Source organism: Myotis myotis, unplaced genomic scaffold (genome assembly GCF_014108235.1).
Source record: "Myotis myotis isolate mMyoMyo1 unplaced genomic scaffold, mMyoMyo1.p scaffold_m19_p_4, whole genome shotgun sequence".
In the NCBI taxonomy this organism is placed as follows: Eukaryota; Metazoa; Chordata; class Mammalia; order Chiroptera; family Vespertilionidae; genus Myotis; species Myotis myotis.
The window spans coordinates 96,480,176-96,552,264 of NW_023416346.1; the positions used below are offsets into that span (position 1 = coordinate 96,480,176).

At 41.1% G+C, this 72,089-nt stretch overlaps 1 protein-coding gene across 1 annotated transcript; it reads right to left on the bottom strand.

Moving 5' to 3' along the window:
- Positions 1–1,673: 1,673 nt before the first annotated feature.
- Positions 1,674–45,744, bottom strand: CYSLTR1 (cysteinyl leukotriene receptor 1). The gene is made up of 3 exons (XM_036305897.1): positions 45,281–45,744; positions 7,449–7,547; positions 1,674–3,609 (listed from the first exon to the last, which is right to left on the bottom strand). Exon 3 carries the CDS (start codon positions 3,580–3,582, stop codon positions 2,566–2,568), a length of 1,017 nt encoding a protein of 338 aa, XP_036161790.1. The 5' UTR covers positions 3,583–3,609; positions 7,449–7,547; positions 45,281–45,744; the 3' UTR covers positions 1,674–2,565.
- Positions 45,745–72,089: the final 26,345 nt, after the last annotated feature.

A 72,089-nucleotide genomic window follows, 5' to 3' on the forward strand; every position in this document is an offset into this window, starting at 1 on the left:
ATGGTCCCCTTTCCCAGGCCTGAAGCCTGGGTCAGAGGCTTCAGGCTTGGGCGGGGGGTGGAGCAAGCGATCAGAGGGAGATGGGGGTCCCCTGCCCAGGCATGATTCCTGGGCCAGAGGCCTCAGGCCTGGGCGGGGGTCAGAGCCAGTGATCGGGGGGAGATGGGGGTCCCCTGTCCAAGCCTGACACCTCTGGAGGAGGCGTCAGGCCTGGGCAAGGGGCCGATCAGGCCATCGGAGGGTGATGGGGGTCTACGCCTCTGGCCGAGGCATCAGGCCTGGGCAAGGGGCAGAGCCAGCAATCGGAGGGGTCTGGGGGTCCCCTGCCCAGGCCTGACGCCTGGGCCAGGGGCATCAGGCCTGGGCTGGGGGCAGAACCAGTGATGGGGGGAAATGAGGGTCCCCTGCCCAGGCCTGACGCCTCTGTCAGAGGCGTCAGGCCTGGGCAAGAGGCCGATCCTGCGATTGGAGGGTGATGGGGGTCAACGCCTGAGGGCTTCCAGTATGTGAGAGGGGGCAGGCTGGGCTGAGGGACACTCCCCCCCCCCCCCGACCCAGTGCACGAATTTCGTGCACCGGGCCCCTAGTGTATATATATATATAATCTCACAGAATACTACTTAGCCATAAGAAAAGATGAATTACTGCATTTGTGACATGAGAATATCATGCTAAGTGAAATAAGCCAGCCAGAACAAGTTAAGAACCATATGATTTCATTCGTATGTGGGATCTAAAATGGAGAAACAAAAAAACCAAAAAAAAAAAAAAAATCATAGACACAGACAAAAGTATGGTGGTTTCTAGAGGGAAAGAGGGAGAGTAGGTAGTGAAAGGTAAAGGGTGTCAAATGTATGGTTATGAAAAATGATTTGAGATTGGGTGATGGGCACAAAATGCAATATACAGATTATGTATCATAGAATTATACACTTGAAATTTATATAGTCTTATTAACCAATATTGCCCCTAAAATTTTAATAAAAAATGGACATCAACTACTACTATGCCTTTCAGATCTTCTCTTTTTTATGTTTTGAGTTTTATTCCCTATGTGTTTGTGACATTAGATGTGAAATAGAAATAACATATACATTTAGAAAGAACTTCTCCTTTCATAATTTTACTTTTTCTTCTCCATTATCATTTATTTCCTTTGGGGTAATGTGCCTTTTGAAACACAGAATTAAGGAACAGACCACACTATGAAAAAAGCTTGTCTATGAATATTATATTTCAGCCACAATCAAGTTGTTTTTGCTGTTTGAAGAGCAAAGCTTCCACTGTAATATAAAAACCACTGTAAACATATTCTTGATATTTTTGTCAACATGTCAATAAAAAAGTAAAAAGTATGAAACAACAATAAAGCTTATAATTAACTTCCATCCATAAATGTATATAACAGAGCAAAATCTCTTACAGTTATACATACACATATGCATAAATATAAGTATTTCTTAAAACAATTTGTAATATAAACACTTAAATTTTTACTTAAAACCCATTTTAGTTAAATTTGATCCCAGTAATAAGCATGTAGAAAAGTAGACCCCTTTTATCTTATTTTTAAAAAAAATATATTTTATTGATTTTTTAGAGAGAGGAAGGGAGAGGGATAGAGACTTAGAAACATCGATGAGAGAGAAACATCGATCAGCTGCCTCCTGTACACCTCCCACTGAGGATGTGCCCGCAACCAAGGTACATGCCCTTGACCAGAATCAAACCTGGGACCCCTCAGTCCACAGGCCGACACTCTATCCACTGAGCCAAACCTTTTATTTTCTCTAGATAGATTTTTAATTACTTCTGTTCAAATATAGGAATGCCAGTTGTCTGGTTTTTAAGAAACCAGAAGGTCTGTGTGTCATGTAGGGAGAAAATTCCCTATAAGAACCTCAAAAAATAACAAAAACTCCATCATTCTCTTTTGATGGCCTGAGTAAGCAGCCGAAGAACATTGGTCACAAACTGGCCTTTGGCCAGGTTTATCTTCTTCAGTTTCCAGACTGTATATTGCATGGACTACTAAGTTGTTCTAGCACTCGCACATTCTCTTTTGTGGAATAAATAGTCCTACTTTGCCTACCCAGTCAATACTACAAAGGAAGAAGGTGGTAGTACATTTTATTTAGCTGATGGGTCATTTTAGTTCTCATTTGATGGCATACATGCAAAGAGATATGTTAGTATGATTGAGAATAATTTGTTAACTTTATATCTTAAAAGGCTAGTTCTTATCCTTTGTAAAGCTTTTAATTGAGGCAGAAAACCTTGATCTTGGACCCATTTTTTGAGTGCCAATACAGAAATATTTTTCACCTTTTGGCAAATGATCAAATACATAATTTAGTTAATAGTTGTGGACTATAACTTTAACACTTAAAATACTTTTTGGACCTCTAATAATGTGGATGCATAAATGAGAGAGATTTATAGGCACACATTTAATTACTTGTAAATTATTAACGGAAATTGTTATTTTTATTGTAAATTGTTTGAGAAAATACTTGTTTGAGAAACTCTTTTTCATTGATTTGCATTAGAAATGGGTTTACACTATTAACATATTTCATCTCCTTTTTCTGGCAATGAGACCTTCTTCTTGGGTACGTAAGTCATGCTGGACAAAGAATGCTTTCTAAATGTAGACAACCTTCTCCTAAAGTTCCCCCCTGAAAAGAAATACAGGAGAGGGTCAAAACAACAATTTGATGCAGCCAGAGACAAGGTTATGACCACTGACTTTTGCATTCTAAGGACAGAATCACAAGGCTTAGTTTCATTGTGTAAAAAGTGAAGGTGGATGGTACGTTGAATATGATATGGCATGAAGCAGATCAAAAAGGCAGCTGTTACAATTATAATCATTCCTATAGCCTTTTTACGACTTGGTAGATTTTTCTTCATTGAATTTTTTAGTAAGGTCAAAATGATCATTGTGTAACAGACGATTATGATAATAAAAGGAATTATAAATCCAAAAAACAATGACACATAATGCAAGACCAAAACATGATTTTTAGCTTGATCATCCTGTGGAGGCTCAAAGCACTTGGTATTGTTTTTCGCATCTTTTAAAGGCGTGGCTAGTAAAAATGGAGAACTGGTCAAAATCACAAAAATCCAAATGCTAACACATACAAATCTGGCTTTTTTCTGTGTAACCAAATTAATGTTTTGGACTGGGAAAACAATTGCAATGCACCGGAAAAAGCTCATGGCTGTCATAAAGAAGATGCTACAATAGAGATTGACATACAAGGCATAGGTGCTGAGGCGGCACAAAAAGTCACCAAAGAACCAAATGCCTTTGTGAACATAATAGACCACACGGAGAGGCAGTGTACACACACACAATAGATCTGATACTGCTAAATTAATCATGTATATTTGGAAGGCTGACTTCTCATGATATGTTTTTATGAGAACATAGAGCACAAAGCCATTGCCAAAGAAGCCCACAACGGAGATCATAGAATACAAGGTGGAATACACTTGATTGCGGAAGTCATCAATAGTGTCATTGCAAATAATATTACTGGCAGAAGATACTGTCAGATTTCCAGCTCCATCCATGTTTCTCTAGGAATGTCTGCTTGTTGCCTACAATATATATATAAAAAATCTTGTCAATTTTTATCAGACCATAAAAAACAGGAGGTAGTAAGCTTTCACTTTATAGTGTCACTATGTATGCATTTTGACCATGGCAGGAAGCAAGGCTAGTAGGACAATGAGGAGGAATTCAACTGCACCTAGTACCCAGGAGAAGCACTCTTTCTTACCTCCTTTTCCACCTGTGTTTGCCTGATGGACTTCCGCTTAATCTTCAAGAACTATCTAAAACGGCTCCGCTTTATTTTGTCTTATTACTCTAGTACTATTCTGTAAATCTTCCTTTAAAGTGAGTTTGGTTTTTCAATTAGAGAAAAGCTCTAAAGAGAGTGTTATCATAAATATGCATCTACTTATCTAGTTATCTATCAATTTATTTATCATTTTTCATATATTTACTGGAAAAGCACTGAATTCTCTTGGAGAATAAAATGTGGGTGAAAATTCGTGGTTCCTCTAAGAAGAGGGTTTCCTAGGTAACATCTGCTGGGTGATGCTTCAACCTAGGGAAAATAATTGGATTTTCTATTAATGTAACTAATTCCCCTGAGGAATAATCTTATTCTAGAATATGGTTGACTCTATTTAGAACCACGACAGAACACCAAGGCTAGAGACATTTTAGAAGCCATCTAATTATTTTAATGAGGAAAACACATTGAGGTGAAATGCATTTCTAAAATCTGTACCATAAGTTTGGGCTCTGAGGAAAGACTAACTCATTGGAATATACTTTCTGGCTGAATATGTTGTACCTGTTCATCCTCGTTCTCTTCCTAGACTCACACTCACAGCCTTAACTGTTGAAAAATACATGTTCATTTCTTTCATAACAAGAAGTTGTTACTTGGTCAACTTAGGTCAACTATATCACGGCAGTTAATCAGGGCAAACTAATCAGATAAAAATGGGGATAAGGTAGTGATTTCTTTAATGTTCCTCTACATTATTTTCCTTTATTCTTTATAAGAAGGTGGGAGCAATTCATCAGTAAATAATGGTAGATAATTTTTGATTGAAGTCTAATTTGTTGGCCTTTTACACAGCTCTTGCTCAATGGTAAGAGGGGAGTTGGGGTTTGTAAGGTGAGAGGGCTGCTTGAGCATGAAATAAATGCCAGCAATAGAAGAAACTGATCTCGTCTCTGCATAGGAACACAGAAACATACAGCTCTTATAGTGGTTGTAGGTGGGATATAACTCCCCATGCTTACTACTGTTAGCAATTATATCTGCTGCAAAGATATACGTCATCCATCCATCCAAGTTCTATTTTTTCCTTTCATTAAAAAATGTCATTTTTTTAACCAAGAACTGTTGGTATATGATAAAAAAATTGAAGATGAATCTGAGGCTGTATATCTTAAAATGATAGAGAAAAATTAGTTCACTGTTACTAACCTCTGCATTATTCCTCAGTTTGCTTTCCAAGTACCTGTCTCTTTCACCATTTGTCCTCTGAACTCAGGTATAATTGTGGAAGAAAGGGAAATTGCCTAAACCTAATCTAGTGGTTTGTTTGTTAGCCTTGTATTGAGTTTTCCCCAAATAGAGCAGTGTTATGTTGTGAATCACTAGATGGTGCTGTTGAAAATTTTTTATATAGCTTTTGTTTTAAGAAGTACACTTGAAGGGTATTAGGTAATTACCATCTGTCCTTCCACTATCGACCCTCACTATACCCTGCCACAAACTTTTTCTGGAATAATTTTTCATACATGATAGCTTCCAATTATGTTATGTTCTTGCTCTAAAACCTTCAATGGCTCCTGAGAACCTTCCGAATAAAATCCAGATTCCTTGGCCAGATTAAAGCTTCCTATAGTCTAGTTGCAATGAAACTTTCCTAGCTTCTTTCTTTTTCTTTTCTTTTTTTTTTTTGCTTTCATTCTGAGTTTATTTAACATTTCATCCAGCTGAACTGGAACAGTACATTGATCCCCACACTGGCAAGACACTGCGCTAACACTGAACAGCCACCGCCCGCAGCACACGCACAGCCACTCCCGCCTGTGGGTCCAGCGCCTTTCCCAGCCATTGCACTTCCTGGGAGCGGTCCTCCAGGTCGCTGGGAGGTGACCAAGGGCATCCTGTCCGTTTGTTCCTTTTTATAAACCACGGTTACGCTGACAGGAGATAAAGCGCCAGGAGCCGGAGCTCCTACGATAATGTTAAGTAGACACAGCTCCACAGTTGCTAGCCCTTTCATAATGGCGCCTAAAAATGGCAGTTTATCCACCTTCTGCCCAGCCATTGTTTTTTCAGTAAAGGTGAGGATGCTGGGGGGGCTCCCAGTGAGGGGGTCAGCATTCTGGGTAGCCGGGCGTGGGAGGGCCTCCCGGGCTGGGCTCTCTGTAGGAGCACCCTGGAAGCACCTCAGGGAGACCGCCTTGAATTTCAGGCTTTGACCACTCCTTCAAGAGCAGCATCTATGGCAACAAAACACACGCAAGGCCGGCATGTGTTGTGGGAACCTCTTTTGCTTCAAAGGGTTTAAGACGGAAAAGTGGAGAACATTTTGGAGGCATAAAGGACCTAGCTTCTTTCTTACTTCTCCCCTTTGCAGATCCTAAAATTCAATGGAAAAACTATTTAGCTATATACCAGGAATATTTTTCACATGTTTTCCTACCTGCCTATCTTTTTTCATGAATTTCTTCTTCTTGAAATGCTCTTTCCTCCATCCATGTGCAAAAACTACTCATCCTTCAGCACAAATTACATCTTAACCAAACCTTTTCTCAACCTCTATCCAAAGTAATTTCTATATTTTTCCATGCTGGGGTACTTTTAATCTATCTTGCAGATCAATGATTTGCATGCATGTGTTATCTTTCCTCACAGACTTTCTGGATGATATATAAGAAGGCACCACACATAGGGCTAACACATATGTACCTTGCCCATAAGTGCTCAGTAAATGTTAATTGAGTGAATGAGTAAATTAATGATGGAACAAGTTTGTCATTTGAAAGGATTATTTATCATCCAGATTCACTTAGTGTTACATTTTCATTCTAGTAATTAAAAATCTTTCCAGCCTCAGAGTCTAAAGTGGCTCTGTTAAGTAAAGTTGCTTCCTAAATTATTAAGGAAGGCACTAAATCATAAAGCTAACTATAAGATTAAAAAACACCCATATCTTGATACAGAGTAATTATTTGTCTGTTAAATAGTATAAATACATTTGAAACTCCCATATCTTTGGATAAAATATGCCAAGTAAATCTGATAAAGAAATTAATAGAAACAGACAAAGAAACAGATGATCTTTATTTCCTTTAAGAAACTTTCCAGCCCTTACAGACCAAAATAAGCTTTCCTAGTAATTTCTATATTTAGGTTCAATTGTTTATTTTTAATTAATCAAGTCAACTGACTTAAAGTAGGCCACTAAAAAAAAAAGACTGTAAAATTCTCAAACTAATAATAAATCCTAAAGGGGTAGGGATCATTTAGTCCAAGCCACTCATTATACAGGAAGGCTTTGCTTGCCTTCAACAACGTTTAATTCATATTTATAGAATTACTGTGATTCCCCATTAATGAGACCCATGCTATGTGGATACTGAGATGCCTAATATTCCATTTCTGCCTTCAAGAAGCTCATAGTATTGTGGGGGAAAGGAGTGATGGCTCAGAGTGTAGAGAGATTACAATGCAGTATGAAAGAGTTATAGCACAAAACAAATGGTTATTAGTTGATTAATATAAACAAACAATAAACATAAATGAACTTAATTTTAGTGCAAATGATGAAGGAAGTTACTTTATGAAGATACTTTGCAAGTTAAAGAAACAAGAGTCATTTAGAAAATGGAACCATACCTCTTTGCAGCACTGCAGTATTCTTCAAAAATGTTCCTGGTTGTGATCAGTGCCTCTTATGATATAGTATCAGATGAAGCCTAAACTGGAATCATAACACTGAAAGGGAAGTTAAAGACATTAGAAGCAGTCCAGAAGGGTCATGGGAGCTGAGCAGCCTTAAACACAGTTCCAGGGTGTGTGATGGGACATCAAAACTCTGACAGATTTAGGACGTGTTATTGAATTCCATGCCTCATTCTTTTCTCTCCATTCATTTTTATATCCCCAGGGACAAAACTTGGAATAGAAACCAGGGCTGATTATTGATGTTTGCTTCTGTGTACACGTAACTTCTGTTTCTAAAGATGAACAGAGTATCATAAGTACTCTTTTTGCTATGAAGCCATGGCATTTACCATATTTTCTCTTCTAAACAGTTTGTTACAAAGTTCAAAGGGGACATAATTTAGGAGTTCATATCCAAGGATCTAGTTTTTTTAGGAATAAGAGTTAGAACAAAAAAAATCAAGTATATTTGTCTGGGATGCCCAAGGGACAATTTTCCCTAAAGGAAAGATGGCTTGGACTTTGGAGTGTTCTCCCTAAAAACTCATAATAGCAGTTATTGTTTATATCATTAATTTGGCACATATTATATACCTTTGGAGATAAACTGTTTTATAATTTGTATAGTTAACTTTTAATGAGTGTATGTCTCTTCTCTTCAATTAAACTATATCATAAAATCTAACTGTATAACAAAACTTAAGAAATGAGCAAATAAGGGTTTTCTTGGAACAGCAGCAACTCGAACACTTTTATTTTAAACTAGAGGCCTGGTGCACAAACTTCGTGCATCAGGGCGGGTCCCCTCAGCCCAGCCTGCATCCTCTCAAATCGGGGACTCCTTGGGGGATGTCTGACTGCTGGTTTAGCCTGATCCTGGGGATTGGGCCTAAACTGGCAGTCAGACATCCCTCTCACAATCTGGGACCACTGGCTCTTAATTGCTCACCTGCCTGCCTGATCACCCCTAACTGCCCTGCCTATCAGCCTGATCACCCCTCACTGCCTCTGCCTGCTGGCCTGATTGCCTCTAACGGCTCCCCCCCACCAGCCTGGCCACCCCTTACTGCCCACCCTACTGGCTTGGTTTCCCCCAACTATCCCCCCCCCCCCTACGAGCCTGGTCACCCCACACAGCCTGCTGTTCAGTCATTTGGTCATCCCTCACTAACCCACCTGCTGGCCTGGTTACCCCCAACTGCCCCCCTGCAGGCCTGGTAGCCCCTAACTGCCCCCCTCGCTGGCCTGGTTGCCCCTTACTGCCCCTTCTGCTGGCCTGGTCGCTCCCAACTGCCCCCCTGCCAGCCTGGTTGCTCCCAACTGCCCCCTCTGCTGGCCTGGTTGCACCTAACTTCCCCCCTACCCCCTGCTGGCCTGGTTGCCCCTAACTGCCTCCCCCCCCGCTGGCCTGGTCACCCCCATCTCCCCCCCTTGCCAGCCTGGTCTCCCCACACAGCCTGCTGTTCAGTTGTCTGGTCGTCCCTCCCTAACCCCCCTGCTGGCCTGGTCGTCCCCAGCTGTTCCCCCTGCTGGCCTGGTCGCCCCTTACTGCCCCCCCTGCTGGTCTGGTTCCCCCAAACTCCCCCCTCCCCCCACCAGCCTGGTCACTCCACACAGCCTGCTGTTCAGTCATTTGGTTGTCCCTCACTAACCCCCCTGAAGGCTTTGTCACCCAATGCAGCCTGCTGTTCAGTCGTTACTGTGATGGCGACCTCTACAATTTGCATATTCCTCTATTATTAGTATAGATTTGTGTTACCCGATGGCAACTTTCATCCTTGTTTGCAAGGACCCCAGAGACTTGGCACTTTTCATTTATCTGTGGTTTAAGTGACAACAAAATAAACATCTTTCTCCAGTTTATTCTTTGCAAGTATAAACAGGTTGGAACTTTCCAAAGGAACTCTACTGAAAAAAAGGAAATCAAGAGGAAAATAAAGGAAATGCAAAAATATAAAAGAGATAAGTTATAAAACTAGGGACCTGAATCTACTGCTACAATATTGCTGTTTGAGTCTACTCTGTCCTTCAATAATCATTGTTAAGATCTTCAATTTCTTTTCCCTCTCTGAATTAACATAGATAACCAATAGCTAGCAGTCTGGGTGAAGTATAAGTTACAGGTGGGAAATAAAGTTGGCTTTAATATTTTGTTATTCAGTCAGTAATATATATATTTTGTTTAACTTGTCCTAGGTCTCTGTAATCAATACAGATATACTAACTGAATGTTGAATGAAAAAAATTCTTTCTAGTCATGAAATTATGTGATTCCACTCACTTTATATATGGGGAAAATTAACTTTTGACATTTTCACAATTTTGTGTTTAGACAAAACTTTTATTTCTCCCTAGTGTGGAAAGAGAAAGAGGACCCTATGAAAAGTTTAATATTACCAGGCTAATATACTAGTTAACAATTTCCATGGTAGCTGTGCAATTACAATTTGGCACAATCACTACATGCACATGAGCAAATGTGGCATTGTCTGGGTAACAGTGTAATGTTTCCTCAAGTTTGGGATCCTGATGTGTCTTCTATGCTTCCTTTAGTAATTTTGAGTTTTGCACCTAGCAAGCACTTAATACTTTACTTACTTTCCTCCTTTCCCTTTTCAGTTTCCTTGAGGACTCTTGTCTCTGACAACAGTTTTCTCACAATTTGATTTCAATTATTTAATTCAGGAGTTGTTCAGATATTTTATTTGGAGATTATATATATATATTCTCCTTGGTTTTTACCCTGTCTTTTTGTTGCTCAAGAGTTAACAAATGCCACTCTAAATCATTTATATGCAAATATGTATGCACCCCTATGTTAACTGCAGCATTATTCCCAGTGACCAAGACTTGGAAACAGCCAAAGTGCCCTGTGATAGAGGAGTGGATAAAGAAGATGTAGTACATATACACAATGGAATACTACTCAGCCATAAGAAAGGATGAAATAATGTCATTTACCACAACATGGGTGGACCTTGAGAACATTATGCTAAGTGAAGTAAGTCAGACAGAAAAAGCTAAGAAAGATATGGTTTCACTCATATATGTATATGTAAAAGCCTAAGCGACCATTACGACTGGATGACTGGACAACCGGCCAGTAGCTATGATGCGTACTGGCCACCAGAGAGCAAATGCTCAACATAGGAACTGCCCCGTGGTGGTCACTGCACTCCCACAGCCAACCTCCCGTGGCTGGCCAACCTCCTGTGGTCCCTCCCCCTGGCCGGCTGGTCCTGATCAGCCCTGATCACAGGCCAGGCGGAAGGACCACACATGTACACGAATTCATGCACCAGGCCTCTAGTGTGGAATATAAAACTGAAACTTATGAACACAAACAGCAGTGTGGTGGTTGCCAGAGGGAGGGGAGTGGGGGGAGAGAAGGGTCCTAATAGGAAGTGACAGGAGAAGATTTGACTTTGGGTGGTGGGCACATGGTCCTATATACAGATTTTGTAACTTAGTAATCCACACATGAAACCTATATGTTCATGTTGACTAATGTCACCCCACTAAGATTTAATAAAAAAATAGTAAAAAAATAAAGAGCTTGGGGAAAAAAGAGTTAACAAATGCCTATAATCAAGTCCCAACTCTATATTTCAAGCAACCCTCTCCACAAACTAGCCCTAGCCTCCTATCCAACCTTCTGTTTCACAGAGAAAAGTGTTAATGGAAGAGGCCAAATAAGTTTTGCTACCTGGAGAAAGAAGAAATCCACTAGTAAGTACTAAAGAGAGTTTAGGGCTCTCAGAAAGAGAGCTTTGAAACAATGTGTGGCATCATTTTGGATGTGCAGTTATTTCTAAGATATGCTGTAGAATGAAAGTGAGAGCTTAATTATTGGAATAGTGACTCTTAGGAAAACTTGGTTTAGGGACATGGTTACCCTGATATTCTAGTTTAGAATTCTGATAGTCTTGACATGCATATCCCTTGAGTGAAATATAGTGACTCCCTAAAGTTGGCTAATATATTTGTTCTTACAGTCTTATAGTACCAAAGTTTAACTTTTTATTTTATCCTGTCCTCATTTAAAGGTATGCATGGTTTCCACCCAATATATCCCCGACCTTGGGCCCACTTCCAGCCTTGCCCCACTTGAATCATCTTTTGAATAATGAAACATCTATTTTGACCTTGTTTGTCCAATCTAAACAAATCATAAACATTTTGTTCCTTTAAAAGTAAGATCTTGGGAAGTAGTCAAGTATACTTGATGTATCCAATAACCTTAATCAGGGGAGATGCCAGGACCAAGTTTGATCAGCAGAGTGAGAGGTGGGAATTTGTTTGCTTTCTAACATTTGAACCCTAAAATGATCTTAGGAGGTGACCTTAATTTTGGAAGTTGGTTCCCAGAAGACTGTGATAAGATTTCTGAAAGTGGACAAATAAGAACAGCTGTATTAGTCTAAATTTGGGGACTTTACCTTTCTGATTGAACTTTGTTGGAGTAAAACAAATTATAAATACTTGGGAAAAATGACTCACTTATGTGTGTTATTAAAGGTACAAGAAACCAAAGTATTCTACCTTAAAGGAGAATACTTTCTCTAAGGGTCAAGAAGATAAGTGAAAATTTACACTGAGCCTACTTTGTTCTCTAAAATATAAGAAGATTATGGAAAAATTTAAAATTAGGAAAAAAGCATGTTGTTTTTGTTTTTTTTTCTTCTTTTTTGTTTTTATTTATTTTTCTTTTTTAAAGCATTTTTTTAAAGGCCAGTTTGTTGGTTTTACAAAATGTAACTTTTTGAAAGGTAGACATAATGTTGAGGGGGTGGTAGAAAATCTCTTCTGTTCACATTATGGGAAAGCAAGAGGGCTAAAGATGTTTAAAACACACAAAATTTCACAGTGAGATCATAAACTTAAAAAAAATATTTTTAAACTACAGTTTACATTCAGTGTTATTTTCTATTAGTTTCAGGTGTATACATAGTAGTTAGACAATCATGTACTTTACAAAGATTTCCCCTGATATTTCCAGTACCCACCTGGCACCTTACATCATTGCAATATAATTGACTATACTAGTGGCCTGGTGTATGGATTCATGCACATTGAAAGGAAATTAATTAGAAGAAAGATATGTGTGATAATTACATTACTCAAAAAATTACATGTCAAAATAGTATATATAATATTCTATCTAATAAAGAGGTAATATGTAAATTGACCATCACTCCAAGACACAAGATGGCCGCCCCATGTGTTCAAAGATGGCTGCTCGCATGTGGACACAAGAAGGCTGCCACAAGAAGGCTGGCAGGAGAGGGCAGTTGAGAAGGACCAGGCCTGAAAGGGAGGACAGTTGGGGGTGATCAGGCCTGCAGGGGAGGGCAGTTGGAAGGAACCAGGCCTGCAGGGGATGGCAGTTGGGGGTGACCAGGCTGGCAGGGGAGGACAGTTAGTGGTGAACAGGCTGGCAGGGAAGGGCAGTTAGGGGCAACCAGGCCGGCAGGGGAGCAGTTAGGAGCCAGCAGTCCTGGATTGTGAGAGGGATGTCTGTGGGATCTGGCCTAAATGGGCAGTTGGACATTCCTCAAGGGGTCCTAGATTGGAGAAGGTGTAGGCTGGGCTGAGGGACACCCCCCCCCCATGCACGAAATTCGTGCACTGAGCCTCTAGTAGTATTATAAAGTTAAAACACACATGTCAATGGCTCCAGCAAGAGCTTTATATGTATCGTGCATGCATGAGTCAAAGTTAATTTTTAAATTGCAAGTGTGCATCATATATACCGGTTGGTCGGTCGGTTGGGTGGTCAGACAGACATATGGTCAGTAATGTAGACTTTAATATGTATAGATTCTCTATGCTATACTTTATATCCCTGGAACTGTTTTGCTAACTACCAATTGTATTTCTTAATCTCTTCACCTTTTCATCCAGTCCCTTAAGCTCCTTTCCCTCTGGTAATCACCAGTCTGCTCCCTGTATCTGTGACTCTGTTTTAATTTTGTTTGTTCATTCCTTTTGTTCTTTAGATTCCACTTGTAAGTAAAATCCTATGGTATTTTTCTTTCCCTGACTGACTTATTTCACTTAGCATAGTACCCTCCAAGTCCATCCATGCTGTTGCAAATCGTAAGATTTCATTCTTTTTCATGGCTGAGTAATATTCCGTTGCATAGATGTACCTCAGTGTTTTTATTCACTTGTCTATTGATGGCTACTTGGGTTACTTCCATATCATGGCTACTGTAATGCAATGAACATAGGAGTGCATATATTATTTAGCATTAGTGTTTTGGGTTTCTTCAGGTATAGTCCCAGAAGCAGAATTGCTGGGTTATAAGGCAGGTCCATTTTTAATTTTTTTTTTGAGGAAACATCATACTTTTTTCCACAGTGGCTGCACAAGTCTGCATTCCTACCAAGAGTGCACAAGGGTTTCCTTTTCTCCACATCCTTGCCAGCACTTGTTTGTGGATTTATTGATGAGAGCCATTCTGGCAGGTGTGAAGTGATACCACACTGGTTTTAATTTGCATTTCTCTGATGATTAGTGACTATGAGCGTTTTTTCAAGTCTATTGGCCATCTGTATGTTCTCTTTGGAGAAGTGTCTATTCATGTCTTGTGGCTGAGATGATAAACTTTTGTTATTTTAAAGTTTAGCAATTGAAAAAATGTCCAAATAGAAAATCCTTAATTTAAGCTTTTTTTAAAAAAATTGCCATCTCAGGATATTTTCCATTAATTTTTAGGGAGAGTGGAAGACAGAGGGAAAGACAGAGAGAAACATCAATGTGAGAGAAACACATTTATTGGTTGCCTTCTGCATGAGCCATAACCAGGGCCCGAACCAGGGCAGAGCCTGCAACCAAGGTACGAATCATTGACTGGAATTGAACCTGGGACCCTTTGGTCTGCAGACTGATGTTCTATTTACTGAGCCAAACTGTGTAGGGCCTTAGTTTACATTTTAAAAATAGGAATGAGACCCACATAAGTTGCAAATGAAATCTATACTAATAAAAGGCAAATTAACCGCCACTCTGCAACAAAGATGGTGGTACCCATAGCCACAAAGATGGTGATGCTGGCCGGAGCCATGGAGCTGTTTTCCCATGCAGTGGGCCTTCTTGTTGTTTTGTTGATGGTTTCTTTTGCTGTGCAGAAGCTTTTTATTTTGATGTAGTCCCATTTGTTTATTTTCTCTTTAGTTTCCAATGCCCTAGGAGCTGTATCAGTGAAGAAATTGCTTCGGCATATGTCTGAGATTTTGTTGCCTTTAGATTCTTCTAGTATTTTTATGGGTTCCCGTCATACATTTAAGTCCTTTATCCATTTTGAGTTTATTTTTTTGTATGGTGTAAGTTGGTGGTCTAGTTTCATTTTCTTGCAGGTATCCGTCCAGTTTTCCCGACTCCATTTATTGAAGAGACTATCTTGACTCCATTGTATGTTCTTGCCTCCTTTGTCAAATATTAATTGAGCATATTGGTTCGGGCTGATTTCTGGGCTCTCTATTCTATTCCATTGATCTATATGTCTGTTCTTGTGCCAGTACCAGGCAGTTTTGAGAACAGTGGCTTTGTAATACAGCTTGATATCTGGTATTGAGATCCCACCTACTTTGTTCTTTCTCAGGATCGCTGCAGCTATTCGGGGTCTTTTTTTATTCCAGATGAATTTTTGGAGAGTTCGTTCTAGGTCTGTGAAATATGCCATTGGTATTTTAATGGCAAGTGCATTGTATTTATAGATTGCTTTGGGTAGTATGGACATTTTAATGATGTTGATTCTACCAATCCAAGAACATGGTATGTTCTTCCATCTGTTTATGTCTTCCTCTATGTCTTTTTTCAACGTCCTGTAGTTTTTTGAGAAGAGGTCTTTTACCTCTTTAGTAAAGTTTATTCCTAGGTAGCTTAATTTTTTCGGTGTGAAGGTAAATGGGATTGTTTTTTTAGTCTCTCTTTCTGCACATTCACTATTGGTGTATAGAAATGCCATAGATTTCTTGGCGTTAATTTTGTATCCTGCTACATTGCTGAATCCATTTATTAAGTCTAATAGTTTTTTGATGGAGTCTTTAGGGTTTTTATGTATAATATCATGTTATCTGCAAATAAGGGCAGTTTTACTTCTTCTTTTCCAATTTGGATGCTTTTTATTTCTTCTTCTTGTCTAATTGCAATGGCTAATACTTCCATTACTATATAGAACAGGAGTGGTGAGAGTGGGCATCCCTCTCTTGTTCCTGCTTCTGAGGTGGGTCTCTTGTAGACAGAAAATGTATGGGTCATGTTTTTTTTAATCCATTCAGCCACTCGATGTCTTTTGGTTTGAGCATTTAGTCTGTTTACGTTTAAAGTTATTATTGAAAGGTACTTGTTTGTAGCCATTTCTTTTTTTGTGTGGCTGTTTTCTTTCTGAGCTTTCTGTTTCTTCTTTTTACACCAGTCCCTTTAGCATTTCTTGCATTGCTGGCTTGGTGGTGATAAACTCCCTTAGTTTGTTTTTTTGTTGTTGTTGTTGTTTTTGTTTGTTTGTTTGTTTGTTTTGTTTTGTTTTTGTCTGTGAAGCTTCTTATTTCCCCTTCAATTTTGAATGATAGCCTTGCTGGATAGAGTATTCTTGGATTGAGTCCTTTGCTTTGCATCACTTTGTAAATTTCTGTCCATTCTTTTCTGGCCTGATGTGTTTCTGTTGGGAAATCATTTGATAATTGTTGGGGGCCAGATGTAAGCTGGCAAGGTCCTGGCACCTGAAGGGGCTAGCAAGGCTGGGACCCTTACCCACACAGTTTTCCCAGACTTGTTTGGATGGCAATTATCAGTAGAATGGGAGTAACATTTGTAGAATGAGAACAGCCTTTCATAGCTTACCAAGAAGTCTGTAACTATTTACTGAGATATGCTGTACTGAGAACTTGTCCTTCTGCTGTATCTCTCCCTTAGAGATTAAGAGGAACAAAGAATACATTCCTCTTGACAGACCCTCCGATTCAGGGTGTTGTGTATAAATAGGACTGTATAGCTAATAAACTCGCTTCAGTTCATCAAGAGAACTGGGGTCCTCCCAACCCCGCTTTCCTGTCTTTCTTTCTTTTCTCAATTCCCACCTCCCTGCCTCAGCCCGGCTCAACCCTGTCAGGCTGGCCCTGACAGATAATCTCATGGGAGATCCCTTGAATGTAACTTTCCATCTCTCTCTTGCAGCCTTTAAGATTCTCTCTTTGTCCTGAACATTTGCCATGGTAATTATGATGTGTCTTTGTGTGGGTCTTTTTGGGTTCACCTTGTTTGGGACTCTGCTTCTGTGATTTTTTTCTTCCCCACCTCTGGGAAGTTTTCTGATATTATTTCTTCAAATAGGTTTTCTAACCCTTGTTCCTCTTTCTGTTGTTCTGGCACCCCTATTATTCGTATGTTGTTTCGTTTCATGTTGTCCCATAGCTCCCTTATACTCTCCTCCTGTCTTTTGATTTTTTTCTCCAATTGCTGTTCAGTTTGGGTGTGTTTTATTTCCCTGTGTTCTAATTAGCTGATTCGGTCCTCCGCTTCACCTAGTCTACTATTGAAACTTTCAATGGTGTTTTTTATTGCAGCTATATCACTCTTCATTTCTTCTTGGTTCTTACATAATTTATTGATTTTTTCATCTGTTTCTTCTTGCTTCTTGCATAAGTTGTTGATTTTTTCCTCCATCTGGTTTATGCACTCTATAACCCTTAATCTGAATTCTTTTTCTGTCATGTTGCATGCCTCTGTATCACTTAGCTGCTTTTCTGGAGAGTCCTTTTTTTCTTTCCTTTGGGGGTTTATTTGTCTATCCATGTTTGATCGTACCACCATATCTAGATGTTGAGTCATTCAGTGGCTGCTCCTTTGGTGGCCATGGCTCCTTGGGCTGCAGTTGCTTCTCGGGCGGTTTTGGTAGCAGCTGTTCCTCAGTTGGTAGCAGCTCCTCTGGTGGGTGCTGTTCACAGTTGTGGTGGCTCCTCTGGCTTAAACCTTATTTTAAAGGGCTCACCCTATTTAATAGTCTCACCCAGGATAATCCCCTTTTAAGTTAACTGAAAACCAACTTATTCATACACAAGAATGAAATCCCCTTATATTCAGTGGCCCAACCCTACACTCCAGGGGAGGAGATTATACAGATCTGTACATAAAGGGGTAGGAATCCTGAAAGCCATCTTTGAATTCCATCTGCCAAAGAATAAATGTCTAGAAGGGATTTTCTAGAGAGGAAATGTGGTCCAAAGCCAAGCTAGAAAAATCTGCAAAAATGTGGTAGCCATGGAAGTATGGACTTATAAATAGAAAAGTAAGGATAATTGGTTAAGATGCTTCAGGTGGATGTTCATTTCATCTGAGACACCTTTTTTTCCTGGCAAGGTAGGAGTGAAACACTATATCAGAGGTGGGCAAACTTTTTGACTCAAGGGCCACAATGGGTTCTTAAACTGGACCAGAGGGCCGGAACAAAAGCATGGATGGAGTGTTTGTGTGAACTAATATAAATTCAAAGTAAACATCATTACATAAAAGGGTACGGTCTTTTTTTTCCATAGTTTTATTCATTTCAAACGGGCCGGATCCGGCCCGCGGGCCGTAGTTTGCCCACGGCTGCACTATATTCTCCACATACATGCTCCAACAAAAGAGGATTGTCAGAAATCTTTGCCATGAGTCCTGATGAGATTGCTGTGATAAATTATAGCAAAGGTTGGGAATACAGCTGAAGATTTCCAGATAAAGGCAGAGTTTTGCAATGTTGAAAGAAGCTCTTAAAATAGGCACATATGTCACTAAAGAAAGCCCCTATGAGAAAACAGAAGACCATCCAATTGTCCTTTAGTGTGGAGGAGCATATTTTACCTTATTTCCTTGAGTTTTTCAGAAAATATTAAAGTAGTGACATTCTTTTCAGGAATACATACAGTTTTGAGACATTGAGAAGAACCTCTTCAGGTATCTATTTTTAGTAAATGTAGTGAATTGGGAGTAGTCTTTGACAATGCAAGTAAATAGCACATTAAAAGTTAATTTAAACCTGGCTGGCATGGCTCAGTGGTTGAGCATCAATCTATAAACCAGGAGGTCATGATTTGGGGTTGTGGGCTCGATCCCCATTCTGGGGCATGGAGGAGGCAGTCCATCAATGATTCTCTCTCATCATTGATGTTTCTATCTCTCTCTTCCTCTTCCTTCTTCTCTGAAATAAAATAATATATATATATATTTGAAAAATTAATTTAATTGAATAATCTCTTCTGGTTTTATTACACGATAAATGGCTTCTTATTTTGTCATAAATAGAATAAAATTAAATGTCTATTGTCTTGTCTAAATTACCTCAATGTATTAAATGATGAGCTAAACTTACTGAGGTTAAAACTGATCATTTTAAAGGATAAGGCTGAAAAACCAAATTGCTAAGTTTAACTTCTTTTTTTTATTGCTTAAAGTATTACAAAGAGTATTACATATGTCTCCTTTTTTTCCCCCCGCCCTTGACATTCCCCTGGCCTCCCCTACCCCCCAGTGTATTGTGTCCATTGGTTATGCTTGTGTGCATGCATACAAGTCCTTTGGTTGATCTCTTACCCACACCCTCCTGCCCTCCCACCCTCCCTGTCCTTCCTGCTGTAGTTTGACAGTCTGTTCGAGGCAGCTCTGCCTCTGTATCTATTTTTGTTCATAAGTTTATAATGGTCTTTATTACCCAGAAATGAGTGAGAACATGTGGTATATTTCCTTCATTGACTGGCTTATTCACTTAGCATAATGCTCTCCAGTTCCATCCATGCTGTTGCAAATGGTAAGAGTTCCTTCTTTTTCACAGCAGCATAGTATTCCATCGTGTAGATGTACCACAGTTTTCTAATCCATTCATCTACAGATGGGCACTTAGGCTGTTTCCAGATCTTAGCTATGGTGAATTGTGCTGCTATGAACATAGGGGTGCATATATCCTTTCTGATTGGTGTTTCTGGTTTCCTAGGATATATTCCTAGAAGTGGGATCACAGGGTCAAATGGGAGTTCCATTTGTAGTTTTTTGAGGAAACTCCATACTGTCTTCCATAGTGGCTGCACCAGTCTGCATTCCCACCAACAGTGCACAAGTGTTCCTTTTTCTCTACATCCTCTCCAGCACTTGTAGTTTGTTGATTTGTTGATGATAGCCAGTCTGACAGGTGTGAGATGGTACCTCATTGTTGTTTAGATTTGCATCTCATGGATGATTAGTGACTTTGAGCATGTTTTCATATGTCTCTTGCCTTTCTGAATGTCCTCTTTTGAAAGGTGTCTATTTAGATCCTTTGCCCATTTTTTGATTGGCTTGTTTATCTTCCTTTTGTTAAGTTGTATGAGTTCCCTATAAATTTTGGAGATTAGGCCCTTATCAGATATGACATTGGCAAATATGTTTTCCCATGCAGTGGGTTTTCTTGTTGTTTTGTGGATGGTTTCTTTTGCTGTGCAGAAGCTTTTTATTTTGATGTAGTCCCATTTGTTTATTTTCTCTTTAGTTTCCAATGCCCTAGGAGCTGTATCGGTGAAGAAATTGCTTCGGCATATGTCTGAGATTTTGTTGCCTTTGGATTCTTCTAGTATTTGTATGGTTTCCCGTTGTACATTTAAGTCCTTTATCCATTTTGAGTTTATTTTTTTGTATGGTGTAAGTTGGTGGGCTAGTTTCATTTTTGTTCATGTATCTGTCCAATTTTCCCAACACCATTTATTGAAGAGACTATCTTGACTCCATTGTATGTTCTTGCCTCCTTTGTCAAATATTAATTGAGCGTATTGGTTGGGGCTGATTTCTGGGCTCTCTATTCTATTCCATTGATCTATATGTCTGTTCTTGTGCCAGTACCAGGCAGATTTGAGAACAGTGGCTTTGTAACACAGCTTGATATCTGGTATTGAGATCCGACCTACTTTGTTCTTTCTCAGGATCACTGCAGCTATTCGGGGTTGTTTTTTATTCCAGATGAATTTTTGGAGAGTATGTTCTAGGTCTGTGAAATATGCCATTGGTATTTTAATGGGAAGTGTGTTGAATTTATAGATTGCTTTGGGCAGTATGGACATTTTAATGATGTTGATTCTACCAATCCAAGAACATGGTATGTTCTTCCATCTGTTTATGTTTTCCGCTATGTCTTTTTTCAACATCCTGTAGTTTTCTGAGAAGAGGTATTTACCTCTTTAGTTAAGTTTATTCCTAGGTAGCTTAATTTTTTTGGTGCGATGGTAAATGGGATTGCTTTTTTAGTCTCTCTTTCTGCACATTCACTATTGGTGTATAGAAATGCCATAGATTTCTTGGCGTTAATTTTGTATCCTGCAACATTGCCTAATTCTTTTATTAAGTCTAATAGTTTATTGATGGAGTCTTTAGGGTTTTTTAAGTATAATATCATGTCATCTGCAAATAAGGACAGTTTTACTTCTTCTTTTCCAATTTGGATGCCTTTTATTTCTTCTTCTTGTCTAATTGCAATGGCTAATACTTCCAGTACTATGTCGAACAGGAGTGTTGAGTGTGGGAATCCCTGTCTTGTTCCTGTTCTTAGGGCAAATGGTGTTAGTTTTTGTCCATTGAGTATGATGTTGGTTGTGGGTTTGTCATATATGGCTTTTATTATGTTGAGGTATGATCCTTCAATTCCCACCTTGCTGAGAGTTTTTATCAAAAATGGGTGTTGAATTTTGTCAAATGCTTTTTCTGCATCAATTGATATGACTATGTGGTTTTTTTCTTTCAATTTGTTTATGTGGTGTATCACGTTTATTGATTTGCGGATATTGTACCATCCTTGCATCCCTGGGATAAATCCTACTTGGTCGTAGTGTATGATTTTTCTGATGTACTGCTGGATCTGATTTGCTAAGATTTTGTTGAGGATTTTGGCATCTATGTTCATGAGGGATATTGGCCAGTAATTCTCTTTCATTGTGTTGTCTTTACCTGGTTTTGGTATTAGGGTGATGCTGGCTTCATAGAATGAGCTTGGAAGTGTTCCTTCCTCTTGGATTTTTTGTTGTAGTCTGAGGAGGATAGGTTTTAGTTCTTCCTTGAATGTTTGGTAAAAGTCCCCTGTGAAGCCGTCTGGTCCTGGGCTTTTGTTTGCTGGAAGCTTTTTGATGATTGTTTCAATTTCTTCCATAGTTATTGGCCTATTGAGATTTTTAGATTCTTCCTGATTAAGTTTTGGAATGTTGTATTTTTTTAGTAACATGTCCATTTCCTCCAGGTTGTCTAGTTTGTTAGAGTAGAGTTGTCCATAGTACTTTTTAACAATCATTTGTATTTCTGTGGGGTCTGTTGTTATTTCGCCTCTTTCATTTCTGATTTTGTTGATTTGGGTCCTTTCCCTTTGCTTCTTGGTGAGCCTGGCTAGAGGTTTGTCAATCTTGTTTATCCTTTCAAAGAACCAGCTCTTTGATTCATTGATTGTCTGTATTGTTTTTTTGGTCTCTATGTCATTTATTTCTGCTCTAATCTTTATTATCTCCTTCCTTCTGCTCACTCTGGGCTTTTCTTGTTGCTCTCTTTCTAATTCTTTGAGTTGTAGAGTTAGATGATTTACTACCATTTTTTTCTTGTTTGTTGAAATAGGCCTGTAGAGCTATAAACCTCCCTCTCAGGACTGCTTTCATTGTGTTCCAAAGGTTTTGGATTGTTGTGTTTTCATTGTCATTAGTTTCCAGAATGTTTTTAATTTCTCCTTTGATCTCATTGGTAACCAAATCAATATTTAATAATGTGCTATTCAGCTTCCAAGTGTTTGAGTATTTTGAGTTGTTTTTATTGTAGTTTATTTCTAATATTATGGCCTTGTGGTCTGAGAAGATGCTTGGTATGATTTCAACCTTCTTGAATTTGAGGAGACTTTGTTTGTGACCCAATATGTGGTCTATTTTTGAAGCTGTCCATGCGCACTTGAGAAGAACGTATATTTTGTGGCTTTGGGGTGAAGTGTTCTGAAGATGTCAATTAAGTCCATCTGATCTAGGGAGTCATTTAGGATTGCTGTTTCTTTGCTGAGTTTTTGTCTAGCGGATTTATCCAGTGATGTCAGTGGTGTATTAAAGTCCCCCACTATGATTGTATTGTTGTCGATCTCTCCCCTGATATCTTCCAGGAGTTTTCTTATGTATGTGGGTGCTCCTGCATTGGGTGCATATATGTTTATCAGGGATATATCCTCTTGTTGTATTGATCCCTTTAGTATTATGAAGTGGCCTTCCTTATCTCTTGTTATGGCCTTCACTTTGAGGTCTATTTTGTCTGATATAAGTATTGCTACCCCATCTTTTTTTTCATTTCTATTTGCCTGAAAGATATTTTCCCATCCCTTCACTTTCAGTCTGTGTGAGTCCCTTCTAATGAGGTGGGTCTCTTGTAGACAGCAAATATATGGGTCATGTTTTTTTTATCCATTCAGCCACTCGATGTCTTTTGATTGGACCATTTAGTCCATTTACGTTTAAAGTTATTATTGAAAGGTACTTGTTTGTAGCCATTTCTATTTTTTTGTGTGGCTGTTTTCTTTCTGGGCTTTTTAGTTCTTCTTTTTACACCAGTCCCTTTAGCATTTCTTGCATTGCTGGCTTGGTGGTGATAAACTCCCTTAGCCTTTTTTTGTCTGTGAAGCTTCTTATTTCCCCTTCAATTTTGAATGATAGCCTTGCTGGATACAGTATTCTTGGAATCAGTCCTTTGCTTTGCATCACTTTGTAAATTTCTGTCCATTCTTATCTGGCCTGATGTGTTTCTGTTGAGAAATCATTTGATAATCTGATGGGAGATCCTTTGTAGGTAACTCTGTGTTTCTCTCTTGCAGCCTTTAAGATTCTCTCATTGTCTTGTACATTTGCCATTGTTATTATGACGTGTCTTGGTGTGGGTCTTTTGCGGTTCATCTTGCCTGGGACTCTCTGTACTTGTGTAACATTTTTCTTCCCCATATCTGGGAAGTTTTCTGACATTATTTCTTCAAATAGATTTTGTAATCCTTGCTGCTCTTCTTGTCCTTCTTGCAGCCCTATTCTGTGTATGTTACTTCGTTTCATGTTGTCCCAAAGCTCCCTTAGGCTCTCCTCCTGCTTTTTAATTTTTTTCTCCAGTTGCTGTTCAGATTGAGCTTGTTTCTCTGCCTTATCTTCTAATTCACTAATTCGGTCCTCTGCTTCTTCTAGTCTGCTGTTGAAACTTTCCATGGTGTTTTTGATTGTAGCTATATCACTTTTCATTTCTTCCTGATTCTTGCATAGGTTGTTGATTTTCTCATCCATCTGGTGAATGAATTGTACAACCATTCTTCTGAATTCTTTTTCTGTCATGTTGCATGCTTCAACTTCAATTTCCTTTCTTGGTGACTTGTCATTGTCTTTCCTCTGGATGTTGTTTCGTCTCTTCATTCTGATTATCTCCCGATGGTTCAAACGTCGAGTTGCGTGGGCCTGGGCTGTGTGCAGTGGGAGCCTCCCACCACCCTAGTGTCACTGAAGAGCTCTGACACTAAGATGTGTGGTTGTTGTGGGTTGGTGGAAACCAGGCTCGCTCAGAGTCAGTGTTGTCAGCACTCAATGTGGCCTCGTAAGCACCCTTAGAACCAGGGGCCCTGCCTGCACCGTGCTGAAACAGAGACCCCCCTGAAGCTGTTGAAAACCAGAGCCCCCTATCGTGCGCCAGGAGTAATAGTTCCCCAGAATCCAGCATCAGAGTCTCTGTTGCTTCGCCCGACCTTGCCTTGAGAATCAGGGTCCCTGTGTGCCCTTGCACCAGGAATTGGAGTCACTGGCTCTTAGTATGAATGCACAGGAAATCAGGATCTCAGGCGCAGGTGAAAAGAAACACAGTCAAGTCACTGGTGCTTGGTGCTGCCTCCTGCCCAGAGAATCAGGGTCCCTGGGCCTGTGCTACGCGGGACAAATTCCTGGTGTTCGCGCGATTGCTCCCAGACCAGGGCTCAGAAGCCGGCCCTAGGCGGGATCAGTTCCAAGGTGCTTGCGCACTTCCAGGCTAAAGTTCCTGGAGGGCTGAGGCCCTGGCAAGGTGTGGGTCTACCAGTTAGTTACTCTGGCGCTGCCCAGGAGCCTGCGGGAAGGGGGGATGGGCTCTGTTACTCACAGATCTGCCGCTGGGATTTCTGAACTTTTGGTGTCCGCAGGTCTGTAACTGTGGTCACAGGTCTCTGGCCCCAGTGGCTGCAGGGTCCTGGTATGCATCTGAGATCAGACTGGGTGGTGCTGAGGCCAGGATCCCAGTCTCAAGCAGCTCTGTTTCCCAAGATGGCGAGGTCGCCGTGCCTGTGCTCGCCGCCCAGGAGTGTCTGCACAGGGAGCGGGACTCTGCCGCCTAAGACTGCCCGGTTTAGCAGCCCCTTAGAAGACCTGCAGAATCTAACTGTCCCTAGCTCATACACACACACCACACGCGTCCACACACTCCTTTATCACTTCCTTGCGCTCTCACACTCTCTCCCTCCCTACCTTCCTGCTGGTCGCCATTTTGGAATCTAAGTTTAACTTCTATATTCAGAAAGATATTGGTAAAATTTCAATATCAGTTTATATTAAATACTCTCTCTCCCTCCCTACCTTCCTGCTGGTCGCCATTTTGGAATCTAAGTTTAACTTCTATATTCAGAAAGATATTGGTAAAATTTCAATATCAGTTTATATTAAATACTAAGAATTATAAGAAGAAATTAAGTTAGTTTTGTAAAGAGAAGAGCCCATCAGCCTTATTTAAAACTTTAAATTCTATATTTCATAACATACTCAATAATAAAGCAAAAAAGTTGGTATAACTATAGAACTTAATACTTTATGCCTAATATTATATTATAATAATTCATTATAAATATTTTATAAGCCTCTTTTATTTCTATTTATCTGCTGGGCTTAACTCTTCTTATCTGAAGCTCCTCAGGACAGGCAGCTTGTCTCACTAATTTTCGTGTTCTCAGCAAGCTTATCTAGGAGTCTGAGACATGGTAAGCCCTCAAAGGTGTTACTGACTGACATTGAATTGGATAAGCTTATACTTGAGAATGACAACTGATCTGTGTTGGTCTTCTACTGATATAGTTGTATTTCACTGGGTTGGCCAGGGCCTACCACTCTTATTAATGTCATTGATAATAGGTAAGAAAACAGAATCATTTTATGCACATGTCACGAAATCAGGTGGGTGGGGGTTACAATTCTCAATAACTTTGAGAAATTTAATGAATTGGGAGATATAACTAAGATGAACGCTCAGCAAGTTTGTTAAAATACCAGTCAGGAAATGTACTCTTTTGTTGAAGTAGAGCTAAAGAGAAAGGAAAAAAGATTGTGAGACAGAGAGAGACAGAGAGATAGAGAGTGGCAAAGGCAGACAGGAAGAAAATAAAGAACAAATAAATTAGGTCTAAGCATGGAAATAAGCTTCAACTTGTTTATAAATGAGCAGTGAGGAGGTAGCCCTGACTGAACACTGCCTTGATCATACCTTCTACCTCAGAATCTCCAGATTGCCTGTAGGAGAAAATGTAAATTTCATCACACTAGACTGTACTAAATTACTTCTTTGAGTCCCTTCTATTACTGTAAATCTATTGGCATAATATCAAACTTGATTCTCTGAGGGATATTCAATTTGACAAATTATACCAGTGATAATCTGGGAACTCTTTAAAACACAAATTGGTAGGACAAAAAGTAATTTAGCAGTGTCCTGGTGTTCAGGTTTTCATGAGAATTTGAGACCAGATATGATCACTGAGTGAGTCATATGAGAAGGGAGACAGTTATGTTCCGATGCAATTATTAGGTGAACAAGTCATTTAAAAGGAAGTATGTGTCAGGATACTGAAAACAGTTCTTAAATAGTGGTACTCTGTTGAAGGAAGCTTTCAGAAGTGGCTTTAAAATCTCTGTTTTGGATTGAATGACTTAGTTTTATAGAATGTTAGAGCCAGAAGAGCACTTAGAAAACATCAAATACAACCACACTCCCTTCATGACCCAGAAAGATAAAAACAGAATTAGTGACAGAGTCAGGATGCCTGACTCACAGTCCAGTGCTATTTTCATTACACCACACTAGTAAGTTTCAGATTCTACAAGACCTGTCACTAAACACTGACATAAGACAGACTCATATACTGGGACAAATCATGGGATTTGAACAAACTGTTATGTAAAGGACTACACAATAAGCCAAGGATTGGTGCATTACTTTGTTCTTTCTTTGGTTATAATATGGGGGTACTGTTTATTGACTATTAGAAATTACAGATGTCTTTTAAAAAAAATTTATCTTCACCCAAGGATATGTTTTTATTGATTTGAGAGAGAGAGAGAGGAAGAGAGAGAGAGAGAGAGAGAGAGAGAGAGAGAGAGAGAGAGAGAAATATCAAGCAGTTGCCTCCTGTACATGCCCCAACTGGGGACTGAACCCACGATCCTTTGGTTCATGGCACTATGTTCCAATTAATTGAGCCACACAGGAGAGGGCACAGCTTTCTTTTTAATTTTATTGTTTCTAATCTGTTGAGTCCTTATAATTTATGCCAAACTATTAATGTTAAAGCACAGTTGTGATCCTATCACTTTCCTTTCAAAGGACTCCAGTGACCTAATAAGTTGAACTCAAAGCATCATTCAAGACTACAATAATATTTTATCATAACCTTACAGAGTGACTTTCTAAGGTTTATGATTTATTAAAATAGTGTTCAGCAGCCTGGGTGTAAAAGAGAAAAAATGCAAATGCTTAAATTGATGTAATATTAGAGGGGTCCTAGAACAAATGTTATGGAAGAAAAATGGGGTAAAGGAAGTTAAGAATGATACCTAAAGAATGGTTAAAAGTAAAACCATGAAGAAGTTTAGTAGATTGGGAGAAAATTGATGGGCCAGGATACTGGAAGAGTCATTGAGGTTTAATAACTGGTGTAGTAGCAATAAGGAATGAAACAACTGAAAATCTAGGAGATTATAGTCAGAGAATGTACACTGGAGTTTAAGATTTCAGTTGTGTGCTGATAAATAAGGCCCTAAGTATGATCATGGAATGAGTAACTAAGGTGGAATATGAATGCATGTTTTTCCACAAAAGATGATCAAGAAAATTTGAATTCAATTTGCTGGATTGATTGTTTACATGGAAGATGGAGTTACCAGGATTTAGGGTAGAAAGGAAGATTGCAAGCCAAATACCAAAATATTCAGTGAATTATAGAAAAAGAAGTCTGAGGTCAATAGATGATGACATTAATAAAGAGGATTAGAGGATAGCATAGATGAATGGCTTGTACACTGTGTGGGAATGCTGGAGTCCCAGGCATTCCTCATAAAGGGCTCAAGCATTCCTCATAAAGGGCCTGAACTTGGACTTATTTGGACTCATTCTCTCTGAGTTTCAGCTGCTGGGGCAGCAGCTTGAAAGGAACTGGAGACATACAGGGAAGAACTGAATTGTCTAGCATCAGGGTGAGTGCTTGGGTGGGGGAAGATTTCTGCCAGATAAAAGTGCTGGCAGAGGCCATTGTTCCTTTTCTGAGACCTGCACAACCACCACCACCACCAACACAGAGCCAGCAGGCAGGTGCCATATCTGATTCTCCATACTGTTTTCTCTACCTTGGTGATTCCCTGAAACCCAACCCCACAACTTGCAGGCCCACCCAAGCCATTTCCAGTGGCTTTTCCATAAAAATGGCCTCTCTTGCCTCATGCTTTGGACTTTTCTATCAAGTAAGCAGCATCTGGCCACTGCATTTGCACACCTCTTGCTAAGTGTCCCAGGCACTATTGGCAGTTGGCCTTGATTCACGCTTGGGCACCTTTAGGCTCAACACAAGTAGCAGCAATCTGTAGATTGCTCTGTAACTCATGCCAGGTGGCCCCAGGCAGGGCACAAACATTGGCTGTACCTGAACCTTCTGTGAGGCCCCAGAGCCAGTGTACCTGGTGGACAGCTTCAGACCATGCCAGATTACAACCCTACCATCTTCACGAGCAACACAGTCAAGGGGTGAACTTGGTGAGCACCAAAGCCCCACTGAAGGAAGTTCTGTTCCATAGGGTTGGCTCCTGCACAGTAGCTCCTCCACTGTAGTCACAGCTGGTCCTAGCAACTGATTGACCTAGGGGTCAATCCCTCTCAGTGATACCCACAGCAATCAGGGGTGCACCTGGAGCACTCAGTTCATGTGACTGGGAAGGCTGTGCCACTGGACCCTACAGGACACCTACTACACAAGGCTACTCTATCAAGTCTGGGAGACATAGCAGCTCTACTAAATACACACAAACATACATAAGGAAGCAGCGAAAATGTGGAGGCAAAGAAAGAGGTAACAAATAAATGAAAGGAGAAATCATCAGAAAAAACTAAATGAAACAAAGGCAAGCATACTACCAGATACAGAGTTCAAAACAGTAGTTATAAGGATGCTCCAGGAACTTAGTGTAAACTTAAACAGCATTAAAAAAGGACCTAGAAATCATAAAAAAAGAAACATTCAGAAATGAAGGATTCACTAACTGAAATGAAGAACATATTAGGGGAAATTAACTGTAGAATAAATGAAGCAGAGAATCAAATCAGTGATTTGGAATACAAGGAAGCAGAAAACACCCAATCAATCAGAACAGCAAATCTAAAAAATAATCCAAGAAAATAAACATAGTGTAAGGAGCCTCTGGGAAAACTTCAAGTATACCAGCATTTGTATCATGGGGGTGCTGGAAGAAGAGAGAGAGTAAGAAATTGAAAACCTATCTGAAAAAATAATGACAGAAAATTTCCTTAACTTGGTGAATGAAATAGACATAAAACTCCAGGAAGTGCAGAGAGTCCCAAACAAGATAAACCAAAAAGAGGCCCACATAAAGAAACATCATAATTAAAATGGCAAAGGTTAAAGACAAAGAATCTTAAAAGTGGAAGAGAAAAACAGTTAGTTACCTACAAGGGAGCGCCCATATGACTGTCAGCTGATTTCTCAATAGAAACTTTGTAGACCAGAAGGGATTGGCAAGAAATATTCAAAGTGATGAAAAGCAAGGACCTACAACCAAGATTACTCTATCCAGAAAAGCTATCATTTAGAATCAAAGAACATATAAAGAGCTTCCAAGATAAGAAAAAGCTAAAGGAGTTCGTTATCACTAAATTGGTATTACATGAAATGTTAATGGGTCTTCTTTAAGAAGAAGAAAAAAAAGGAAATAGAAAATATGAACAATAAAATGGCAATAAGTACATATCTATCAACAAATGAATCTAAAAGCAAAATAGATGAACAAGCAGAACAGAAACAGGCTCATAGATACAGAGAACATTTTGATGGTTGCTAGATAGGAGGAGATTTGGGGACATAGGTGAAAAAGGTGAAGAAATTATGAAGTACAAATTGGTTGTTACAGAATAGGTACTGGGCCAGGTGACCTCAGGCTGCACCCCCCACCCCGCCACTGGGGGTTCTGAGGCTGTGCCCCCGCACCAGGCGGAGCTTGACAGGGGTCCTGAGGCTGCTCCCCCTCCTAGCACCAGCTGGGGGACCTGAGGCTGCTCCCCCCACCCAGCGGGGCTTGACGTGGGACCTGAGGCTGCACACCCCCTGGCACCAGGCCAGGGGACCTGAGGTCGTGCCCCCTACCTGGTAGGGCTTGATGAGGGACCTCAGGCTTCTCCCCTTGCACTGGGCCAGGCCAGGGGACCTGAGGCCGTGCCCCCTGCCCTGGTGCTGGGCTGGGGGACCTGAGGCTGCCCCCCCTGCCTGGCAGGGCTTAAAAGGGGACCTCAGGCGGCTCTCCCCGCCCCAGGCCAGGGGACCTCAGGCTGTGCCCCCCACCAGGTGAGACTTGATGGGGGCTCTGAGGCTGTGCCCCCTCCCAGCGCCAGGCTGGGGGATCTGAGGCTGTGGCCCCCACCTGGCAGGGCTTGACAGGGAACCTCAGGATGCACCCCCTGCCTGGCGGGGCTTGATGGTGGACCTCAAGGTGCGCACCCTGCCCAGGTACTGGGCCAAGGGACCTTAGGCTACTCCCTCCGCCCTGGACTGGGGGCCCTAAGACTGTGCCTCCCACCTGGCGGGGCTTGAGGAGGACCTGAGGCCACACCCCCTGCCTGGTAGGGCTTAACAGGGGACCTCAGGCCACACCCCCCCACCCAGCAGGGCTTGATGGGGGACCTCAATGTGCGTCCCGTGCCGGGAGCCGGTCCATCCTTGCTGTTTCAAAGGACCTGGCATATATGGCATACTGTTCTTAATATGTTTGCTCACCTTCTTGGCACTATGTGTTTTAACCAAGGTCTCTGAGAAAGGTTGTTTCCCCAGGTAGGGATTTTCCCCTGAAGTTAGGGAGGGAATAAAACCCCTCAACTAAGTGCCAGGTGGGTAATTAATCACTTTAACTACGAACAATCATGCTTAAGCTACATAATCTTTACTCCCTGGAATGGAGATAAGAAACGCCCTAACCTTTGTAATAGAGATTGATAGGATTGAATCAACTGGTATAAATACAGATGCAACAAGACAGCAAGACACAGAACTTAGAACTCAGAACTTAGAATACAGAGCTTAGAACACAGAACTAAGAAGACAGAACATACACAGAACCTACAGACAGAAGAACTTCGCTGGAGAGAACATGGCAAAAGATCCTGGACTGAACCTGACTACAGAAATTGGCAAGAGAACCTGACTAGAACCTGGTGACTGAACCTGGCTGGAGAACCTAGTGAGGGAACATGGCTACAGAACCTGGCTGGAGAACCTAGCAAGAGAACATGGACACAGAACCTGGCTGGAGATCCTAAGCAGAACCTCTCTGGAGATCCAGACCAGAACTTGGCTGGAGATCCTGGCAAGGCTGCTGATCAACTGAACGTTGTCTCCGCGTCATTCCTTCTTCGCCGACTCCGTCCACACCTTTGGGAACCCCTGGACCCGCTGGGGTTGAACCCTGGCATATGGCGCCCGAACAGGGACCCCTAGGTAAGCCCCACTCTCGGGATGGATAGGACTCCACCGTAGGAAGAGGGTGGATAGTCTTCGCTGACTCTGTCTACGCCTTTGGGAACCCCTGGACCCACTGGGGTTGGACCCCGGCAGTCCCGACCCCAGCCTGGGCTGGGGGACCTCAGGCCACCCCCCACCCCAGAACTGGGTTGGGGGACCTCAGGCTGCACCCCACACCCTGGCACGAGGCCAGGGTACTTCAGACCATGCCCCCCGCCCCGGCACCTGGCCGGGGGTCCTCAGGCCACACGCCTCGCCTGGCGGGGCTTGACAGGGGACCTCAGGCCATGCCCCCAGCCTGGCAGGGCTTGACAGTGGACCTGAGGCAGCGCCTCCTGTGGTGCACCCCAGACTCTGACAGGAGGAAGATTTTCATATACATTTTACTAATTTTCTTTCATCTCTGGCACTTCTATTATAGAGAAAGGGCAAATAGCAATATTAAAATGTTTCCTCTAATTAATCCCCTTTTAATGTGCACAAATTTCATGCACTGTGCCACTAGTACAGTCTATAATGTTCTAAAAACTAAGTATGGTGTCAGATGGGTGTGAGATTTATCAGGATGATCACTTAGTAAGTTATATAATGCTTAATCACTGAGGTTTATGCCTGAAACTAATATGATATTGTATGCCAACTGTAATTGAAAAATAGAAAATGATAAAATAACAAATTATATAAAGTGGCACCAGGGAGCCAGGAGATATACAATGGATGCTCTAGCTCTCATAGTACATGCAATATCCTATCTAATAAAAGAGAAACATGGTAATTAGCGTACGACCACAACCCTTCCCATTGGCTAATCAGGGCAATATGCAAATTAACTGCCAGCCAAGATGGCGGCCGGCAGCCAGGCAGCTTGAAACTAACATGAGACTTGCTTGCTTCAGTGATGGAGGACTCCAACGTTCCCCGCCTGCCGCTGCAGGCCTCTGAGCTGCAACTCTAAGCAACTATGTAACAAATATAGAAGCTAAACAAAACCCCAGAAACCTGCTTTAGTCCGGCTGGGCTAAATTGGACTTTCACACTTGGGCACCTTTAGGCTCAACACAAGTAGCAGGATCGCAACATTGTAAGCAAAGGCCAGAAACCTACTTTCAGCAGCGGAGGCCTAAGAGCTGGAGCCAAGCCTCAGAGCTAAAGCTGGCCCAGAATAAAAAAGAAAAAAAGAAAAAAAGGAGCGGTTGGGAGCTTCAGTCACCCCCAGCCTGAAAACAGCCCTCAGCCCCTCACCCAGACTGGCCAGGCACCCCAGTGGGGACCCCCACCCTGAAGACTGTGTGACCAGCTGCAAAGAGCCATCATCCCCTCATCCAGGCTGGCCAGGCACCCCAGTGGGGACCCCCACCCTGATCCAGGACACCCTTCAGGGCAAACCAGCCGGCACCCACCCGTGCACCAGGCCTCTACCCAGCGTGACAGGGGGCAGCGCCCAAACCCCCTGATTGCCCTGCGGCTCTGTGTGTGACAGGAGGTGGGGCCACAACCTCCCTATCCGCCCTGCTCTGTTCGTGACAGGGGAAGGCGCCCCAACCCCCTAATCAGCCCTGCTTTGTGCCTGATAGGGGGGAGCTCCCCAACCCCCTGATCGCCCTGGGGCTCTGTGTGTGACAGGCTGCAGCACCCCAACCCCCTGATCGGCCCTGCTCTGTGTGTGACAGGGTAGAGCCATAACCTCCCCATCGGCCCTGTCCTGAGTGTGAGAGTGGCGGTGCCCCAACCCCCTGATCGGCCCTGCTCTGTGGGTGATAGAGGGCGGTGCCCGAACCCCCTGATGGGCCCTGCTCTGTGCGTGACAGGGGGTGGCGCCGCAACCTCCCCATCGACCCTGCCTTGAGTGTGACAGGGGACGGTGCCCCAACCCCCCAATCGGCCCTACCCTGAGTGTGACTGAGGGTGGCATCACAACCTCCTGATCGCCCTGCTCTGTGCATGACAGGGGACGGCTCCCCAACTCCCCAATCGGCCCTGCTCTGAGCCCGACCAGGGGCTGGACCTAGGGATTGGGCCTGCCCTCTGCCACCTGGGAGCAGGCCTAAGCCAGCCGGTTGTTATCTCCTGAGGGGTCCCAGACTGCGAGAGGGCACAGGCTGGGCTGAGGAACCCCCCTTTCCCCCCGAGTGCACAAATTTTTGTGCACCAGGCCTCTAGTATAAAAATAAGCAGCTTACTATTTTGGCTGTGTTAGCAAACATTTTTTTCAGCTACAATTGACATTCAATATTACATTAGTTTCAGGTGCACAGCATAGTGGTTCGACATTTATATAACTTATGAAGTAATCTTCCAAAAAATCTAGAACCCCTTTGACATCATATGTATTTATTACAGTATTATTGTCTGTATTTCTTTGCTGTACTTTATGTTCTTGTGACTACTTTCTAAAAACTACTTTTTAAAAAATATGTTTTTATTGATTTTTTTTTAGAGAGAGAGGAAGGGAGAGGGAGAGACATAAACATTGATGTGAGAGAGAAACATCAATCAGTTGCCTCCCATATTCACCTGGACCAGGGACTGAATCTCCAACATGGGCATTTGCCCTGACCAGAAATCGAATCACTCTACTTTAGGTGCATGGGACCATACTCAACCAACTGAGTCACACTGGCCAGGGCTGTGAATTTTGTAACTGCCAATTTGTACTTCTTAATCCCTCACCTTTTTTTTTTTACTAACCCCAACAACCCTCCCACCTGGCAACCATCAGTTTGTTGTAAACAGTCTACTTTTGGTGAGGACAAAGTTTCTTTTGGGGTAGGGATAATTATTTGAAGAGATTTAGGATGTAGGAGCACTTATAATGGAGAGAGTGTTTCAGAGGGCAAAGTGGGAAAAGGGTTAGTAGAAATGTTATATGTGGAAGGAAGAATTAGGAGGGAGGAAGTACAGGTTATTCTCAGGATGTTAGAATCTTAGCAAGCAGTTGACCACAGAAGTCGATGGTTCAACTACAGGATTCATTTTTCTGTTTCTAGTTACTTCACGTTTCTACTTCTTTTTACTTTTTGTTAGACTCATTTCTTTATTTGTCTAATCTCTACTACTAAATTATAGACTTTTTTAGAACAAAAACTGGGTATAATTAATATGAATACTTTCTATAGAATCTATCAAGGAGCATTACACTTGGTGCCCAATAAATATGTTAAATCAGACTAACTTATTTCAAAATTGCTTTATTGAGGTACATTGGATCTATAGTTCATTCATTATAGTAATTTCTTATTTTTTCTTTGGTGTAACTTTAAAAAAATATATATTTTTATTGATTTCAGAGAGAGAGAGGGGAAGAGAGCTAGAAACATCAATAATGATGAGATGCCACCTCCTGCATGCCCGCCACTGGGGATCAAACCCCCAACCTGGCATATGCCCTGACCGGGAACTGAACTGTCACCTCCTGGTTCATAGGTCACACTCAAACACTGAGTCATGCCAGTTAGGCCCTCTGGTGTAACTTTTAAAACAGTAATTTTTTTCCCCCCAGAACATCTTACCAAAGCAAAAAAGTACAACGTTGCATGAGAGCTAAATTTAAGCTGCTTGTTCCTCATCCAACTAAAGTGACATGCAAATCTGACAGCAGAATTATGATTTACTGTGGGTCAGATAAAAGTGGGTTCAGTAAGTTCAACTATATTGCAAGTTCCTTGAGTGGTTATATCTTCATGTTTTCGTTTTCCTATTTTACTTCCCCTTATACTTCTCCATGTTTCTTCTAGAGTGGTTAGCATAGTGCTTTGACTGGCAGGAACATAATGGACAGCTAGTGAAATTCTATGCTATTCTCTTTTAATAAAATATTATTGAACCATGTCAGTAAAATATGCTTCTTCTTATTCCAAGAATAGGTGTCAGTTTGAGCCAGAAGTAGTTTTTCTGATCCTGTTCCAATGAATTTTTACATGTGAAAAACTGAATCCTGAGGATGATAGTAGAATGGTCATGACTTGCTCAAGAGCACATAGCTGGTAACAAGGCAGCAAGTAGAATCCAGGCTTTACAGTCATCAGTCTGCTGTCCCAATACCAGCTCTTCCTTTTGATTCCCCTTCATCAATGACAGATTTCCTAGATAGTCAATTGAGGTTGTCAAAGTGCAACCAAAATCTGTGACATGCAAATGTATGGTGTTTAGTTTTTGCTTCTCTCTTTCCCTTCAAGAATTTATCAATTTCCATGGCATAATATGATTGCTTTCATGTGGATAAATCAAAATCTTCCACCCTGGCCAGTGTGTCTTAGTTGGTTGGGTGTTGTCCTGTACATCAAAAGGTATCTGGTTTGATTCCTGGTCAGGGCACATGCCTGGGTTGTGGTCTCAATCCCCAGTAGGGGGCATGCAGGAGGCACCCACCTGATGTTTCACTCTCACAGCGATCTCTCTCTCTCTCTTTCTCTCTCAAAATCAATAAAAAATCTTTTAAAAATATCTCCATCTCAGCTACAAAATACTTTAACACTAGTCTCTCATTTTCAACTGCCTATTAGATTGCATTTCTTGGATCACATGCCTTGCTCTTTTTAAATGTTTATAGACAAATATATGTTTTTCCCTCCAAAATTAACTTCTCCCACTATTTTTTCTTTTCTTTTTCATGGACATGAATAGTCTTCCAGTCACTGAGGCACAGAACCTGGTAATTATATTTGATGCCACTCCAACCTGATCTCATCCCTCTCATGCAAATTCCAAGTTCAGTTCATTCTTTTATTGTAGTATCTACTGATTCTTGCTCTTCCACCAACTCAGTTCAGGATTCTTCTTACATGACTAGAGGCCCGGTGCATAAAAATTTGTGCACTTGGGGGTCCCTCAGCCCGGCCTATGCCCTCTTGCAGTGTGGGACCCCTTGGAGGATGTCCACCCCAGTGGGAACCCTTACCCCATGGCTGTTTTCAGGCTGGCCACACCCCCTTTAGGGTGGGGGGTCCCCACTGGGGTGCCTTGACAGTCTGAGTGAGGGGTTGAGGGCCGTTTTCAGGCTGGCCAAGCACCCTGGTGAAGTAAGCTCCCAGCCTCTCCTTTTTTTCTTTTTTTTTTAATTATGGGATTTATTTACCTTCTATAATTGAAACTTTGTTGCCTTTAGCGGAGGCCTGTGGAAAGCTTGGCTTCCTCCATCATCAGGGGCAACCCACTCCTGCTCGCTCCAGCTCTATGGCCACGGCTGGCTGAAAGCAGGTATCTGGGGTTTATTTACCTTCTATAATTGAAACTTTGTTGCTTTCAGTGGAGCTCAGAGCCGGGCCATGGCAGGCGGGGAACCTTGGCTTCCTCCATCACTGGAGCAAGCAAGCCTCCTGCTCGCTCCAGCTCCGTGGCTGCTGGCCGCCATCTTGGTTAGGTTAATTTGCATATAGTCACTCTGATTGGCTGGTGGGCATGGCTTAAGGCGTAGCAAAAGTACAGTCAATTTGCATGTTTGTCTTTTATTAGTATAGGATTCCTTGGCTAGGTAAAGATACTTGAACTATGCATCCTTTTTCACCATTACATGTAAGGTCAAAGAGGTGAACTTGGCAATTTCCTACTTATAATTCAAGATTCAAGTTGAAGTTATCATTCTCTACAAATGCTCCATTGTTCATGATTCTATTATCTTATTTTTACAGTGCTGTAATTACTCATTTTGCTTACAAATCTGCCATACCCATTTAGATGGTGAACTCATTAATGATAGTGAGTCTGCTTTATTAATTTTTGCTCTCTTCCTCTCCTAATTGAGCAACTTTGGAAAAGTCACTCCCTGGTATTAGGTGCTTTTTGAGTAATAGAATATTTAACTTCCCATGGTGAGGTCTATGAGGTCTAGGGAGAAGTATGTTTTTGTGTGTGGAAATGTAGATGTTATTGTGCAAGGATCTAGATAATAGTGTAAAGTGGAAGTGAAATGTGGACACCTCTAAGAGGGTAGAGTCTATTTAAAAAACCCTGTAAAATCTAAAAGAGTATAAGGGACCATGACTTGTGAATAGACACTTTATAAATCACTGGAGAAGAAAGGAATGGGGGTAGGCAGATGAATCCACACATTTAGAAAGAAATAGAAGGCAAAGAGCTTAAAACAAAGAAAGGCAAAAGTTTTTCTGGTGGGGCTGAAGGAGAGTTCAAAAGTGGTCTGAGCCAGAGATTTATGAGAATCTGAAGACCGTGACAATAAGTTCTGGGTAAAACTAATGATGGGTGTTTTTAATTCAGTCCACAGGAGAGACTGAAAGATTAAATCAGTATTCAGATGTATTTTTATGACTCTATTAAATTGAATGGCTCCCCAAGACTTCCTTTACCTTTCTAGTAAATGTTAGCATGCACCGGATGGTCTGTATGTATTGGAGGACTGCCAACAGAAGGGGGGTGATGAGGGCAGCGCCAAAGCAGAAGAGGAAGTGGGGGAAGTTGCAACTCAAGGCTCAGCTTTCTAAGGCAGACACTTCTTCCACTTTTGCTGAGCAGTGGCCAGATGCAGGAAACTTGGTTATCATGAGGGTGCAGCTCATGGGGCCCTACTTTTATTTGGTCAACTCCCCAATACCCTTTTTTCTTATTCTCCATGTATCCTATTATTGTCAAATGAAAAAAGTTAGTTGTGCTGTTCAGCCCAAAAGGCTGAGCTCAGGAAGGTGAGGGACAATGCCCCGTACCCCCAGCTTTATTGAGGTATAATTGATGAATAAAATTGTAAGATATTTAAAGTGTACAATGTGATGATTTGACAGATATCTACATTATGGAGGGGTTATATCCAAGTTAATTAACTGGGACAATGTTTTATTAATTTTTAAAATATATTTTATTGATTGTTTACAGAGAGGAAGGGAAGGGGACAGAGAGTTAGAAACATGGATGAGAGAGAAACATCCATCAGCTGCCTCCTGCACAACCCCCAACTGGGGATGTGCCCGCAACCAAGGCACATGCCCCTGACCAGAATCGAACCTGGGACCTTTCAGTCCGCAGGCCAACACTCTATCCACTGAGCCAAACCGGTTACGGCTTTATTAATTTTTTGATACACAGGTATTTGTTGGATGGATACATGAATGGAGAATCACCAAAGAAGAGTATTTTGCAAACAAAGCACTATAAAAAAGCAAATTGTTATGTTTCTCTTTCCTGCTCATACTGGGCTGAGCTCAGGTTCCACTTCCAGACACTAACTTTGATCACCCCATTCTACATTTGTATCTCTATTTTTGAACTTGTATTGTGTTTATAGTTTGTACCAATAATATGGCATTCAGCATTCTAATACCTTGTATTATATCTTTTTTAAAATATATTTTATTGATTTTTTACAGAGAGGAAGGGAGAGGGATAGAGAGTTAGAAACATCGATGAGAGAGAAACATCGATCAGCTGCCTCCTGCACACCCGCTACTGGGTATGTGCCCGCAACCAAGGTACATGCCCTTGACCGGAATCGAACCTGGGACCCTTGAGTCCACAGGCCAACACTCTATCCACTGAGCCAAACCAGTTAGGGCTTGTATTATATCTTTTAAAGCATAGGAATCTTGTTTCCCTAAGTAGATTGTGAACTACCGTAGGACAAAAAGCCTTTTTTTCCCTTTAACTCTGTGAATCCAAAGCCTAGCCTATTACAATGTTTCACACATAGAAAATGTGCAATAAATGTTAATTGAGTGATTGGTTATTGATTGACTGCAGCAAAGCTATACATCTTTCATGGGGTTTTAATCTATAAACAACCAGGCTTGTACTAATGACCTCAGTGGCTTTCCTCCATGTAATAAAAGATTGAGGGAAAAGGAGTAGAAAGACCCTCCTGACATCACTGTAGCCTTATTACCACAATAAGTAGCTTTTTCACTTGGCTTTTTCAATGATATGCTTAGCAGCATCTTCACTGGTACTAGAAACTACAGGGGAGTTGATAGTGTACTGCTGACAGTTCTAAGATGTTTCCTCTCTAGTAGTTTATTCATTCTTAAGGGGAGAACATCACACTCATCAAATTGGGCCACTCTGTTGTCAGTTGGATTCCAAACACAGGACAATGCCAAGTCCAAAAAGGACTTGGACTATGGCATTCAGAGCTAATAACACAGTGCGCCCAATGTATAGTACTGTGACAAATATTTATTCTGTATCATCAGAATTAAGTGTTGCATAAGAAGAAACTTGAAGGGAAATGCAAATCACAAAATAGCAATAGATATCTTGAGGAGTGTATGAGTGTGGGTGGGAATGCACAGTGGAAGAAAAAGTCTATCCTTAGTCCAAGTGATATAAATATGTTACAGACATATAGCTTATATACATCTGCAATTGTGGTAAAGCACTAACTAGATAGCCTACCTTCTTCCAGGGACATCTGAATAAGTCTCTAGTTAATTACCAGAAACTTGGAATCCTTGTAAGTTCTGAGGCCATTGCTCATAGCTGACTCTGAGGCCTGCCCTAACTTTTTGGTATTTAGATGCCTGGATCTTGGAAGCAAAATAATTATTCTCTAGGAGATTGCTTTTATTGAAGGCCTTTGTCTTAAACAAGAATTAAAATTTAGTTTAAACATAAAGAAAGACAAATTTTGAATGAAAAAAAGCTTTTGATATCTTCTGAGGCCTGAACTTCATAGGAATTTCGGAATAAGTACCTCAGATGTGTCAGAGATGTTTGAGTGCTGTTTCTGTTAACTTTATTCCATGTAGCATGTTGAATCCATGACAGTAGAAAGACAACACTATGTAAAAACAAAAGCTGTTATTATGAAATAGATGATAAATCTTAACAAGTTGTATATGTTAGACATCTCAAAATGTGATTCCAAACTGGATTTTTTTCCTTTTTAGGGAAAAGTGGTTGATAGAAAATTAAAGAAAGCCTGACTATGCCAAGTTTAGATCTCAGCTCCTTTTTCCTTTTCCATCAGCCACATTTCAGTAGGCGCTCAAATGTCTGGGATATATTGACTCAATAAACAAGCTAAATAAATAAGATAATTACATTTTATTCATCAAAAGGAAAACCAACTCTGTTTAAGTGCTCAAGCGTCTATGTTTATTTTTCTGCTTTGTCTCTTTCCCCCTATTTTATAGCAGGGCCCCTCCTTAACTTCTTCTAAATATTTATTGATTTTTCTTTTTCTTTTCTCTCTTATGAATTTCCCTCTAAATGCGGAAGCAAAACTGGTGGGGCACAAAGAATGGAGAGGTCATAATAGGATGAGATGAAATGAGGAAGCAGGGTGAAGAGTTTTGTGGTGCATGACTTATGTTTAAACAGTGGTCTTCTCTACCTACCTATAAAGAGTTCTCAATTGAAGGCAAAAATAATTGTCAGTTGATGGTGTTTTAGCACCAGTATTGTAACATGAATTATAGGACTTAAGATGTCTGGATTTATAATCTGGTTAAATGACTTCCTTTGTTGTCTTTTCTGTAAGAATAATGATGTACCACTATCTGCTATGAGTCTATCAACAATCAACAATCAATACAAATCAACAAATTGGTATTCTGATTCATGAATCACTTTTGTAGGGTTGGTTAGCACGAATCTGTCTCCTGGACGTTTGCTCATCCTGTTGAACTGGAAATGTTTCTCACTGGCTTTCAAATTATACCTTGTAGACATCTATGTAGCCTGAAACCCAAATAACATTGGTTTGAGGGATAAAAATGACTTTAGGTCTTTATATTTTATGGAGATACACATGCACTTTACTTACCTGTATATTCTGGGAACCTGATTTGTATTATAAACAAATTGGTGGTTGGACAAGTGGCTTTAGGACAGAGCAGTGAAATATTGTGTTACACTCAGAACCTGATGTAAAAATTGTTTTGAACCTTACGATGTAATCCTGAGAACCATGGACATAATAGAAGTAATAGCTAATGAATAAATATGGATAGTGTTTTCACAGAAATACTTCTTAAATACTACTCTTAAATATTTTATTCCTCTCTCTCTAAAATCAATAAAACATTAAAAATAAATAAATAATAGGTAAATAAAATTCAGGTATTGTAAAGTTAGTGGTTACCAGAGGGCTGGCTCCTACTGACATGTCCAAGGAGTTGGATGGCATTGCTGATACTTAGAGTGAGGCTCCTGGTCTAGAGCTATAGTGTTGTAAGCAGAAAGTAACTGGCCCTACTCCCTCCATATGCTATCAAATTTGTTGTGTATTTTATTAACTTGGAATGGACTTTAAACAAAACCCTTTTGTAAGGTGGTTTATATTTTCAAGTTGCTTTCATATTTGTATTTATTATTTTAATCATCTAAAATATTCCTATAAGCTCATTACTACATTTGGTACATGAGGAAACCAAGAAAAACTGATGCTTAGTAATTTGCTAAAGACCACATAGCTGATTACAAAACAAAAGTAGAATGAACTCCCAGCTATCCAGGCTGTTTCCTTTCCACTGAAACCTGAGCAGCAAGGTAGTTTAGAGCAGCCGTTGTTAAGTTGCAGAGTTTTTGATAGAGTTGAAACTAGAAGATTGCTTGAAGCAAAAATTCTCCATGTTTGCTTATGTTAGAGTAACTTAATATTTATTGAGTGTTCACAGTGTTGGTAAAGCATGATGCTAGTTATTGTTGGGAAGGGAAAATTTAAAAGAATAAATAACTTGATACCTTCTCTCAAGACGCTTGTTATCTTTTGAGAAGAATTGTATTTCTGTACCAGAATAGTGAGAAACTAGGAAAATTCCTAAATAAGTGGATGGAATAGGAAACAGAGACAAGGAAATTAAACAAGCTAAACAATTTGGACAGCTGCAGTTGGCTTGTAAATAACAAGTCATTATCTTCCCGAAACCAAGGACACTGAAGGCAAATGGTTAAAGCCTCCTCAATTAGAGAATACAGGAAAGGAGGGGCTAAGGGGAAAGGAAAAAGGGCAGTTTTATTTTACTTCCTAAAGAGAAAAGCCAGCAGTCTCATGGCTTGGCAAGATAAAGTTGCCAAGTGCTTCTCATGAATTCTGGGAAGGCCACAGCAAAGTAAAATGGCACCTTGAGAATTAATCTGTACCAAAATATCCGGCAAAGGAATTTTAAAACCTATAAACAAAAGGAATAAAATATTAAACCTCTATCAGGTGGGGACTTCCAAATTAGTTGGGAAGTCAATCTGCACCTTATAGGGCAGGTATATTTTGATAAATTTGCTTGCTTTGCTTCTTTAATAAATTTGCTTTGTTATAAAGAAATCATTTGCTATCACTTGTTTGAAGTCTTTAATGCAAGACTGACAAGAACCAAGGAGGGGACAGCCCTCCCCCTCCAACTCACAGGGGCTGTCAGATAACACCTTTTCTGGTGTTTTGGGGTGCCTATAACATTTCTGTGGTTCTTATTTCTGAAGACCCTCTTCTTCCTCTGGCTTGAAAATGTAGAAACTGCACAAATTTCAGTCCTTGGTCATCTCTTAGGTTTACTTTCTCTAAGTTGAGCCATTTTTATGGCATTGGCTATCAATCATACTCCCCAGATTTAACTTTGGCCTGTACCTCTTACCCATTACTTACATTCAGGGCCATTATTTCCAACCATCCATAAGACATTGTTTCTTGGAATTTTTGCCATCTCCTCAAACTCAATAGGTCAAAACAGAACTAAGCATGTTCTACACTCCCCATTTATATCCCCAAATTACCTAATTCTAGGAATAGCAGTAGCATCACAGAGATCACAGGTTCAAAATTTCAGAGATATTATTGACTTATTTCTTTCTTATGCTGCCTTATCTAATCATTCACCTACTTCCATCTATTATTCCTTTTAAATGTTTCTTGAGTTCTTATAAAGTCAATTTCCACTGCTATCAACCTAGCCTAGAGCTTCATTAAATTTTACTCCCATCTCCATTTTTCTCAAGGTGTAGTCAGAACTATGAAACTCTGTCAGATTCATATTCTTAAAATGTTTTTCATCACTTATTCAAAGTTTGCTAATAAGATTTCCCATTAAAAAGTGCCTGGAATTCAATGTCTAATAATCTTGTCTTAAATTTCTATCCAAATTCATTTCCTGTTATTCTTCAACTCAATCCTTTTACGTAACAGATCAGGCTCCTTGGCGTACCCTGCAGGTACAACAGTAAGTTCCTCAAAGGCAGGAACTACCATTTACCTTGCTCTGTGCCACAAACTGTATTGAGCTTAACCAATACTTATTTACTGGATTGCAATGTATTTGAGATATTTTCATAAGAACATAAGAAATAGCAAAATGGGTCAAAGTAGTAGTCCACGCAGAGCTATATTTTTTGGGAGATTATGATAGCTTTCTTCCATGACATTAAATGCACAAGGTTGGATATGTACCTTAAGGAAATCATTGCCATTTCCTTAATCCAGGGATGGGGGATCTTTTTTTCTGCCAAGGGCCATTTGGATGTTTATAGCATCATTCACAGGCCATACAAAATTATCAACTTAAAAATTAGCTGGCTATATTTGATTAAACATTTAATTAACTCACCCCTAATACCTTGGCAGGGTCAGACTAAATGATTTTGCAGGCCTTAAAAGGACCGCAGGCCAGACGTTCCCCACCCCTGCTTAATTCCTTATTATCACCAATGATGCAGCAAAGGCAGATTTATAATTTCCTGCACTGTGGAAAAAAATCTTGATTTTATTCCTGATAACTAGTTTCTAAACACATCAAAAGTTTGATTAAAGGCAGGAGGAAAAAGGTACTAGAATATGAAATTGGTAGTTCTACATTAGGAAGACACAGAAACGCTGGATTGACTGGACTTAACCAGCAAACTTTCTTTAGCCTACCATTCTTTTGGGGCTCACTGGCTCCCAGGCTGGTTTATTTTATTTGCAGGAACTGATGGGCATACAGTGCAGTCTCAAGTCCAGGTTTAGCTATATTTTGTTTTTGAATAATCACCTGATAAATATATGGTGTCATGGCCTCTCTCTGGATTTCAAAGCAATCAGATCACTGGAAGGCAGAAAAATGGAATTAAAAATTCTAGGACTTTTCTTTTTTTAGCTACTGATGGAACCCACAAACCATTTCTTTACCCCTGAAAACAGCTTCTTTGCTGCTAAGTCGAAGAATGTGCCTGGCCAATGATTTTAATTAAAATGTATGAAGTGTTGGCTCTGTAAACCTGGTTTATGTCAGATATGTCTAAGATACTAAATAGACCATGCAATTTCCTTATAGTTCTGAGAGCTTTCTATTTTCAGTCTGTAGTCATAACTTGCCAATTTCTAGTTATGTGGTATGTTTACAGATTATTTCTTAGCCTCTCTGAGTCTATTTCCTTATTTTTCAAAACAGGGATAGTAACACTTACCCCATCTAAATTGCAGAATATTGAGAGGTTCAAGTGGTATAATTAATGTTGAACTACCAGATAATTCTTCACTGGTTTACCTTCAGCAGTCATTATAAATTTTCTTTCAATAGTGAAGGAAACTGCCACTACAGATTAGAGAAACTCCATTAAGGCCTTAAAATAGGATTTTAAAATATGCCCCACATTTCCAACTTAATTGCACAGGTGCTGGAGGCTGGGGGAATGTATTCACTGTATTTTGCTGCATTGAGCCCCTACCTAACAGAAGCACTGAGAAGACTGATTGGATTATCAAGTCCCTGACCAATAAAAAAGGCAGAAAGAATTCAATTCATACTGGCAGCCTAATTTAAGGCAGGTAGGGTAGATCCCCAAACTCCCAGAAATTTGTTGAAATCAATAGAAATTTACTACATACAGTTCTAGTCCTAGCAATGAAACATTGAATATCCTTACCTGCTATGTTCAAGGTTGACACTTCAGGGTCCTTTTGAACTCACTCTCAGAAGCAAACTCCAAGTCTTCAGTAAATCCAATCTACCTGTTTCTTGGAAAGCTAAGCCGTCATTGGTGATCTCCACAGTGAATCTAAATAATCTAGACAAGCGCAGTTCATTCACAGGATGCCTGCTCTTTAGGCAAGTTTCTTTGAAAAGATGGGTTGCTGTTGTTTTTAAGATCAGAGAGGGTAGAGCACATGTCAGCCAATGTATACAGATTCTTCTTCCTCTTTCAGATTAGTTTTCAAACTGTTTTAAGTACGCCTAAGTTTTACTTCTCTGGTGCCAAATGGGGGAGGGGAAAGAAGGGGGAGGGAAGAAGAACAGAAACTGGAGACTTGCAGGTTATTTTGTGGGTAAATGAGCTTTTATCCCTAGCTCCAGCAACAGAATCTTCAGGAAATCACACAGCTGCTCTGAGATGGGAAGCAGGAAGGAATATATTCTGTCCAGCTTAGTTCTCTCTGACTTTTATGACTTGGGGGTGGTTAGACTATTTGTAGGCGGAGAAAGATAATCCTACCAGTATATAGTAATTTGTCATTATGTGAAACTTGATCTTAAGCAAGATAAATTAATTCTCTCTTTCTCTCCCTCCCTCCTTTTTGACACTCATGGCTCTGTCCACATTCTAAAAAGGCTTTTCTTTTCTGGTGCCTTATGTCCTGGAAAATAACTGCCTTAGTTTGAGCTTGGTTTTCTGAAATCCCCATGACAATACATTGCCTCCACTGAATTAAAAGTGGTTTGTTTTCTGTCACACTGAGAATAGTCTGGAATGTTTGGGCTTGCTTTCAGTGGTTCTATGTTAGGATTTTGGAAGCTAGGATAATGCTCTTGACCTTTGGCTAGGCTCTGGGGTGTTGTTAGAGCTATGAGATGCTCTGTATGGCTTCTGGAAGATAGGGACATGACAATATGCTACATGCTGATTTGAGTTTGGTGTAGCATCTTGATGTTGTGAACCAAATGAAGAGACCCTGATGTGAGTTGTTTACATCAATTATATTGAGTTATATTATACTAGAGGCCCGGTGCATGACATTTGTGCATTGTGGGGGGGGGGGGGGAGTCCCTCAGCCCAGCCTGAGCCCTTTCACAGTCCAGGACCCCTCAGGGGATGTCCGCCTGCTGGCATAGGCTCTCTCTCCACACTGCCATGAGCCCTGCTTCTGGCTGAGCAGCGCTCCCCCTGTGGGAGTGTACTGACCTCCAAGGGGCAGCTCCTGCACTGAGTGTCTGCCCCTGTGGTCAGTGCACATCATAGCGACTGGTAGTTCCACTGTTCGGTTGATTTGCATATTAGGGTTTTATTATATAGGATAAGATGGTCTATATGGGGATAGGCATATTTATGCTAATTTTAACACTTCAAAAACATGTCTGGATAATTAATAACTAACTTGATTGTACTCAGTAAAACATGAGCCCAGTAACAGCCCTTTGGCCTGTTACATGCTGCAGGGACAAAGCCATTTATCTAGTGTCTGCATCTGCAGATACCAGCGTTATCTCACACCCAACCTGACACCAGGGCTCTAAGGTTTCTGAAATATTCATCTTTGTTCATAGAGTTCTTGGTTGTGGTAGTGGTTGGAGGAAAAGGCCAACAAACCAAATCAAAGGGGTAGATAATATTTGGATCCAAGACCAGACACTTTAATCATCTCTGGGGAGTTTTACTAACTAAAGGGACATTATGACTAAAATTTCTTCAACTAAATATATGTCCCCAGAGATCTAGAGGAAAGTTCATAAGGGAGAGAGAGGTTAGCTATCACTTCCTCTCTAGTCTGGACTGTTATAGCTATCTTAAGCTATGGTAGAATGGTAGTTCATACTCAGGTGAGGAAAGAAAGAAAAAGGAACTACGTCTTTCACCTTCAACATGGCACCACAGCAGCCATGGAAGAGAGGGGATACCCTGTGTTACTTCTCTGTCCTTCCCTGCCGGGAGCCGGTCCATCCTTGCTGTTTCAAGGGACCTGGCATATATGGCATACTGTTCTTAATATGTTTGCTCACCTTCTTGGCACTATGTGTTTTAACCAAGGTCACCTCTCCGAGAAAGGTTGTTTCCCCAGGTAAGGATTTCCCCCCGAAGTTAGGGAGGGAATAAAACCCCTTAACTAAGTGCCAGGCGGGTAGTTAATCACTTTAACTACGAACAATCATGCTTAAGCTACATAATCTTTACTCCCTGGAATGGAGATAAGAAATGCCCTAACCTTTGGAATAGAGATTGATAGGATTGAATCAACTGGTATAAATACAGATGTAACAAGACAACAGGAGACAGAACTTAGAAGACAGAACCTAGACACAGAACCTACACAGAACCTAGAGACAGAAGAACTTTGCTGGAGAGAACATGGAGAAAGATCCTGGACAGAAACTGGAGACAGAACCTAGAGACAGAACCTAGAGACAGAAAATGGCAAAAGATCCTGGACAGAAACTGGCAACAGAACCTAGAGACAGAACCTAGCGAGAGAACCTGACTGAAGATCATAGAGACAGAACCTGGCTACAGAACCTGGATAGAACATGGCTACAGAACCTGACTAGAACATGGCTACAGAACCTGGCTGGAGAACCTGGAGAACCTGGAGAACCTGGCTGGAGAACCTAGCAAGAGAACATGGACACAGAACCTGGCTGGAGATCCTGACCAGAACTTCGCTGGAGATCCTAACCAGAACTTGGCTAGAGATCCTGGCTAGGCTGCTGATCAACTGAACGCTGTCTCCATGTCATTCCTTCTTCGCCGACTCCGTCCACACCTTTGGGGACCCCTGGACCTGCTGGGGTTGGACCCCAGCACTTAAATTATTATATAATCATATAAGGAAATTATGTATATGTATCCATTTATATGTCTATATAAATAGACAGACAGACTGACAAACTGACAGACAGACAGATAGATAGACCATATCTTCTTTAGCCGTTCATCCATTGTTTGGTTATTTCTATATCTTGGCTGTAGTAAATAATGATGAGATGAACATAGAGGCACATAATATATTTTCAAAGTATTTTCATATTCTTTGGAAAAATACCCAGAAGTAAGATTTGGTGGAACATATGTAGATATATTCTTAAATTTTTAAGGAACCTCCATGTTGTTTTGCATAGTGGCTGCATCAATTTATAATCTCACTGACACTCTCCACCTCCTCCCTGACACTTGTTATTTCTTGTCTTTTGGATAATAAAAATTCTAATAGGTAAAAAAAAATAAAGTAAGTCATGATACCATAAAATTATTAGAAGAAACCATAAGCAGCAAAACCGCAGACATCTTTCCTACCAATATGTTTACCAATACATCTCCTAGGGCAGTGGTCAGCAAACTGCGGCCCCTTGAGTGTGGCTCTTCCACAAAATACCATGTGCGGGCGCCCATGTACAGTGCGATTGAAACTTCATGGCCACACTCAAGGGGCCAAAGAGCTGCACGTGGCTCGCGAGCTGCAGTTTGCTGACCACTGTCCTAGGGCAAATGAAACTAAGGGGAAAATAAACAGATGGAACTACATCAAAATAAAAAGCTTCTTCACAGTAAAAGAAACCATGAACAGAATGAAAAGAGAGCCCACTACATGCAAGATCCTATTTAGCAATGGTACACCCAATAAGGGGCTAATTTCCAAAATATATAAGGAACTCATGCAAATTAACAAAAGGAAGACAAACAATCCAATTAAAAAATGGGCAATGGACCTGTATAGACACTTCTACAAAGTGGACAAACAGAAGGTCAAGAGACATATGAAAAAATGGTCAAAGTCACTAAGCTGCTGATATAAGCAAATTAAAATGACAATGAGGGATCACCTCACACCTGTCAGAATGACTATCATCAACAAATCAACAAAGGACAAGTGTTGGTGAGGATGTGGAGACAAGGGAACTCTAGTGCACTGCTGGTAGGAATGCAGACTGGTACAGCCACTGAGGAAAACAGTATGGTGTTTCCTCAAAAAATTAAGTGATTCCACTTCTAGAAATATATCCTAAGAAACCAGAAACACCAATCAGAAAGCATATATGCACTTCTATGTTCATAGCAGCACAATTTACAATAGCTAAAATTTGGAAACAGTCCAAGTGCCCATCATCAGATGAGTGGATTAAAAAACATTGGTATATTTACACAATGGAATACTATGCAGCTATAAAAAAGAAAGAACTCTTACCATTTGCAACAGCATGGATGGACCTGGAGAGTATTATTCTAAGCAAAATAATCCAGTCAGAGAATGATTATTATAACATTATCTCACTCATATGTGGCATCTAATGAACAAAATAGATCCAGGCTGACAAATTTTAGTTAATGGCGGTGGTGTGTGGGTGTGTGGGGAGTGATTAACCGGGAACTTATATGCATATATAATAGCTCATGGACACAGACAATAGAGTGGTGAAGGCCTGAGAGAGGCTGTTGCAGGGTGGCGGTGGTCCATGGGGAAAAAAAGAACAAACAAAAGGGATGTCTGTTATACTTTTAACAATAAAGATATATTAAAAGAAATAAAATTAAATATAAGTTCATTAAATAAAATTACATTTTTTGTGGTACATTTACACAATGAAATACTACACAGCTCTAAAAAAGAAGCCTTTTGTGACAGCATGGATGGACCTGGAGAATATTATGCTTAGTGAAATTAGTCAGAGAAAGAAAGTACCATATGATTTCACTTATATATGGAATGTAATGAATAAAACAAACTAACAAAAGAAACCATCAACAAAATTATGGATATTTTAATGATGTTGAATAATAGCAAAAGGAGTCTGTTTTCAGACTCATGGGTACTGAGAACAGACTGACAGCTATCAGAAGGGAGGGGGATTAGGAAGCTTGGTGAGAAAGTTGAAGGGATTAAGCAAAGAAAAAAACACCTCATAGACAACACAGTCTGGTGATTACCAAAGGGGTGGGGAGGAGATAGAAGAAGATAAAGGGGGGCTATATAATGATGGAAGGAGACTTGACTTAAGGTGGTGAGCACACAATATAATATACATATAATATATTATAATTTTATACCTGAAACCTATATAATTTTTTAACCAATGTCATCTCAATAAATTTAACAGCAATTAATAAAATTCTGTTCATCAGCCGCACTAGCCACATTTCAGATGCTCAATAGTAAAATATGGATAGTGTCTATTGCATTGAACCTCTCAGATTTAGAATAGATTTAAAAATTTATACCGTGTTTGAGTTAGCGAGTATCTAACTAGTACAGGGTAATATAATTAAGTGCCAAAGTTAGAAAAAGAACCCAGATTTCTGGCTCCCTCCCAATCAAGAGTGAATAGATTTATATTCACCCCTTTTGTATTAATTTTTAACTCAGTGTAGGTCTATAGGCATAACTGAAGTATATTGAGTGTGTGTGACTTTATGTGAGGGCTTTGAAATTTCAGAAGGAGGGCATCTAGTTAGCATGGATGAGGGAGCTCCTTTGCATGGATTTGTACAATTCTTGTCTTTCTCCTCTGACAGGACCAAAAAGAAAAAATATATAAAGTTGCAGTGTAAAGTAAAAAAAAATTATAAGATGCAAGATGTTAACGATGATAAACTCCAGCTTTATCTCTTCCTAATCAATGTTTGCCCCTCAGCATAGCTGGAGATGGGTGTGGGTCAGAAAATAGAATTGGTGCCATTTTGGCAACTGAGGTGAGAGAGTGTCTGCTGGGTTCATATGGTCAGGGAATCTGCTAATAGCTTATAAACCTATGAACTGGCCAGTTTGAACTTGTCCCCACCTCAGTGTGGAGAGGATCAGTAATAGAGGAATTAGGCAAAGACTTTTACTAAGAACCAGATCTTTCCTTATTTGACGGGACTATCTATAACTATTTAAAAGTGTGCCAAGTTTCAGTTTTTCCAAAGAACATAAAAAACAATTTCCTGGGAAAATACCATGTTATAAATTCCTGGTGAAAACGCTTCTATAACTGGAGACTAGTCTATTAAGATTTATTTTAGGTTTCCTAGGAAATTCACAGCTCCTCAAAGCTCTTGCTATTCCAAACCTGCTAACATAAGCCGGAAATAACTTTAAGTGTACATCACAGTGAGAGTTCTCTATTAGATATCTGTAATTTGAGAACCATTAAGAAGTGACCCACGGACTAAATCTTATAGGAGAGGTCATCCACTATGGATGAGAAGTATTATTGTTCTTATTAGAAAAAAAATGATAATAATATCAGCTCTGTCTATTTCACAATATTATAAGGTAAATAACAGATAAAATTATTTCATTCCTTAAAAAAACTTTTTACTTGCAATTACAGTTGACATACATTATTATGTTAGTTTCAGGCTGTCCATCCCAGTGAGTAGACATTGCAAAACTTACAAAATGATCATCCTGATAAATCTTGCACCCATCTGACACCATACATGGTTATTAGAATATTATTATTATTTTTTTTAAAGGATTGACATTTTTTTAATGAGTGAGCACATTCATATTTATAACTTATAATTTCTTTTTAAAATATACTACGTATTCTTTTTCTTTTTTTTCTATTACATATATCTCTTCCCCCCCACTTGACATTCCCCTGGCCTCCCCTACACCGCAGTGTCTTGTGTCCATTGGTTATGCTTATATGCATGCATACAAGTCCTTCAGTTGATCTCTTACCCCCACTCCTGCCCCCCAACCCTCCCCAGCCTTCCCGCTGTAGTTTGACAGTCTGGTCAAAGCTGCTCTGCTTCTGTATCTGTTTTTGTTCATCAGTTTATAATGGTCTTTATTATCCATAAATGAGTGAGACCATGTGGTATTTTTCTTTCATTGACTGGCTTATTTCACTTAGCACAATGCTCTTCAGTTCCATCTATGCTGTTGCAAATGGTAAGAGTTCCTTCTTTTTTACAGGAGCATAGTATTCCATTGTGCATATGTACCACAGTTTTCTAATCCACTCATCTGCTGATGGGCATTTAGGCTGTTTCCAGATCTTAGCTATGGTAAATTGTGCTGCTATGAACACAGGGGTGCATATATCCTTTCTGATTGGTGTTTCTGTTTTCTTGGGATATATTCCTAGAAGTGGGATCACTGGGTCAAATGGGAGTTCCATTTTTAACGTTTTGAGGAAACTCCATACTGCCTTCCATAGTGGCTGCACCAGTCTGCATTCCCACCAGCAGTGCACAAGTGTTCCCTTTTCTCTGCATCCTCTCCAGCACTTGTCGTTTGTTGATTTGTTGATGATAGCCAGTCTGACAGGTGTGAGATGGTACCTCATTGTTGTTTTGATGTGCATTTCTCCGATGATTAGTGACTTTGAGCATGTTTTCATATGTCTCTTGGCTTTCTGAATGTCCTCTTTTGAAAAGTGTCTATTTAGGTCCTTTGCCCATTTTTTGATTGGATTGTTTATCTTTCTTTTGTTAAGTTGTATGAGTTCCCTATAAATGTTGGAGATTAAACACTTATCAGTGATAACATTGGCAAATATGTTCTCCCATGCAGTGGGCTTTCTTGTTGATTTGTTGATGGTTTCTTTTGCTGTGCAGAAGCTTTTTATTTTGATGTAGTCCCATTTGTTTATTTTCTCTTTAGTTTCCAATGCCCTAGGAGCAGTATCAGTGAAGAAATTGCTTCAGCATATGTCTGAGATTTTGTTGCCTTTGGATTCCTCTAGTATTTCTATGGTTTCCCATCTTACATTTAAGTCCTTTATCCATTTTGAGTTTATTTTTGTGTATGGTGTAAGTTGGTGGTCTAGTTTCATTTTTGTGCATGTATCTGTCCAATTTTCGGAACACCATTTATTGAAGAGACTGTATTGACTCCATTGTATGTTCTTGTCTCCTTTGTCAAATATTAATTGAGCATATTGGTTCGGGTCAATTTCTGGGTTCTCTATTCTATTCCATTGATCTATATGTCTGTTCTTGTGCCAGTACCAGGCAGTTTTGAGAACAGTGGCTTTGTAATACAGCTTGATATCTGGTAGTGAGATCCCACCTACTTTGTTCTTCTTTCTCAGGATTGCTGGTTATTAGAATATTATTGACTGTCTTCCCTATGCTGTACTTTACATCCCCATGACTATACCATAACTACTAATTTGTACTTCTAAATCCCTTTAACTTTTTCACCTAGTCCCCCAACCCCTTCCCATCAGGCAACCATCAAAATGTTCTTTGTATCTATGAGTCTAGCACGTCTGTTCTGCTTATTCATTTTGGTTTTTTAACATTCGATTGTTGATGGATATGTATTTATTGCCGTTTTGTTTTTCATATTTTTGATCTTCTTTTCCTTCTTATTCCTAAAGAAGAACCTTTAGCATTTCATATAATAGTGGTTTGGTGGTGATGAACTTTAGGTTTTCTTGTCTGGGAAGTTCTTTCTATGTCCTTTTTCTAAATGTTAGCTTTGTTGGATAGAGTAATCTTGGTTGAAGGTTCTTACTTTTTATTACTTTGAATATTTCTTGTCAATCCCTTCTGGCCTGCAAAGTTTCTATTGAGTAATCAGCTAACAGCCTTACATAAACTTCCTTGTATTTAATCAACGGCTTTCCCTTGCCGCTTTTAAGATTCTTTGCCTTTAACCTTTGGCACTTTATTTTATTTTAAATCTTTATTGTTGAAAGTATTACATAGGTCTCCTGTTTTCCCCAATTGAACCCTTATAGCCCACCACCACCTGCCCAGGCTTTCACTACCCTACTGCCTGTGTCCACGGTTATGCATGTATGCAAACAAGTTCTTTGGTTGATCTCTTTTAGCCTCCCGCCCCGCCCCCCCCCCCCCACTTCCCGTCTGAGATTCGACAGTTTGTTCCATGCTTCTATGTCTCTGGCTCTATTTTGTTCATCATTTTACTTTGTTCATTAAATTCCATATATGATTGAGATCATGTGATATTTGTCTTTCTCTTACTGGCTTATTTCACTTAGCATAATACTCTTCAGTTCCCACCATTCTGTCTCAAAGGGTAAGAGACCCTTCTTTTTTACTGCTGCATAGTATCCAATATAAAAAAATGCTAATATGCAAATTGACCAAACCACAGAATGACTGCTTGCTATGATGTACACTGACCACTAGGGGGAAGACGCTCAATGCAGAAGCTTCTCCAGGTGATCAGTTTGCTTCCGCAGGGGGAGCACCGCTCAGCTGGAAGCCAGGTTCATGGATGGCAAGTGCAGCGCTAAGGATGTCTGACTATTGGACATCTCCTGAAGGCTCCTGAACTTCAAGAGGGTGCAGGCTGGGCTGAGGGACACGCCCCCCCCCACCCCCACCCCCTGCCGCTGAGTGCATGAATTTTGTGCACTGGGCCTCTAGTTCCATGGTATAAATGTACCACAGCTTTTTATCCACTCATCTACTGATGTGCAGTTGGGTTGTTTCCAGATCTTAACTGTTGTAAATTGCGCTACTATGAACATAGGAGTGCACACATTCTTTTTAATTGGGTTTCTGGTTTTATAAAATATATTCCTACAAGTGAAATCACTTGCTCAAATGGAAGTTCCATTCCTATGTTTTAAGGAAACTCCATAATGGCTATACCAGTCTGCATTCCCATCAGCAGTATACCAAAGTTCCCTTTTCTTGTCATTTGTTGATTTGTTGCTGGTAAACATTCTGAGAGGTGTGAGGTAATTGCTCATTATCCTTTTAATTTGCATCTCTCTGATGATCAGCGACTTTGAGTATTTTTTTATATGTCTCTTGGCCATCTGTATATCCACTTTGGGGAAGTGTCTATTTAGGTCCTTTGACCATTTTTTAATTGCATTGTCTTCCTTTTGCCAAATATGTCCTCCTATACAGTGGGTTCATTTTCATGCTGGTTTATTTTGCTGTGCAGACGCTTTTATTCTGATGTAGTCTCATTTGTTTATTTTTCCCTTTGTTTCACTTGCCCTAGGCCAGTGGTCAGCAAACTTCGGCTTGCGAGCCACATGAGGCTCTTTGGCCCCTTGCGTGTGGTTCTTCCACAAAATATCGACTTCTGTACATGGGCCACGAAGTTTCAATCGCACTGTACGTGTGCACCCGCATGTGGTATTTTAACAAAATTTTGTTACTTTTATTAAAACTTCGTGGCTCATGCGCAGAAGTCAGTTTTCAGCCTGGGCGAGTTTATTTTGAAGAAGTACTGTTGATATTTGGCTCTGTTGACTAATGAGTTTGCCGACCACTGCCCTAGGGGTTGTATCAGTGAAAATTTTACTATGTGAAATGTCTGATATTTTGCAGCCTAAGTTTTCTTCAAGAATTTTTATGGTTTCATAACTTACATTTAAGTCTTTTATCCATTTTGAGTTTATTTTTGTGTATGGTGTAAGTTGGTGGTCTAGTTTCATTTATTTTTTTTGCGTGTACCTGTACAATTTCCCCATCATTTATTGAAAAGACCATCTTGACTCCATTGTATGCTCTTACCTCCTTTGTCAAATATTAATTGAGAAAAATGGCTTGGGTTGATATCTGGGGCTTCTGTTCTAGTCCATCGATCTATATGCCTGTTCTTGTACCTGTACAAGGCTGTTTTGATTACAGGCTTTGTATACAACTTGATATCTGATAGTATGCCCTCCAACTTTGTTCATGTTTGTCAAGATTGCTGCGACAATTTGGGGTATTTTTTGGTTCCATATAAATTTTTGGAGTATTTGTTCTAGATTTCTGAAATATGCCATTCATATTTTATAGGTATTGCATTGAATTTATTGATTGCCTTGGGTAGTATGGACATTTTAATGATGTTAGTTCTACCAATCCATTCTTTCACTTATTTATATCTTCCTCTATCTCTTTTTTCAATGTCCTGTGGTTTTTTTTAAATTGTTTAAAGCATTACATATGTCTCCTTTTCCCCCAATTGAAACCCCCGCATCTACTCCCACCCCTGAGAACAACCCCCCACTGCCCCAGTGTCTGTGTCCATTGATTAGGCTAATACACACGCATACAAATCTTTTGGTTGATCACATACCCACCCCTCGCCCCTTGTCTCTGGATCTGTTTTTGTTCATCAGCTTATGTTGATCATTATATCCCGCATATGAGTGAGATCATGTGATATTTATCTTTCTCCGACTGGCTTATTTCACTCAGCATAATGCTCTCCAGTCCATCCATGCTGCTGCAAATGGTAGGAGTTCCTTCTTTTTTATAGTGACGTAGTATTCCATTGTGCAGATGTACCACAGTTTTTTAATCCACTCACCTGCTGATGGGCATTTAGGCTGTTTGCAAATCTTAGCTATTGTAAATTGTGCTGCTATGAACATAGGGGTGCATATATCTTTTCTGATTGGTGTTTCTGGTTTCTTGGGATATAGTCCTAGAAGTGGGATCACAGGGTCAAATGGGAGTTCCATTTTTAATTTTTTGAGGAAACTCCATACTGTTCTCCACAGTGGCTGCACTAGTCTGCATTCCCACCAGGAGTGCAAGAGGGTTCCTTTTTCTCCACATCCTCACTAGCATTTATCATTTGCTGATTTGTTGATGATAGCCATTCTGACAGGTGTGAATGGTACCTCATTGTTGTTTTGATTTGCATCTCTCAGATGATTAGTGATTTTGAGCATGTTTTCATATGTCTCTTGGCCTTCAAAAATAGACACTTTTGAAAAGTGTCTATTTAGGTCCTTTGCCCATTTTTTGATTGGATTGTTTATCTTTCTTTTGTTAAGTTGTAGAAGTTCCCTGTAAATTTTGGAGATTAAGCCCTTATCTGAAATAGCATTGACAAATATGCTTTCCCATGCAGTGGGCTTTCTTGTTGTTTTGTTGATGGTTTCTTTTGCTATGCTTTTTTTTTTTATGTAGTCCCATTTGTTTATTTTCTCCTTAGTTTCCATTGCTCTAGGAGCTATATTAGTAAAGATATTGCTATGACATATGTATGATATTTTTCTGCCTATGGAGTCTTCTAAGATTTTTATGGTTTCCCTTCTTATATTAAAGTCCTTTAACCATTTTGAGTTTGTTTTTGTGTATGGTGTAAGTTGGTGATCTAGTTTCATTTTTTTTGCCTGTATCTGACCAAATTTCCCAGCACCATTTATTGAAGAGACTGTCTTGACTCCATTGTATGCTTTTGCCTCCTTTGTCAATTATTAATTGAGTGTAATGGCTTGGGTCTATTTCTGAGTTCTCTGTTCTGTTCCATTGGTCCATATATTTGTTCTTGTGCCAGTACCAGGCAGTTTTGAGAACCATGGCTTTCAATGTCCTGTAGTTTTCTGAGTATAATTCTTTTACCTCCTTGGTTAAGTTTATTCCTAAGTATCTTAGTTTTTCCCCCCAGTGGTAAATGGGATTCTTTTTTTAGTTTCTCTTTCTGAGGTTTAATTATTGGTGTATAAAAATGCCATTGATTTCTGGGTTTTAATTTTGTATCCTGCTACATTACCAAATTCATTTATTTTTTAAAAATCTATTTTTTTTTTATTGATTTCAGAGAAGAAGGGAGAGTGGTAGAGGGATAGATACACCAATGATGAGAGAGAATCATTGATGGGCTCTCTCCTGCATGCCACACACTGGGAATCAAGCCCACAAGCTGGGCATGTGCCCTGACTGGGAATGAAACTGGGACCTCCTTGTTCATAGGTCAATGCTCAACCACTGAACTAAGCCAGCTGGGCCAAATTCATTTATTAAATCTCATATAATTGGGTCATGTTTTTGTGTCCATTCAGTTACCCTATGTATTTTGATTGCAACATTCAATCAATTTACATTTAATGTTATTATTCATTGCCGGGGTCCAACCCCAGCGGGTCCAGGGGTCCCCAAAGGTGTAGACGGAGTTGGCGAAGAAGGAAGGACACGGAGACAGTGTTCAGTTGATCAGCATCCTAGCCAGGATCTCCAGCCAGGATCTCCAGCCAAGTTCTGGTCTGGATCTCCAGCGAAGTTCTGCTTAGGATCTCCAGCCAGGTTCTGTGTCCATGTTCCCTCGCTAGGTTCTCCAGCCAGGTTCTGTCCAGGTTATCCAGCCAGGTTCTATAGTCAGGTTCTCTTGCCAATTTCTGTAGTCAGGTTCAGTCCAGGATCTTTTGCCATGTTCTCTCCAGCGAAGTTCTTCTGTCTCTAGAGAACGTTCTGTGTAGGTTCTGTGCCTAGGTTCCGTCTCTCTTGGTTCCGTATTCTAAGTTCTGTCTCTTGCTGTCTTATTACATCTGTATTTATACCAGTTGATTCAATCCTACCAATCTCTATTACAAAGGTTAGGGCGTTTCTTATCTCCATTCCAGGAGGTAAAGATTATGTAGCTTAAGCATGATTGTTCGTAGTTAAAGTGATTAATTACCCACCTGGCACTAGTTAAGAGGTTTTATTCCCTCCCTAACTTCAGGGGAAAATCCCTACCTGGGGAAATAACCTTTCTCAGAGACCTTGGTTAAAACACATAGTGCCAAGAAGGTGAGCAAACATATTAAGAACAGTATGCCATATATGCCAGGTCCCTTGAAACAGCAAGCATGGACAGGCTCCCGGCAATTCATAGGTAATTATTCAATGCCATTTTAATTCTTTATGCCTATATTTCTCTCTCTAGTTCTTGTTCTCATTACAGCATCCCTTTAGCATATCTTGCAGCACTGGTTTTGTACTGATAAACTCCTTTAACCTCTTTTTGTCTGGGAAGCTCTTTATTTCATCATCTATTTTGAATGATAGCCTTGCTGGATATAGTAGTCTTGGTTTCGGAGCCTTGTTTTTCATTACCTTGAATAGTTCATACCATTTCCTTCTGTTCTGCAGAATTTCTGATAAAAAAATCAGCTGACTGTCTTGTGAGAGCTTCTTTGTAGGTGACAAACTTATTTTTCTCTTGCTTCCTTTAATGTTTTCTCTTTTTCTTTAATCTTTATCATTTTAATTATGATGTGTCTAGGCATGGCCTGTTTGGGTTCTTCTTGCTTGGGACTCTCTGTGCCTCCTGAACTTGTGTGACTTTTTCCTTCACCATGTTAGGGAAGGGAAGTTTTCTACCATTATTTCTTCACATGTTCTCTATCCCTTGCTCACTCTATGCCCCTTCTGGCACTACCTATAATGTGAATATTGTTACATTTCATGTTGTTCCACAGCTCCCTTAAGCTGTACTGATTTTTACTTGCTTTTTTTTTTCTTTTTGGTTCTCTGACTGAATGGTTTTTTTCTATCCTGTTTTCTAATTCACTGGGTCCAATCCTCAGCTTCTCCTAATCTGCTGTGTATTCCCTTCAATGTGTTATTTATTAGTGCTATATCATTATATCTGACTGGTCTTTTTTTATAATTATTATATCTTTTTTCATGCTGTTGAGCATCCTTGCCATAATTATTCTGAACTCTATATTTGATAAATTTCTTATATCCATTTCATTTAGCTCTTCTTAGGTAGAATTCTCTTGTTCTTTTATCTGGGGCTTGTTTTTCATTTTCCCATTTTGGCTGTCTGCTTGTGTTTGTGTCAATGTATTAGGTCAATGATCTGCTACAACTCCCAATCTTTAGTGCAGGACAAAGTCAGACTCTGTTTACGATTCACCCTGCTTGTGGCTTCCTCTTTTGGAGATGGCTGTGTTTGGAAAGGGCCAAGATTATCATCCTAATCTCTGATTTTATCATCTGCTTCATTATTGACTCTCAGTAATATAACCTTCATTTCATGTAATGTATTCTTTATTTCTGACTGGTTCCATTTTATGTTTCATAGTTCCATTTTTATGTTTTCTATCTCTGTTGAAGTTCTCACTAACTTCAACTACTCTTTCCCTAAATTCATTGATCATCTTTATAACCAGTGTTTTGAACTCTGCATCTGGTAGATTGCTTGTCTCCATTTTGTTTCATTCTTTTTCTGGAATTTTGTTTTATTATTTTATTTGGGATGTGTTTCCTTGTCTCCTCATTTTGGCAGCCTCCCTGTGTTTATTTCAATGTATTAGTTAGAGGTTCTAAATCTCCTTGGTTTGGTAGATTGACCTAATATAATAGGTGTTCTGTGGGGTCCAAGCTGGGCACTGTGTACACTCTCCTGTTGTAGTGGAACCTTGATTGCTGTTGGCGCGTCAATGGGAGGGATTTATACGCAGGCCTATCAGCTGCAAGTACTAGCTGTGATCACCACCTACTGTGAAGGATGAACCCCATAGAACAGGAGTTACTCAGAAGGACTCTGATGCCCACTGAGTCCACCCCTTGAGTGTGTCACTTGAGGTGATTGGGTTGTGCTTGGACATGGTTTGAAGATGTCAGGTGTGCTGGCTCTGGAGCCTCTCAGGAGGTGCAGGACATGATCAGCTGCTGCCTTTGTTCTGCTTGGGGCCGCCTGACGTGAGCTACAAAGTGATCTTCAGATGGCTGCTACTTTTGCTGAGCTTGAAGGTGCCCAGGTAAGGCCAAGCTATGAACCAAGGCTGGCTACTGCTAATGCCAGGCCTGGGGCCACTTAGCAAGAGGTACAGTGCTAGCTGAGACAAGATACTGCTTGTTTTAGAGATTTTAGGAAAGTCTGAAGCATGAGTCAAGACAGGCCATTCGTGTGGAAAAGCCATTTTAAACTACTTGGATGGGTCCACTAGTTGGGTGTTGCAGGTTCTCAGGGAATCACCAGCGTAGGCAAACAGTGTGAGCCAGGTGGGTAGAGACTCATATATGGCACCAGCCTGCCAGTTCTGTTGGAAGAGGGCTCAGAAAATGAACAATGGCCTCTATCAGCACCTATGTCTGGGAGAAAGCTGTACCCCAGCTCTTGCACTGATACCAGACTCCCCATATGTTCTTGGGTCCTTTCAAACTTCTGCCCCAGCACTGGAGCTCAGAGGGAGTAAGTCTAAACAAGTTCATGAGTGGGTCCTTTAAGAGGAACTCCTGGGTCTCCATCTGCCCTCCATCTCACTCAACCTCAATGCCTGCAGGTTTTTATAGCTAAAAGTTATGAAGACTTCTCTTCCTGGCACTGGAACCCTGGGCTCAGGTTTCCTGCATGGTACTGTCGCTCCTCAGGGGAGATTGCCAAGGTCAGGATATCCCTCCTGATTTTTATCTGCCACACATGGGTGTGTGAATAGCCAGTTCCAAGTCTCTGCCCTTCCTAGCAGTCTAGATAAGGCTGCTTCATTAATTCCCTAGTTTTAGGACTTCCATTCAGGTGGTTCTGTTTAACGGTTGTTCTGTAGTTTAGTTGTAATTTTGCTGTGGTTGTGAGACGAGGTGAGTACCGTGTTTACCTATGCCAGTATCCTATATAATAAGGAGAAAATATGCAAATTGACTATCACTCTGCCATAAAGATGGCGGCGCCCACAGGAGAGGCGGGGGTTTCCGTAACACAAGATGACTGCACCCACAGCATAGGCTGAGTTCCCATAAAGAGCCTTAATGAGCAATCAGCAGGGATCTGAGGCTGCGCACCCCCCATGGGGCTTGACAGGAGACCTCAGGCCGTGCCCCCCACTTGGCAGGGCTTGACGGGGGACTTCAGGCCATGCCCCCCACCCCAGCACCAGGCCAGGGGACCTCAGGCTGTGAACCCACCCAGCAGGGCTTAATGGGGGACCTCAGGCCATGCCCCCTGCCTGGTGGGGTTTGATGGGGGAGCTCAGGCCATGGCCCCCACCTGGCAGAGCTTGACAGGGGACCTCAAGGTGCCCCCCCCCACCCCAGTGCTAGGCCAGGGGACCTCAGGCTGTTCCCCTCACCCTGGACCAGGGGACCTCAGGCCATGCCCCCACCCAGTGGGGTTTGACGGGGGATCTCAAGGCATGCCCCCCTGCCCAGCAGGGCTTGAAAGGGGATCTCAGGCTGTGTCCTCCACTTGCGGGACTTGACAGGGGACCTCAAGGTTCAACCCCTCCCCCGGCCCAGGCTGGGGGACCTCAGGCCATGCCCCCTGCACCAGCACCGGGCCAGAGGACCGGAGGCTGTACCCCCCGCCTGGTGGGGCTTGACAAGTGTGGGACTGGCTGGGTCTGGATCTAGCCCAATGGGAGGTGCTGGCCAGGTCTGGGTCTTGTGCAATTTTGAGGTGCACGTGGGTGGGCAGGGACTTGACTCTGGTACATGGTGTGCCTCAGATGTGGTGTGCCCCAGACTCGGACAGGAGAAAGATTTTCATATATATTTTATTAATTTTCTTTCATCTCTGAAACTTCTATTATAGAGAAAGGGCAAATAGCAATATTAAAATATTTTCTCTAATTAATCCTTTTTATTTATTTATTTATTTTTAAATATATTTTATTTTTTACAGAGAGGAAGGGAGAGGGATAGAGAGCTAGAAACACTGATGAGAGAGAAACATCGATCAGCTACCTCCTGCACACCCCCTACTGGGGATGTTCCCCCAACCAAGGTACATGCCCTTGACCGGAATCAAACCTGGGACCCTTCAGTCTGCAGGTCGACACTCTATCCACTGAGCCAAACTGGTTAGGGCTAATTAATCCTCTTTTAATGTGTATGAATTTCATGCACCGAGACACTAGTCTTAATAATAAGTGACCTCATTTCTTATGTCTCCATCCTCCTCTCCTATGCAGTGCTGTTTCTCACTGAAAATATTGTATAAGTTCTTGTAATTTTTTAGAGAGAAATTTGAATAACTACAAGATAATTTGGGACCCTGTAAGGTTTTAAAATTCCAGGGCAGGAGATTATTGCCATTGAAGATCTAGTTGCAAACTCCCACTTTTATATCTGGAGCTAAGTTTGCCACAGTGACAGCATTTTTCCAGGTGCATTTGTATGTGTTTTCTGTATGTATGGGCTAATGAAGTGCTGTTTTTAAAACTGCCTTAGCTATTGGAGCTCTCTGAAGGTAAAGTGAAAACATTCATTTGATTTGAAAATGGAGTCCAAAGACCTGGGTTTATTTTTACTCTGTCACTTTTGGTATAATCTGGGAGACAGCAAGTCACTTAAAATTTTCTGTACCTCAGTTTTCCCATTTATAATTAATGATGGTGAAGGGTTAATAACCACCACTATGTCACTTCACTGGAAATCAGAGTGAGATAATGCATGTGAAAATGCTTGTGAACTGGAAATAGCTGTACAAACAACCTCATAGTTATTTCCTAGTATTAGGGGAAATCCCTCAGGGGCCTACTCAGCAGCTGTTTCTGACATTTTCCCTTTATCTCAGCAGGGACCAACCAACATTCTAGACAAGAAGGGAAACTGACTTAAACATTTTATTTTGGGGCCTAACCCTTTAACCTAGCTTTACCACCCATACTTTCAAAAAATACATGTAGGATTAGATTTTATCCCAAAATTGGAAGCAAATAAAGCATGTTTTTAATGTTTCCAACTCCCCTTTATCCTTTAACTAGAGGCCCAGTGCACAAAATTTGTGCATGGGTAGGGTCCCTAGGCCTGTCCAGTGATCAGGGCCAATCAGATTCCCTGCCTCCCCGCCTTCTCCTTCCCTCGCTCCCTCAGTGCCCTGCGGCCACTGCTGGTCACCTGCCAAGTTCCGCGCTGCCCTCTGGTGGTCAGTGCATGTCATAACAAGTGATTGAACTCCAGGTCTCCTGGTCGAACTCCCGAGGGGACACTTTGCATGTTAACCTTTTATATACATAAATTTTTTTTGGTTTCTTTATATTTTTACTTTTTTAGCACCACTTTCCAAAGGGAGTAGAAGGTAGCAGAAGAAATTATTCTGAGAGATTGTATGCATTAATGGCTAGTAGTGTAAACTCTGGAGGTAAAAAGATATGAGCTGAATCTTGGTTCCACCACTTACTAGTTGTAAGGAAATAGACACTGTCCCAAAGAACAACTTCTGGTTTGGAGCATTAAAAACTCATTCTACTTGGAGCAAAAAATAAGCAAATTAACAAATGTATAAATAAATAAGTATATATATTTCAGAAAAATATGCTTTAAAAAAATTCCCACATCTTAGCCTTTCTGATTTGGTGGTTTGTATAAGTCAGCCCGCAGGCAATTTTAGGCACAAATTTGAACACAGAATATTTATTTTTTCAATTATATTTCCATAGCTTTTCCAATCCACATCTTTTTTGGTGATTTTTAAAAAACTCTTGCCTACAGATGATCAGAATGCTTATTTGATACTAGAGGCCTGGTGCACAAATTTGCATGGGTGGGGTCCTTCAGCCAGGCTGGCAATCAGGGCAGCCTCACCCAGTCCCGATTGAGACCAGCTGGGGGATGGTGGTGGTGGGGGGATGGAACACAAGAGTTTGGCTGGCCACAGGAGGCTGGCTGTGGGAGCACACTGACCACCAGGGGGCAGCTCCTGTGTTGAGCATCTGCCCCTTGGTAGTCAGTGTGCATCATAGCTACTGGCCAGTCATCCGGTCATAACAGTTGCTTAGGCTTTTATATATATACTAGAGGCCTGGTGCACAAAAATTTGTGCACTGGTGGGGTGTGTGTGTGTGTCCCTCAGCCCCACTTGTGCCCTCTCACAGTCTGGGACCCCTCGGGAGATAACAACCTGCTGGCTTAGGCCTGCTCCCGGGTGGCAGAGGGCAGGCCCAATCCCTAGGTGCAGCCCCTGGTCGGGCTCAGAGCAGGGCCAATTGGGGAGTTGGGGCACTGCCCCCTGTCATGCACAGAGCAGGGCAGATCAGGAGGTTGTGATGCCACCCCCAGTCATGCTCAGGGTAGGGCCGATTGGGGGGTTGGGGTGCCGCCCCCGTCACACTCAAGGCAGGGTCGATGGGGAGGTTGCGATTCCACCCCCTGTCATGCACAGAGCAGGGCCAATCAGGGGGTTGGGGAGCTCCCCCCGGTCATGCACAGAGTAGGGCTGATAGGGGAGTTGGGGCACTGCCCCCTGTCACCCACAGGGCAGGGCTGATCAGGGGGTTGGGGCACTCCCCCCTGTCACACTCAGGGCAGGGCCGATGGGGAGGTTGCCGCTCCACCCCGTCACACACAGAGCAGAGCCCATGGGGGTGGGGGTTGGGGTGCCGCACCCTGTCACACACAGAGCAGGGCCGATCAGAGGGCTGAGGAGCTCCCCCATATTAGGCACAGGGCAGGGTGGATCAGGGAGTTGGGGTGCCTTCCCCTGTCATGAACAGAGCAGGGAAGATAGGGAGGTTGTGGCCCTGCCTCCTGTCACACACAGAGCCGCAGGGTGATCAGGGGTTTGGGCGCTGCCCCCTGTCCCACTGATCCCGGTGCTGGGAGGCCTCGCGGCTCCACTTGACAGGGGCAGTGAGGCCTTGCTGCTCCGCTGATCCCGGTGCTGGGAGTCCTCACTGCTCTGCTGATCCCGGTGCTGGGAGGCCTCGCGGCTCTGCTGATCCTGGTGCTGGGAGGCATATTACCCTTTTACTATATAGGATAGAGGCCTGGTGCACAGGTGGTTTGCCCTGAAGGGTGTCCTGGATCAGGGTGGGGGTCCCGCTCTGGTGCCTGGCCAGCCTGGACGAGAGGATGATGGCTGTTTGTAGCTGGTCACACCCCCTTCAGGGTGGGGGTCCCCACTGGGGTGCCTGGCCAGTTTGGGTGAGGGGATGATGGCTGTTTGCAGCTGGTCACACCCCTTTCAGGGTGGGGGTCCCCACTGGGGTGCCTGGGCAGTCTGGATGAGGGGCTGAGGGCCGTTTTCAGGCTGGCGGGTGACTGAAGCTCCCAACCTCTCCTTTTTTTCTTTTTTTCCCTGGGATTTATTTACCTTCCATGGCTGTCACTGGAGCTCAGAGCCTGCTTTAGCTCAAAGACCTCGGTTTGTTTGGCTTCTATAATTGAAACACTCTTGCAACTACAGCTCAGCTGGCTGGCTAAAAGCATGGGGATTGTTTAGGTTCTATAATTGCAACATAGTTGCTTAGAGTGCAGGCTCAGAGGCCGGCAGCGGCAGGCAGGGAACCTTGGCTTCCTCCATCACTGGAGCAAGCAAGCCTCCTGTTCGCTTCAGCTGCCTGGCTGCCAGCCGCCATCTTGGTTGGCAGTTAATTTGCATATCGCGCTGATTAGCCAATGGGAAGGGTAGCAAAGTTATGGTTAATTACCATGTTTCTCTATTATTAGATAGGGTATAGATTGGTTATCTCTTAATACATATGTGTAACCCTGTTCTGTCCAGAGTGCTCCCAACACTGAATGTCTGGTGCCTAGATTGGCTGGTCAAGGCTTTGACCTTGACTAAAACAAACTAACAAAAATAGAGATTTCTGTCCCCGTTATTCAGAAAATAGAACATATGATATGTGTCTCATAGGGCTAAGCTGGATCCCTAGATGTATAATAGGTATGGTATGAAACAAAAGGCTTTGTTCAAATTCATGATTTTGGCATGGAACACACTTCTATGGATCAACCTCAAATTCACTTTGTCATTTTACAGATTTCCTTTGATTTTATGAAGTTGTACCTGACAATTTATTTCTCAACTAGTGAAGTTGTTAATAGGGACAAATACGTGGTTATTGGTTGGATGAACATTTTCTTATACAAGAAAAGTATACTTAATAGGATCACAAGGAAATGTTTATCTGATGTTCACATACTCAACCTGATCACTTTTGTCACATTTATTAACATACAGCATAAGTTATTGTCTTTTAATTTCTCATTGTTGATCAAATGAGGTCTGTGAAAAGTACTTGAAAATGGTAATATATTATAACATTCTGATATTATTATTTGTTATTAGCCTAGTGTGTGGTTGTGAAATGCTCTTGTTAGAGAATATTAAACTTTCTTTTTTGTGTGAAGATATTATTGGTATCCTTCCTCCTCTTAAATGTTTCTAATGCCTACCTTGATTACTAAATGAAGCATATTCTTAAATCTGCTGACTATTCAATCTCAAGGAAGCCTCGAATCCAATATTATTTAAGCAAAGAAACAAACAAGAAGTCATCAGGAGTAGTCTTTATGGTAGCTGTAAGAGTATGTCTTTTTGTTCCTGAGATAGCACATTTTACTCATTTTGGGTAAACTGTCAATTCTTTTCTTACTTCTTGTTTTAAGCAGGAAGTGCTGATAGCATTATATGTAAATAATCACTCCGTGTTGCATAACTGTTACCTCCTTTCAGATTTTAAGAGTGCAAATAGTCTTTTTTTTTCAGATAGTCTTGTTGTACTTAATAGGCACTTAGGAGAACCTGTCAGAAGAACATTTTAAACAAAGAAGAAAGTGGTTTAGAATTCTAAAAGTCTTTCTTCCACACTGTGTATGTCTTCTTGGGGGTATGATTTATCTGCCAAACTTGTGAAATTAACTCTGAATTTGCCAGTCCAGCAGGGTCAGCCCTAAGGAAAATTAGGGAATAAATGACTTTTATTTACAAATTTCCTCCCCTCCCCTCCCCTCCCCTCTCCTCTCCTCTCCTCTCCTCTCCTCTCCTCTCTTCTCCTCTCCTCTCCTCTCCTCTCCTCTCCTCTCTTCCTCTGTTCTCTCTCTTAATCTCCGCTGTCTTCTCTTCTAATGTAGACAGAGTTTCAACTATTTGAAGGAAAACGGACCTGAGAAATCACTAACATTTCAGTGTAAATACATTTAAATTGTTCTTCTTTTCTGAAATGACTTTATTTTATTTTAGTTATATGAAATATAAAATATCAATAAGAAAAAAAAATCAATTTAAAAATCATCCATGATATCACCATGGTGGATTAATCCACTTTTAACATTTATGTGTATAGCCATTTATACACTGAGAGGCCAGATTATTATGACCACCCCATCAGTACTTTTTTGGGCCACCTTTTGCCTTCAATACTCCGGTGATTCTTCTTGGCATTGACTCCACGAGATGTTGAAAGGTGATGTGAGGAATCTGACACCATGCCTAATGAAGAGCACTGTCCAGTTCTGTGAGATTTGATGGTTGTGGAACCACCTGCCTGATGGCTCTTTTAATTTTGTACCACAAATGCTCAATTGGATTGAGATCTGGTGATTGTGGGGGCCACCTAAGCAAGGTAAAGTCTCCCTCATGTTCTTGAAACCACTCCTGCACAATACAAGCACCGTGGCATGGCACATTGTCTTGTTGGAAGAAGCCATCTCCATTGGGATACATCATCAACATGATAGGATGAAGTTGATCAGCAATGATACTTAGGTATGTTGTGCTATTCAGACATTGTTCCACATGAATTAAAGGGCCCAAATCATGCCAGGAAAACATGCCCCAAACCGTAACACTGCCCTCACCAGCTTGAAGGGTCATACTCATGCATGTGGGGTGCATGCTTTCATGCTGTTTCCACCAAATTCTCACTCTGCCATCTGCATGATGCAACTGGAAAGGTGATTCATTGGACCACATAACTTTTTTCCAATGCTCAACTGTCCAATCCTTGTGTTCCTGTGTGAATTGGAGACGCTTTATCTTGGTAACTTCAGACAACAAAGGTGTTCGAACAGTCCTTCAGCTTCCATATCCCATACAATGCAGTGTATGGCTAATTTGCCTACAAACATCAGGTGGTCATAATAGTCTGGCCACTCGGTGTATATTCATCAAAATGGGATTACATTATTATGGGAACCAGGCCAGTTCCCTGGATAGTCAAGGCCAGTGGAAGCACAGAGGACTTGTTATCAATACAACAGAATGGCCAAAGGCTGCTTTAGGCATGTGCCTAAACGGAATGTTCAAGGACTCTAAGCCTGGGAATCCTAATCAGGCCAAGATACCATGAGTGGGTGCAAAGACACATGGTACACTGTGCCCTTCTGTAGCAAATATGATTGATGTAACTATTGGCATGAAGTCTTCTTTGTATAAATAGTATAAAAGTAGGTTACTGACCAACTAGTTGGCTGAAGTAGGCTGGAGTCGGCTGAGGATGGAGTGAGAAGTCTGCTAGAGAGAGCAGCTAAGATGGAGTGTGTGAAGAAGACTGCTAGAGAGAGCAGCTAGGATGGAGTGGGTAAAGACGTCTGCTAGAGAGAGCATGTGGGCAGGAGAGACAGGAGAAGCTGCTGAACTGGAGAGCTCAGATACCACTACAATGTGAAGTGGTGAGTCTAGGAGGCAGGTGCGGCTGCTCAGATAATAGCTGTGGGTACAGAGACTGACTCTGCTTTATGGGAAAGATATATGTTCACCAGCCAGTGTCTGGCTACCTGCCTATATGGACTTTGCTGTGAGGACTGTTCTTATCTGATGGTTCTATGGCTACTGGCTTCAACAATAAAGACTCATTCTTATACACCTACAACTTCTCCATCTCCCAAGACCTTCTGCCATGCTCTGCCAAGACTCAGAACTCAGAGCACCAGAGCTCATGCAGAGTTCTTGCTGCGTGCTCTGACAATCCGATATAATAAAACCCTAATATGCAAATCGAATGGTGGAACAACTGATCGCTATGATGTGCACTGACCACCAGGAGGCAGATGCGCAATGCAGGAGCTGCCTCCTGGTGGTCAGTGTGCTCCCACAGGGGGGTTGCTGCTCAGCCAGAAGCTGGACTCATGGCTGGCGAGCACAGTGGTATTGGTGGGAGCTTCCTCCACCTCCAAGGCAGCGCTAAGGACCCCTTGGGGGACATCCACCTGCCGGCTTAGGCCTGCTCCTGCGGACATACCCCAAGGGGTCCTGACTGCAAGAGGATGCAGGCCAGGCTGAGGAACCCCCTCCGCTAGTGCACGAATGTTGTGCACTGGGCCCCTAGTTATATATATTGTGTATCAACATGTTATTTCTATTTAGCATTGTTTATCAACCTGTTATTTTAATTAATCAATGTACTAGAGGCTCAGTGCACGAAATTCGTGCACTGGAGAGGGGGGTGTCCCTCAGCTCAGCCTGCACCCTTTCCAATCTGGGACCCTTTGGGGGATGTCCAACTGTCTCTCACAATCCGGGACCACTGACTCCCAACTGCTCACCTGCCTACCAGCCTGATCACGTCCTAACCACTCCCCTGCCAGCCTGATTGATACCTAACTGCTCCCCTGCTGGCCTGATCAGCTCCAACTGCCCTCCCCTGCTGGCCTGGTTGACCTTAACTGCCCTCCCCTGCAATCTTGGACCCCCCCCCCCCAACTTCCCTCCCCTGCTAGCCCCGTCACCCTTAACTGCCCTCCCCTGCTGGCCTGGTCCCCCCAACTTCCCTCCCTCCCCTTGATGAAGATATTTTTTTGGATTATTAATAGTCAATTTTTCCAGCTCCATTTATTGAAGAAGCTATCCTCCTCCACTGAGTTGATTGTGAGCCTTTGTCAAAGATAAGTTGGGCATATTTGTGTCAAAGATCAGTTGGGCATATTATCCATAAATGAGCGAGATCATGTGGTATATTTCTTTCATTGACTAGCTTATTTCACTTAGCATAATGCTCTCCAGTTCCATCCATGCTATTGCAAATGGCAAGAATTTCTTCTTTTTTACAGCAGCATAGTATTCCATCGTGTAGATGTACCACAGTTTTCTTTTCTTTTCTTTCTTTCTTCATTTTTATTTTTTTAATTAAATCTTTATTGTTCAGATTATTACATAAGTTACTCAATTTTCCCACCATAACTCCCCTCCGCCCTCACTCCCCACCCACTGTCCTCATCCATAGGTGCACGATTATTGTCCAGTCTCTTCCCTCACCCCCACACCCCTCCCCCCCCCAAGAATAGTCAGTCCATTCCCTTTCTATGTTCTTTGTTCTGTTCCATTTATCCATCTCTATGCTTTTTCTAATACCACATTGTCATTATTACTATAGCTACATAATAATTCTTGACATTGGGTAGAATAATTATTGCCACCCTATTCTTTTTCAATATTGTCTTAGCTATTCTACATCCCATGCTTTTCTCTATAAATAAAATAATTTCATAACTACAAAAATCCATGCTGAGGTTTTGATAAGCATTGCATTAAATCTGTAGATAAATCTAGGGAGAATCAACATCTTTACTATGTTTAGTTTTTCAATCTATGAACAAGATAATGTCTCCTATTTATTCAGATCTTTTTTATTTCATCAGCATTTTATTATTTTTAGACATACATCCTGTACATATGATTTTATTTTTTTTGGAGGTGCAGTTATTTAATTAATTAATTAATTAATTAATTTATTTATTTATTAAAATTGTTTTATTGCTTAAAGTATTACAAAGAGTATTACATATGTCTACTTTTTTCCCCGCCCTTGACAATCCCCTGGCCTCCCTTACCCCCAGTGTCTTATGTCCACTGGTTATGCTTATATGCATGCATACAAGTCCTTTGGTTGATCTCTTACCCCCCCCACTCTGCCCCCCTACCCTCCCCAGCCCTCCCGCTGCAGTTTGACAGGCTGTTCGAGGCTGCTCTGACTCTGTATCTATTTTTGTTCATAAGTTTATAATGGTCTTTATTATCCATAAATGAGCGAGATCATGTGGTATATTTCTTTCATTGACTAGCTTATTTCACTTAGCATAATGCTCTCCAGTTCCATCCATGCTGTTGCAAATGGCAAGAATTTCTTCATTTTTACAGCAGCATAGTATTCCATCGTGTAGATGTACCACAATTTTCTTTTCCTTTCTTTCTTTCTTTCTTTCTTTCTTTCTTTCTTTCTTTCTTTCTTTCTTTCTTTCTTTCTTTCTTTCTTTCTTCCTTCCTTTCTTTCTTTCTTTCTTTCTTTCTTTTATTTTTAATTTTTTTAATTAAATCTTTATTGTTCAGATTATTACATAAGTTACTCATTTTTCCCACCATAGCTCCCCTCTGCCCTCACTCCCCACCCACTGTCCTCATCCATAGGTGCACGATTATTGTCCAATCTCTTCCCTCACCCCCACACCCCTT

Bases quoted from the DNA above. Each gene is read 5' to 3' on its own strand.
- CYSLTR1 (XM_036305897.1), bottom strand. From the start codon at position 3,582: ATGGATGGAGCTGGAAATCTGACAGTATCTTCTGCCAGTAATATTATT.